The sequence below is a fragment of the Bos indicus genome, chromosome X, assembly GCF_029378745.1.
Source record: "Bos indicus isolate NIAB-ARS_2022 breed Sahiwal x Tharparkar chromosome X, NIAB-ARS_B.indTharparkar_mat_pri_1.0, whole genome shotgun sequence".
Classification (NCBI taxonomy): domain Eukaryota; kingdom Metazoa; phylum Chordata; class Mammalia; order Artiodactyla; family Bovidae; genus Bos; species Bos indicus.
In genome coordinates, this window is record NC_091789.1 from 77,215,724 (window position 1) to 77,287,812 (window position 72,089).

The window sequence follows — 72,089 nt, forward strand, 5'->3', positions numbered from 1 at the left end:
TCCCTATAAATATGCTCCAGGCCCCAGCTAGTGATCATCTTACCAAAAGTGCTGTGAGAAACATGCTCCTCTGCTAGTTTCCCCAGTAACTGATAAGCCAATATGACACCAATTCTTCCTATAACTGGTAACTTCCTCCTGCCCCTGGGAACAAAGAATTCCACCACGACATGCCTGCGGTCTCCACACACGGTGAGGTGTCACTCCAAGACCTTCCTTCAGACATGTAAGATCCCCTATCCATTAAACTATTGATATCTCTGTTGCTGACTCTTTCTTTGGTTTTGAATCTGGCCAAGTACAGGCCTTGTAGACCTGTGGAGTGCAGCCCAACACTATCATTCCTGTTTCTTTTTTCTTCCCTTGTTTATTACTCGAATATTAAAAAAAATTTATTTTAATTGGAGGTTAATTACTTTACAATATTGTGGTGGGTTTTGCCATGATGATTCTATCTTAAATTATTTATAGTGTTTCTGAGTGTATAACTTTATATAGTTTTCATAGAGGTTACTCTGTGTAATGCAATATGCATATGTGACTTATAATCCACTGGTTTCAACATTTTAGCACTTTGAAGTGTGAAAATTGTATTTCCATTGAGCCTCCTTTATTTTCCCCATATTTAAAATATCATTGTATTGAATATTTGCTGATATTATCAAGATAATTTTGCTCTATTTATAAAATTCAAGAAGAAAAAATAATCTATGCTATGCATGTATACCTTTAGAACTTTAAGATACATATCATTCACTATATCCACATATCATTCACTAAGATACCATATAATTCATTTATTCAAAGTGTACAATTCAATACTTTTTAGTACAACAGGGTTGTGTGACAACCATCACAATCAATTTTAGAATATTTTTGTTTCTCTAGAAGGAAACCTTGTACTCATTACTGGTCACTCTCCATCCCTCAAAACTCCCTCCACCTCTACCAAACCCAGGAGTCACCAATATATTCATTCGCTATCTCCATAGATTTGCTTTTCTGGACATTTCACATAAAAGGAATCATACCATCTGTAGCTTTTTTTTCCTGATTTTTTTCTGCTTAATAAACAGGCATACCTTTGAGGTTTATTGAGCTTCACTTTGTTGTGTTTCACAGATATTGCTTTTTTTTTTTTTTTTTTTTTACAAATTGAAGTCTTGTGGCATCTCTGCATTGAGCAAGCCTATCAGTACCATTTTCTACAGCATTTGCTCACTTTGTGTTTCTGTATCACATTTTGGTATTTCTCTCAACATTTCAAACTTTCTCATTATTACTGTATTTGTTATGGTGATCTGTGATAAAATTTTGATGTTACTATTGCACAAAGATTACAATTCACTGAAGGCTATATAAAGGTTAGCATATTTTAGCAATAAACTATTTTAAAATTATGGTATGTATTTTTTTAAACATAATGCTATTGCACATTTAAGACTAGAGTATAAACCTAACTTTTATATGCACTGGGGAACCAAAAAAAAAAATCATGTGACTTCCTTTTATTGCAATATTCAGTTTATTGTGATAGTCTGAAATTAAACTTGTAGCATCTGTGAGGTAGGCCTGTACTATTTTCAAGGTTTGTTCATATTGTAGCATGTATTATTACTTCATTATTTTCTATTTCTGAGCAATATTCCATTGTATGAATATAGTACATTTTACTTATGTATCAGTCAGTGGACATTTGGGTTTTCTCTACTTGCTGGCGATAATGTACAATGTTGTTGTAAATATTCACATACAAGACTTTGTGTAGATGTATGTTTTTATTTTTATTTGATATATATCTAGAAGTGGAATTGTTAAGTCATATCAGGTCATTAGTTCATTTTTAAATTATTTGTCTTTTATTACTGATTCTGTTACAAGTTCTTTTTATAATCTGGATAAAAGTCTTTTATGAGGTATATGATTTGCAAATATTTTCTCTCATTTTGTGGGTTGCCTAATCACTTTCTTAATAATACCATTCACAGTACAAAATATTTTAATATTGATGAATCTAATTTATCTGTTCTTCCTTTGTTATTTGTTTGTTTGTGTATGTGTGTGTGTGTCACATCTAAGAAACCATTGCCTAACCCAGGGTCACAAATGCTTACTCCTATGTTTTATTCTAAGAGTACTATTGTTTTATCTCTCACATTGTATATGATCCATTTTGAGTTAATTTTTGTGTATGGTGTGAAGAAGTCTAATTCACTTGCATGTGGATAACCACTCTTTCTAATGCCATTTGTTTAAAAAACTTTTTTTCCTATTGATCTTTTTTGCATGCTTGTTGAAAAATCAGTTAATTACATACATAATGGTTATTTTCTGCACTCATAAATTGATTCCATTGATCTATATGTTTATCCTTATGCCACTCTCTGGGCTTCCCTGGTGGCTCTGATGGGAAAGAATCTGCCTGCAATATGGGAGACCTGGGTTCATTTCCTGGGTTGGAAAGAACCCCTGGAGGAGGGCATGACAGCCCACTCCAGTATTCTTGCCTGGATAATCCCCATGGACACAGGAACCTGGTGGGATACATGGGGTCGCAAAGAGTTGGACACAACTGAGAGGCTAAGCACAGCACACAGCATGCCACTGTCTTAATGTTGCTTTGTAATAAGTTTAGAAATTAGGAACTGTGAGTCTTCCAACTTTATTCTTTACTTTAGCTATACTGACTCCCTTTAATTTTTACATGAATTAAAAAATTGTATTAAATATGCAGACCAATTTGGAAGAGGATCAGGGGAGAATGGAGAGTGTCTGATAATGTGTACAAATGCTGTTTTGGAGGTGATTTAAATATTCTAAAAGTGATTCTGTTGATAGTTTCACAACTCTGTTAATATACAAATACATTGACTTGTACACTTTACTTTGGATGAATTTTATAGTATTTGAATTACATTTCAATAAAGATACTTAATTAAAACAGTAAATCTAATAATGAAATTTGGAATTTGACCATAGCAAACTTAAAATATTAAAGAAGCCAAATGTTAAACCTAAAACTCATTGAAATATTCAAGTTCAATATGAAACCAAATGATAGTGTTGAAACTCAATGTGAAAGTCCTAAACTGGTTGCAATTAGTAATTGTAAGCAAAGAGCCCAATGACACAATTGAGAAATGGCAATACAGCATAGCATGAAGGCTAAAGTTCAATATTTAGTCAGCTGCTACATTTATATTAAAGTTTTCCTCAATGGTGAAAAATTGAAAGCATTTCCCCTAAAGTCAGGAACAAGACAAGGGTGCCCACTCTCACCACTACCATTCAACATAGTTTTCAAAGTTTTGGCCACAGCAGTCAGAACAGAAAAAGAAATAAAAGGAATTCATATTGGAAAAGAAGAAATAAAACCCTCACTGTTTCAAGATGATGTGATCCTCTACATAAAAAACCCTAAAGATTCCACCAGAAACTTACTAGAGCTAATCAAGGAATATAGTAAAGTTGCAGGATATAAAATCAACATACAGAAACCCCTTGCATTCCTATACACTAACAATGAGAAAACAGAAAGAGAAATTAAGGAAACAATTCCATTCACCATTGCAACAAAAAAAATAAAATACTTAGGAATATATCTACCTAAAGAAACAAAAGACCTATATATAGAAAATGATAAAACACTGATGAAAGAAATCAAAGAGGACACAAATAGATGGAGAAATATACCGTGTTCATGGATTGGAAGAATCAATATAGTGAAAATGAGTATACCACCCAAAGCAATCTATAGATTCAATGCAATCCCTATCAAGCTACCCACAGTATTTTTCAGAGAACTAGAACAAATAATTTCACAATTTTCATGGAAAAACAAAAAATCTCAAATAGCCAAAGCAATCTTGAGAAAGAAGAATGGAACTGAAGGAATCAGCCTGCCTGCCTGTCTCTACTACAAAGCCACAGTCATCAAGACAGTATGGTACTGGCACAAAGAAAGAAATATAGATTAATGGAACAAAACAGAAAGTCCAAAGATAAATCCATGCACCTATGGACACCTTATCTTTGACAAAAGAGGCAAGAATATACAATGGAGAAAAGACAATCTCTTCAGCAAGTGGTTCTGAGAAAACTGGTCAACCACATGTAAAAGAATGAAACTAGATAACTTTCAAACACCATACACAAAAGTAAACTCAAAGTAGATTAAAGATCTAAATGTAAGACAAAAAACTGTAAAACTCCTAGAGGAAAACATAGGCAAAACACTCTCCCACATAAATCACAGCAGGATCCTCTATGACCCACCTCCCAGAATATTGGAAATAAAAGCAAAAATAAACAAATGGGACCTAATTAAAACTAAAACCTTCTGCACAACAAAGGAAACTATAAGCAAGGTGAAAAGACAGCCTTCAGAATGGGTGAAAATAATAGCAAACGAAGTAATGGACAAATAATTAATCTCAAAAATATACAATCAACTTCTGCAGCTCAATTCCAGAAAAACAAACAACCCAATCAAAAAGTGGCCAAAGAACTAAACAGACATTTCTCCAAAGAAGACATGCAGTTGGGTAACAAACACATGAAAGATGCTCAACATCACTCATTATCAGAGAAATGCAAATCAAAACCACAATGCGGTACCATTTCACGCCAGTGAGAATGGCTGCGATCCAAAAGTTTATAAGCAATAAATGCTGGAGAAGGTGTGGAGAAAAGGGAATTCTCTTACACTGTTGGTGGGAATGCAAACTAGTATAGCCATTATGGAGAACAGTGTGGAGATTCCTTAAAAAGCTGGAAATAGAACTGCTATATGACCCAGCAATCCCACTGCTGGGCATACACACCAAGGCACCCAGAATTGAAATAGACACGTGTACCCCAATGTTCATCTCTGTTTATAATAGCCAGGACATGGAAGCAACTTAGATGTCCATCAGCAGACGAATGGATAAGAGATCTGTGGTACATATACACAATGGAATATTACTCAGCCATTAAAAAGAATACATTTGAATCAGTTCTAATGGGGTGGATGAAACTGGAGCCTATTATACAGAGTGAAGTAAGCCAGAAAGAAAAACACCAATACAGTATGCTGCTGCTGCTGCTGCTAAGTCGCTTCAGTCATGTCCGACTCTGTCCGACCCCATAGACAGCAGCCCACCAGGCTCCACCATCCCAATACAGTATACTAACACATATATATACATGGAATTTAGAAAGATGGTGACAGTAACCCTGTATGCGAGACAGCAAAAGAGACACAGATGTATAGAACAGTCTTTTGGACTCTGTGGGAGAGGGAGAGGGCAGGATGATTTGGGAGAATGGCATTGAAACGTATAATATCATATGTGAAACGAATTGCCATTCCAGGTTTGATGCATGATACAGGGTGCTTGGGCCTGGTGCACTGGGATGACCCAGAGGGATGGTATGGGGAGGGAGGTGGGACGGGGGTTCAAGATGGGGAACACATGTACATCCATGGTGGATTCATGTCAATGTATGGCAAAACCAATACAATATTGTAAACTAAAAAAATAATAATAATTAATTAATTTAAAAAGAAAAAGAAAAAAGAAATAAAGTTTTGTAATATGCATAAACATTGGTTTTTTTTTTTTTTTTTTGGTGTAACTTTTGTTTACCAGATATAAATTTATTCAAGGATTCAACATCAACAGATTCATCCATTTTGGTACTCATTGAAAATGAGCAGATATTTTCATGCTCATTGTAATAAAGCAATTGTAATGGAAATTCAGTTTAGTAAAATCAGAACTCTTTTTATATTTAAATTTTTAATTTAAATATTTTTTATGGCAAAACCAATACAATATTGTAAAGTAATTAACCTCCAATTAAATTTTTAATTGAAACGTTGAAGTGAGTTAGCAACAACAAAAAAACAGAATTAAGTTAAAATATTATGATTTTAATTTTTCATATGTCAGTGAAATTATGTGGTATATGTATGTTCATCATATGTTGCCAGTCTTAACTAGTCCACAAGGTATGCAAGAAAACTGAACTATTTCACACCTGCCCTTGCTTGCCTAAAATAGTAGCTGATAAAGATCATATTTTCTGTTTTAACTGGGCGCTTATATAGTCCTCCTCAATTCCAGCAAGTTACTTTGTAGGGGTTTACCTGGTTATACTTAAGGCGGAGTCTCACATCTATCTAGTCAAGCAAGAAAAAAGAAACTCCCCATTCAGCACTGCCTGAAAAATACATAGTTCAATGTTCATTGAATATCGTCCAATCATATAAAAATCCCAGGCATCTGCACTGACCTCTGGCAACAATTCAAGTGCTTCTAATAGAGGAATGTTTCTCAAAGTGTGGACACAGTACCACAGGTAGTCCACAAGAAAATTTGGGGGAATACATTGGCAAGTATTCTAATACTTATTTAAGTGTGCTATGAAAAATAAATAATTAGCATGTCAGTATTGTACCAAGTATTACTTGTTTAAGATAATTAAAAATATGTAGAATTATTAGTAATTCTTTACTTAGAATACCATCTCTCTTGTATTGTCTTTACCTCCCTTTGCTTCTTACTCTGATGACTTATTTTGCACATTATCACATCTCAGATTATATTGTAATTTTTGTAGGCACACCTATCTCTATAATAGATTGGAAATTCCTTAAGGACAGAGCAAAATCTTTGTATCCTCAGTGCCCCTCAGTGCCTAATGCAATGGCTAGGCCCTGGGAAGTACTCAGTTAATATTTGTGGAATGAATGAATGTGGATTAGAGCTGTGGTCAGGATAATTACATTCTATAAGCATTGGTCTAGCAGCTATTTCACAGTTGGGGCTAAGGTAGCACTGTGTCTCAAAGAGAACTGGAAATTTAAAACTGCAAGACAGGAAACCAAACATAATTAATTCTCTATCAAATTAATTACATTAGAAAAATTTTTATGCTGAGTTTTCTTATAATGATGAATTTCTGAATTAAGATTCAAAAGCAGAACTACTGGATTAAAATAAAGGTTGAAAGAACTGAAATGTAAATAAAAGAGAACAGGCTCCAGAGTCAAGCTTATATGAGTTTGAATTCTGGCAATTCAACAATTGCTAACTGTATCACGTGTAAACTGAGGACCAGAGATAATTCATATAAAGCCTAATAGTACCTGACACATATACAAACTCTTCCTGGTGGCTCAGTGGTAAAGAATCCACCTTCCAATGCAGGAGTTGGGGGTTCTATCCCTGGATCTGGAAGATGCCCCAGAGTAGGAAATGGCAATCCATTCTAGTACTCTCACCTGGGAAATCCCATGAACAGAGGAGTCTGGTGGGCTGTAGTCCATAGGGTTGAAAAAAAGTTGGACATGACTTAGCGACTAAACAACACCTGGCACATAGTAAGCTTCTAATAAATAGTAGCTGGCATTATTAATTTTATCTAGAGAAAACTATGGAGAAGGTGATGGCACCCCACTCCAGTACTCTTGCCTGGAAAATCCCGTGGACCGAGGAACCTGGTAGGCTGCAGTTCATGGGGTCACGAAGAGTCGGACATGACTGAGTGACTTCACTTTTACTTTTCACTTCATGCATTGGAGAAGGAAATGGCAACTCACTCCAGTGTTCTTGCCTGGAGAATCCCAGGGACGGCGGAGCCTGGTGGGCTGCCATCTCTGGGGTTGCACAGAATCGGACACAACTGAAGCGACTTAGCAGCAGCAGAGAAAACTAGGAAATATCTTACTAATAATCTCTAAGTAGTGACTCAAGAAGGTCTGACCCAAGAGAAAAATATAAAGAAGTTTCCCCTCTCATCCTGCTCTCATTCCCACCTCAATCCCTCTCATGATAGTGTAGTGATTATTACCTTTCCAACTTATGCCAAGAAATAATCTAAAGCACAGCTGGTCTCTCTCCCTGAAGTTCCTGGTATAGATCTTCCTTATACAAGGAAATAAATCATTTTCTAATTCACACTCCTGGTGGCAAGCAAATAATTATTTATAATCAAGAAGGTTTTTCATCTAGTTTCTACCAGGTTAGACTAAATCACAACACTGTCAAACCAGGAAAGTACTTAATTAAGCAGAAGAGGTGACAATAAATCAGTGTACTTTGTTTGAAAAATTATAGGCCCAAAGTTGAAGTCGGAAACCTGATTTCTATTCTCAACTTACTTAAAAATCTTAGATGAGTTGCTTCATTGTTCTAGACCTCAGTTTCTTCACTTATAGATGATAAGTTCTATGCTGACACAACTGACTTATATTTTGGGAAAAACTAAACTGTATCCCCAATCACTCTTAAAAAAGTAAAGTCCAGAGGACTGAATAAATATTCAAATATAAAAAGTGAAACTACATAATTTCTAGACAGAAGTATAAATGGATGTTTATAATTTTGGCATGGTGAAGTTTTAAAAATATAGCCAATAAGTTATATAGAAAAAGTGATAAGACTACATAAAAAACTTAAATCTTTTGTTTGGAATAAACCTACCACTATAAAAAGTTCAAAAGATGAAAGAGAAAAATCAAATAGAAAAATAAAGGATACGGTCAAATATTCACACACAAAAATACAAATGGCCATCAAACATATATAAAGATGTTCTTCATTCATAGCTAAAGATATGGAAAATTAATACATTTTAAGACACTAAGTGCTGGCCAGGATAAAAGAAGTGGGCATGTGTTTGTGTTGGTGAGCTTATAAAGTAGTGCTTCTCTCCAGTGCTGATGTTTGCTACCTGTCTCTGAGGCACTTCTATTCCAATTATTATCAGAAATATGCCTCTTACAGTATTTCCACTACCTAATTTGGCATTCCAGAGCCACATTTCATTCTGGGACACTATGTGCAAATAGTGTCTGGTCTCACTATCCCATTTCTTATCACTGCCTCTGCCTTGAGAAAAGTTCAAAGTCTCCTACAGTATGGCTCTCTTTTTCTCTTCTACTCTTTGGGACATGTTCTTCCCTTTGATAAGGGACTTCCCAGGTGGCTCAATGATAAAGAATCTGCCTGCAATACAGGAAACAGGGATTCGATCCCTGGATCAGGAAGATCTCCTATAGAAGGAAATGGCAACCCACTCCAATATTCTTGTCTGGAAAATCCAATGGACAGAGGATCCTGGCAGGCTACAGTTCATAAGGTCACAAGAGAGTTGAATAAGACTTAGAGACTAAGCAACAACTTCCCTTTGATAAACAAGTTCTACAATTCCAAGAACTTAGCCAGTGTAGTTCTGAAATCATAGCCATCAGTCACTGGCTGAGGGGAAGAAACACAAAATTTGGTTAAATTCTTGAATTGAAAAAAATATATACAAATTAATATTTAAAGAAATTGTCCTGCCACAAATATTTTAAATATAAAATTAAGATGATTAAATACAATAGGATGCTACTTTAAAGGGCAAAAGTTAGCATAAACTTACAAAAAATTTGTTTGTTTTTAAGAGCTACACAAATAATGTTTTTCACAGAATAAAACATGCCTAATGAAGCAAAATAGCATGTATTACTTTCTAAAAATCTCCAGTGTGGGCCTTATCCAGGAGAAATCAAGTGCTGAGTGACACTTACAATAAATTTAGAAGTAAACTAGAACATAAAAACAAAAGGAGACTGAGGGAGTAATTCTATTTTCCCTTTAATTTGAATCAGCAATGAATACTATACATGAAAGAGACTAAGCAAAATATAATCCAACAAATAAACTATTGGCATATTTTTTTAATATCTTCTTATTTGCATTTAGACAATTTAACACTGAAACCAACGGAAGAAACTCGAAAGATATACTTAGTTTACTTACAATAATAAATATACATGTAAGTGTAGATTTATACTATTGTCACTAAAATTATAAAAATTGAGTGTGTCCATTTGCTTGAATGGTTACTCACTTCAGTATAAGTTATAATTTCCCAGGTTTTAAGTAAATGGGAAATATGTGAAGCATGTCAGCTATTGTTTAACAAACAGAACAAAAACAGGATAGAAACAAACAAACAAAAAGGATGATTCCTTGAAAAATAAGTAATAGGGAAAACCTTGCAGTAAATGTTTTCCTCCAGGTCCTTAGAATTTAAGAACACAGACATGTATAAATAATCTCCTCAAAATGACTCTTTAAAGATTATTTCTTAATGATTCTTCTTCAGTGGGTCTTATTTTCTCTATTCTTCCTTGCACTCTTTCTTAACTGACTTTTATTGAAAATAGGCTCTAATCTCAATTGGACAGCATAGGATATTTATCAACATTTTTTTTTATTAATTCTTTTTTTGGAGAAGGGGAACACTCTGTGTGGCTTGTGGAATTTTAGTTCACTGGCCAGGGATCGAAATCGAGGCACCTAGCCTTAACCACTTGGCCACGAGGGAATTTCCTATTAATTTTTTATAAATTATTTTTATAAGGATAACCAGCATTAGTGAGCTTTCTAATGAGATGGAATAAGCTTGGAACATTAAGGTAAATTAAAATATAAAATGCCAAATTATACTTGTTTTAAACTAAAGACGTCACACACCTTGTAGAAGTGTCCCAATATACATCTTAGTAGTTTATAAGCTATGGATTAATATCTATGTTTTTGTAAGACAAGGCTGATGCTAAACTATCAGAAAATTTTTAAGATTTTAAAAGTCTCATATTTCATGCAAAAATAGATATTCAGTTCATTTCATTTGCTCAGTTGTGTCCGACTCTTTGAGACCCCATGGACTGCAGCATGCCAGGCCTCCCTGTCCATCACCAACTCCCGGAGTTTACTCAAACTCATGACCTTTGAGTTGGTGATACCATCCAACCATCTCATCCTCTGTCATCCCCTTCTCCTCCCGCCTTGAATCTTTACCAGCATCAGGGTTTTTTTTAATGAGTAGATATTAAGAATACCAAAACCACAATTTACAGTAGATCAGTTTAGTTCAGTCACTCAGTCGTGTCTGACTCTTTGTGACCCCATGAATCGCAGCACACCAAGCCTCCCTGTCCATCACCAACTCCCAGAGTTCACTCAGACTCACATCCATTGAGTCAGTGATGCCATCCAGCCATCTCATCCTCTGTCGTTCCCTTCTCCTCCTGCCCCCAATCCCTCCCAGCTTCAGAGTCTTTTCCAATGAGTCAACTCTTCGCATGAAGTGGCCAAAGTATTGGAGTTTCAGCTTTAGCATCATTCCTTCCAAAGAAATCCCAGGGCTGATCTCCTTCAGAATGGACTGGTTGGATCTCCTTGCAGTCCAAAGGACTCACAAGAGTCTTCTCCAACACCACAGTTCAAAAGCATCAATTCTTCGGCGCTCAGCCTTCTTCACAGTCCAACTCTCACATCCATACATGACCACAGGAAAAACCATAGCCTTGACTAGATGGACCTTTGTTGGCAAAGTGATGTCTCTGCTTTTGAATATGCTATGTAGGTTGGACATAACTTTCTTCCAAGGAGTAAGTGTCTTTTAATTTCATGGCTGCAGTCACCATCTGCAGTGATTTTGGAGCCCAGAAAAATAAAGTCTGGCACTGTTTCCACTGTTTCCCCATCTATTTCCCATGAAGTGATGGGATCGGATGCCATGATCCTCGTTTTCTGAATGTTGAGCTTTAAGCCAACTCTTTCACTCTCCACTTTCACTTTCATCAAGAGGCTTTTTAGTTCCTCTTCACTTTCTGCCATAAAGGTGGTGTCATCTGCATATCTGAGGTTATTGATATTTCTCCCGGGAATCTTGCTTCCAGCTTGTGTTTCTTCCAGTCCAGCGTTTCTCATGATGTACTCTGCATATAAGTTAAATAAACAGGGTGAGAATATACAGCCTTGACATATTCCTTTTCCTATTTGGCACCAGGGTGTTGTTCCACGTCCAGTTCTAACTCTTGCTTCCTGACCTGCATACAGATTTCTCAAGAGGCAGGTCAGGTGATCTGGTATTCCCATCTCTTGAAGAATTTTCCACAGTTTATTGTGATCCACAAAGTCAAAGGCTTTGGCATAGTCAATAAAGCCAAAATATATGTTTTTCTGGAACTCTCTTACTGTAGATAGAATTTAGTAAATTTAAGGGAACTAGGGTTTCCCAGGTGGCTCAGAGGGTAAAGAATCCACTTACATTGCAGGAGATGTGGGTTTGATCCCTAGGTCAGGACGATCCACTGGAGGAGGGCATGGCAACTCACTCCAGTACTCTTGCCTGGAGAATTCCATGGACAGAGGAGCTTGGCGGGCTATGGTCCAAGGGTCACAAAGAGTCAGACACAACTTAAGTGACAGCACTAGGTGAAAAATCCACATTCCCTGGAATTACCTTAGACCAAAAAACAAAAAGTGAAAGTAGAATTTCTCTCCCCTACCTTTTCTACTTTCTTTAGGTCACTGAAAACTGACTAGAGAATTCAAGTTTAAGATCATAAAGAAAAAGTGTGACAAATTGATAAAGTAGCATTAACCTATATACACTGCCACATGTAAAACAGATAGCTAGTGGGAAGTTGCTATATAATATAACACTTAGGTAACTTAGCCTGGTGCTCTGTGAAGACCTAGAGGGGTGGGATGGTGGGGGTGGGAGGAAGGCTCAAGAGCAAGGGGATATATGTATACTTATGGCTGATTCACATTGTTGTATGGCAGAAACCAACACAATATTGTAAAGCAATCATCCAATTAAAATAAATTAAAAAGTTATATTATTAAAAAATAAAATTATATGATTTATATTTTTAAAAAGACTATAGATGAAATAAGAATCCATTGATAATCATAAATAAACATAAGAAAGGTATCTGAAGCAGGCTGATAGCCAGAGTTTCTTCTTGAATTTTGAAGAAACTGGAATTGAACAAAATCTTTATTTATCAAATATGCGTTATAGTTTGGGCTTCCCTGATAGCTCAGTTGGTAAAGAATCCACCTGCAATGCAGGAGACCCCAGTTCAATTCCTGGGTCAGGAAGATCCACTGGAAAAGGGATAGGCTACCCACTCCAGTATTCTTGGGCTCCCTTGTAGCTCAGTTGGTAAAGAATCTGCCTGCAATGTGAGAGACATGGGTTTGATCCCTGGACTGGGAAGATCCCCCAGAGAAGGGAAAGGCTACCCACTCCAGTATTTTGGCCTGAAGAATTCCATGGACTTCATAGTTACTAACATTTCTGCATAAACTACATAATTATTAATATCACAACCACAGATACATTTTTTAGTACACAACCAAACATACCTACTGTGCATTTGATAGATGATCTTGGGCATGTCATTTAACTCCTTGGATTAGAATTTATTCATCTGTATTCCAAAGTGATTAAACTAGAAATCTCCAACAGCCTCCTTTAAGCTTTAAGGTCTGAGAGCCTAAAAATAACATTCCCTCAAATAATCACTTTGAAAATAGTAGAAATTTTGCAATAAAAACATAAAACTGTTTTATATTCCTTTATTTTCCCTAGAAAGCAGCTCCATTACTTTTACCATTGGAAACCTACTTTCCAGATCCTTCATATCAGGGATCACTCATTAATTCACTATTTTATTAGTCTCTGGCCTACAGTGAATAAACATAAGTTATGGGAAGATTTCACTTTTACTAAGTGAAATCTTAGCAAATTACTCAGATCAATTTTATAGAAGTCTCAAAAATAAGTGTATTTATGTATTTTGGCTCACTGTAGATTTACCATTTATTTTGCCCTCTGAAAATACCAACTGACAATGCATGTAAAACACAAATTTTAATTACATAATGTTAATTACATAATCTCCTCATTATTTGCTACCATAACGATAATTCTAATTTTTTTCAATTTTTAGAAATATAATACATATTAGAATAGCAATGGATGAGGCCGAAATTAAAGATAATTTAATATGGAAAAAGATAGTTATTACTAATCAAACAGTATTTTTGAGATCCCATTGAATGCAAAGAAGTATTTGGATAAATACTTTTAATAATGCAACATGTATATCATTGTCATTAATAATAAACAAATGAAGGTTGATTGCTGGACAATTCTCCACAGGACTCTCTAATTTCCCCTGGGTATTAAGCATGCCTACTGTATTTCTGCTGTACAGCAAAGTAAATCAGCTATATGTATACATATATTCCCTTGTTTTTGGATTTCCTTCACATTTAGGTCACCACAGAGCACTGAGTAGAGTTCCTTGTGCTACATAGATTTTTATTAGTTATCTATCATTTTCTTCTCAAGTGCACAGAGAACACTCTTATCATAAATAACTAATTTAAAAAGAGAAATAAGCAAATGTATTTTTAAAAATGAGCCAATAAAATTCTTACTTTGACAATTATATAAACATAAAAATTTTACTTAGGGCTTCCCTGATGGCTCAGTTGGTAACAAATCTGCCTGCAATGCAGGAGTCTCTGGTTCAATTTCTGGGTCGGGAAGATCCTCTGGAAAAGGGATAGACTACCTACTCCAGTATTGTTGGGCTTCCCTTGTGACTCAACTAGTAAAGAATCCACCTGCAGTGCAGGAGACCTGGGTTCAATCCCTGGGTTGGGAAGACTCCCTGGATGGAAAGGCTATCCACTCCAGTATTCTGGCCTGGAGAATTTCATGGGGACATGAAGAGTTGGACATGACTGAGCAACTTTCCCTTAAAAAAAAAAAATTACTTAAAGAACAATCTCTCAATTTTAGAAAAATAGTTTTAAAGTTAGGGAATTCTTCAGGAGATATATATATATATATATATATATATATATATATATATATATAGTGAGAGAGAGAGTGCAGAGTGCTTACAAAATATTTATGCAAGGAAAAATAAGTATATACAATTTTAAGTCAATATGAAGTTGTATGATAGTGGTTGGTGGAAAATATCAAAGCTTGCTTGAGTCATATGAGTGATACAATTTAAAGTCTATAGTTTAACAAGAAGGTAGAATCTTTTAGGACTGAAAAGATTGGAGCAGACTTTTGTCAAAGAAGTGGTAATTTTACTTGGGTCTGAACTACTTGATAGACATTTGATAAGCAAAGGTATAAGAGAATAGGACTTCAATTGGAGGTAATAATATAGCAAAGGAAAAAAGCCTTGGACAGATTGGTTTCTACAAAAGACTATCATAGTTAATGATTGAAAAGAAGAACATGAGGGTGGTGTTCAGAAATTAGAGAAATATTTCAACCTTAGAAAATTTTCATATGCATGACTATTTTTTCAATCAGATAAGATACAAACCACAGATGCAACAGGTTAGACCAGAAGAAAGGGAAATTGACCAAAAAGAAAAATTGCTGACAAACTTAAGAGGAATCTTAGAGTCCACTGACCTGCACATTTTTCTTTGCCTTCAAACTAAGCCTTGCCTCCCAAGATTCCTCATGATCATTTGTTTCAATTCACTTGGACTAGGCATTCTGTTCCCCAAACAAGCACACAGTTTTCCTGCCTCTGCATTTGCTGTAACAGTTTATCGAATAGTTCAGAGCCAAGTCAAATACTACCTCCTCAACAAAAAAACTTCTCCAATGATCTCAGTCCTAAATGATAGTTTTCTTCTGTTTTATTATTAAATTTAGATTGTACCACTCACATGATACAAGCAACTTTTTGATTTATAAATATATGTGCATCTGCTTGCTTTATCCTAAATTTTTAAGGGCAGAAACCGTGATGCAACTTTGCATACCTCAGAGTTTCATAGGCTAGTCCATAAATACAAAATCCAACTCACAAAATAATGCTAAATGCAAATTTGTTGAATGTGTTCCAGTGTTGACACATTTTTTACTCCTTTCATGCTTCTTCTTATCCTTATGAAGCAATCCTTATACTGAATCCAAATTTTGTGTTACATTCTAACTTTTGGTAAATACAATGATTGAAACATATCTAGGTTCACCCAAAAATGTCTTCACCAAAAAACACTGCAATATTGTAAAGTAATTATCCTCCAATTTAAATAAAAATTTTTTTAAAAAAGAAAAAGAAAAAAAGAGGCATCTAGAGAATCTAGGGATGATCCCAATAACTGTGGGGAAAGGAAAAATTTAAATGTCTCTCTGATTTACCTACTTGAATCAGAACACATTGAGGTTGGAGGAGAGAGACTGAGCTGCAGTCAGTCTTTACTACCTGATCTGTTTAATTCGACACTGTAGGTGCTGGGGAAGAATGGGCAATGGTAAAAATGATAAGTTCTTCTCTTAGGCTGCATTTTAGTTTGAAGGGATTGTTTGGTATTCTATAGCAGCTATGAATATTTCTTTTTTAAACTGATGATTCTAACTTTTAATCCACATGAACACAAATGGATTTCTTCTTTTAAGTAACTGTTCAAAAGGTTAATTTCCTTTTTTGATCAACGTTTCAGCATAGGGATATCAGCTGTTGTTGGAACATAGTTAAACCCCGTACAGTTCAGTTCAGTTCAGTTCAGTCACTCAGTCGTGTCCGACTCTTTGCGACCCCATGAATTGCAGCACACCAGGCCCCCCTGTCCATCACCAACTCCTGGAGTTCACTCAAACTCACGTCCATCGAGTCAGTGATACCATCCAGCCATCTCATCCTCTGTCATCCCCTTCTCCTCCTGCCCCCAATCCCTCCCAGCATCAGAGTCTTTTCCAATGAGTCAACTCTTCGCATCAGGTGGCCAACGTACTGGAGTTTCAGCTTTAGCATCATTCCTTCCAAAGAACACTCAGGACTGATCTCCTTCAGAATGGACTGGTTGGATCTCCTTGTAGTCCAAGGGACTCTCAAGAGTCTTCTCCAATACCACAGTTCAAAAGCATCAACTCTTCAGCGCTCAGCTTTCTTCACAGTCCAATTAGCTGTTACTAAAAACCAAACCAAGGCATTCTGAGAAGGTGGTTCAAAATCCTACATTTTTGACCATTATATATCTTCAAGGACCTTATTCACCAATCGGCACTCCCATTCTAACAAACTTTAGGGCTCACTAACTACCTTTGGAAAGCAAATCAAAGCCTCTTTTAAAGCAGAAAGCCACTTAAAGATAACTAGGACTAGGGTGAGGTTAGGGGGCACTCAGGCACAAATTATAAGGGACACCCCAAAACTCAATAATAAAGATAAATGTTTAATGCACTACTTTAAAGAGCTAAAGTTTTTTTTTAATTCTATGATAAAATATCAATTTTAAATAAAAACAAGATTCTACCTTACACTTGTGGGGCTTCCCAAGTGGTGCTAGTGGTAAAGAACTCACCTCCCAATGCATGTTACATCCCTGGGTCAGGAAGATACCCTGGAGGAGGGTATGGGTATCCACTCTAGTATTCTTGCCTGAAGAATCCCATGGACAGAGAAGCCTGGCAGGCTACAGTCCATAGGGTCAGAAAGAGTCGGACATGACTGAAACGACTTAGAACATATGCACTCTACACTTGATGATTCAGCTCAATGGCCTCATCCTAATCTCCTAAGTCTGGGGCACATCCTTAAATTTGCACCAGAAGTGAGTGCTTTAATTGCTTTATCCTCTGTGCCCTAAACACTTTCATGTATGGTATCTTCCCGAGTTCCTTCATTAAATGCCACCTTTGGATTCATAATCCATTGTATCAGCCTTTTTCCTTTAGATAGTCTTTGTTATTACCTCACACAGAGTCCCATTGAATTATCGGTGAACTCTCACCAAGTGGGATAGTGGTATCTATCAGATGTCCCCACCTTCAGGTTCCTCTTGCTCTTACAGTTCCAAGTTTTGAGGTTCTCCATCTGTGAAAGATGCCCCGTTTTGGCACCCTGATCCTGCCAGGACCACAATTCTGGTGTGGCGCAAAGTCCCCACAACCTGAGAAACAGCTCCACTCTTTTCTACTTTCTGAACGAGTACTCCTCTCATTTCATCTATATCCTCCTGCCAAAGGTAGAATGGAAAGACTGGTGCCTAGGCCCAGTCCTGTCTGAAAAGCACTTTCCTTCCAGGAAGAAACTTTTGTAGACCGTGGAGAAAGCAAGTGTAGTGACTTTCTCCTGTTATTACTACATAAAGGGAAAAAAAAGAAAAGAGAACCGATAAGGACAATCCCAGCTTTCCCGCCAGCTTTATGCTTCAGACCTTTGTGTCCACTAAGTCAAGGTGCTCCTCTACCCCACCAGCAGTTGGAGCAGGCAGCCTTCGAGGGCTTCGAGAGTCGGTGGGCCACGCCCCCTGGGCTGGTCACTCCCCTTATTGGTCTAACAGCCTGTCACTCCAGTTTGGCTCCCACTTCTGCTAACCATTCACGTAGCTTGGTTGTGTCTTGGTGCGTTTAATGTTGCCAATAACGAGAGGTTTGTTTTTTTGGGGGGGCGGGGGGGGGGGGGAAGCAAGTACAGGTCGTACTTTAATTAGTTCATTGAAAACTCAGTTGCTCTCTGAGCGGTCGTGTAGAGACTGCTTTCGGCTTTTTTTTCTGCTGACTGCTAAGATCTATAGAGAGCTGCAACAATGCCCAAAAGAAAGGTAAGTGAAATAGGAAGATAGAAGGGGTATTAGCGAATGAAATACATATTTCCTAATCGGCAGACTTTTTAAAAAAGCATTTTGGCGTCTAGTTCGATTTCGTGAGGTGCCTAAGGGGAGGGAAGGGCAAATATCGGTTAGTATAAGGTTGAGGATGGTCTTTCACGCAACTAGTAGTTCACTTTTGGCTTGTTTTGTTTAAGGGAAAGAATCGCTTGAGAGGTGTCTCCGCGCTGAATTACAAACAGCCATAACGCTGTGCTGTCGCTTCCTACCCCACCCCCTTTCCTCCGCTTACCCTATTGGAGAACTCTTCTTCCAACCACACTTTCAGGCACTAATTTTCTCCTCAGCCTCCAGCTTTCCTCCGGGAACCGTCCTGTTTTGGGGAACGAAGGCCATGGCTTTCTCCCGTATTTATTTGCCTTTGTTCTTCAAGTTTTCTTTTTCTTTTTTTTCCCTCCTCCACTTCTTGTCAAGCCAGATGGCTTTGCAGTGGTAATCCTGCGCCATCAGGCGGCGCAGACTTCAAATTGTCCTGAAGAAGGTAAAAATTCACCGCTGTAATAGCAACTTTAGGCCCGAGAGGTCTGAGACTCTTCAAGCTCACTGTCTAAAGGTGGAAGAATGATAAGAGAAATGCGTCAGATAAACTATTGCTGATCTTGGGGTAGCGTGGATTTGCTCACTTTAGACACGAAGAATTGATAGGAGCTATTCAAGGGCTGCTGCTGCTGCTGCTGCTAAGTCGCTTCAGTCGTGTCTGACTCTCTGCGACCCCATAGATGGCAGCCCACTAGGCTCCTCTGTCCCTGGGATTCTCCAGGCAAGAATACTGGAGTGGGTTGCCATTTCCTTCTCCAATGCATGAAAGTGAAAAGTGAAAGTGAAGTCGCTCAGTCGTGCCCGACTGTTAGCGACCCCATGGACTGCAGCCTACCAGGCTCCTCCTGGTCTCCTGCAAACCCTCACTTAAAAAATCATGACTCCTGCCTTGGACAAGAAAGAAATCACACTCGGTGTTGATTTGTTTGTTTGTTGGGGAGCGGGGTCCCTTAGAAGTGAAATCGATAGCTGTTTTGTTGCTTGATAAAATTGTAAAATACTGTGCTATTGTAAGGCGTTATGATTTTAAGTATTATTCCTCTCTATTCGTTTGTCTTCCCTATTTTTAGAAATAGGAATAAGACTGAAATTCCCCGGTGCTCTGAGGCTGTATGATTCATGCAATAGTTATACTAATTCCCAGTCTAAAAGGACAGAAAGCAATGGTTTCTAATCACCAACCCCCTTCCTGTGATTCCCGCCGCTGCGCTTTTCTAGGCTTGTGCAATGGATCTTGCGATTTTACAGAGCTGACAGCAACCTTGTAGCAGGTAGTGGCGGGAAGTTTTAAAATCCGCAGCCGGCTTCTCAATAAAACGCGCTGACGTTGTAACAAAGAGGTAAACCCTCCGCAGCCGCAAAGCATTGTGGGGATTGTAGTTCTTGTCTCCAGAACGTGGAGGCGATAAGCGAGCGTCAGATAAGTACAATTATATCTCAAGCATGAGGCTAAACAGACGGGAAAATTGCATGAAACTCCGCCCTTCATTCTGCTCGCCCTCCCTCATCCTGTTTGGCTTTAACACGGGCTACAACAGGTGGATTTTAAAATTAAAGTTTGTTTTTAGGAGATAACAGTTTATACAAAAGGACGAAATTGACTATCAGTTGTATAAACATGTCTTGGGAATTCATTTGCATCTTGGTGTACATTTGCACCTAGATAGCATATTCAAAAGCAGAGACATTACTTTGCTAACAAAGGTCCGGCTAGTCAAGGCTATGGTTTTTCCTGTGGTCATGTATGAATGTGAGAGTTGGACTGTGAAGAAGGCTGAGCGCCGAAGAATTGATGCTTTTGAACTGTGGTGTTGGAGAAGACTCGTGAGAGTCCCTTGGACTGCAAGGAGATCCAACCAGTCCATTCTGAAGGAGATTAGCCCTGGGATTTCTTTGGAGGGAATGATGCTGAAGCTGAAACTCCAGTACTTTGGCCACCTCATGTGAAGAGCTGACTCATTGGAAAAGACTCTGATGCTGGGAGGGATTGGGGGCAGGAGGAGAAGGGGACGACAGAGGATGAGATGGCTGGATGGCTTCACTGACTCGATGGATGTGCGTCTGGGTGAACTCTGGGAGTTGGTGATGGACAGGGAGGCCTGGCGTGCTGCAATTCATGGGGTCGCAAAGAGTCAGACACGACTGAGCGACTAAACTGAACTGAACTGAGACAGCATGCTACTTGGCAATAACGGGTGGCTACTTGAGCAGAAGTTCAGGAAAAAGTCGTAAGCTGTTATATTGCAGACTGCAATCTATAGGTAATATATTCAGATCTATACATTTATATCAATGACCTTATTTCTGTGTGGTTTTCTCCCCTGTATAGCCTGCAGGTCAAGGTGATATGAAGCAAGAGGTGAGTTTCTTTAGTTTTAGAGTCTGTCTGAAAAAATTCACTTGTTCTATAAAATTGACACATAAGCAACTAAAACCTAAATGCTTGTTAGTGTATTTGTACCATATGAGTACCAATATGGTATGCCAGTGGTATCTCTCATAAATAGTAGGTAGTAAAAACTCCAAACTTCTTGGGACTTGGGATGGTATTGTGTTTAAGATCTGGAGAGAGCTTCTTCCTTTTAACTAAAGAATTGCTTTGTCAGTTTCCAAAAAGGGCTTTATTTTCATTTCTAAATATACTGTTACTAGCCATTGTGATGATTTAGCCTAACAATTGAAATTTAATTTGGAATTTTTTTCTTAAGCATATGAAGGGTCCAGAGAAGGGAAAAATCAAAACTTGTATTTTTATTAGTGCAATGATACATTCTAATCAAGCTCACGATACTTGTTAATGACAACATATATATATATATAGTGTTACACTAAATATTTTCACCACAATATAAATATTTCTAGTTTTGTGTATCCATAATTCTCTTAACTGATAATTATTTTTAACTTATAGCCAAAGAGAAGATCAGCCAGATTGTCTGCTGTAAGTAGTCTTTATAAAAATTTGCCCTGTATAGTAAAATGTAATTTTAGACTTCAGAGGATCCTGGACAATGTGAGTCATTTAATACAAGATTTATTTTTGATGTTTTAAGAAAAACTTTCTCACCAAGGAAATATTTTTGTCCTAGTTTTCAGTTTGAACAACACTCATTTATTTTAATCACAAAGTTGAATTTCAGTTAGTGATCTTTCTTCAATTATGATGTCTTCTCTTTCTTCCCCCATGATTTGCACTTCTTCTTCTTCTTCCTTTTTTTTTTTTTTTTCAGTTGCCTGTGCCCATTATACCAGATTTGAAGTCCAAAAGAACATCAACTCCAAGGGTAAGTATTCAGCAAGCAATATTGAGAGAAACTTGCTTTACTTCAGAAATAATTTTTTGGAAAGGCATACAAGTTAATCATTTTGCTTTGTTTTCTTTTCAGTTAGTCATATATTACATTATTTGTTGTTGTTGTGATTTGGTTGCTAAGTCATGTCCGACTATTTTGCAATACCATGGGCTGTAGCTCGCCAGGCTCCTCTATCCATGGGATTTACCAGGCAAGAATACTGGAGTGGGTTGCCATTTGCTTCTCCAGGGGATCTTCCCAACCCATGGATCAAACCTGCCTCTCCAACATCGGCAGGTAGATACTTTACCACTAAACCACCAGGGAAGCCCCATATTACATTATACATCATACCATATGGTACATGTCAGCCCTTTGAGTAGGAAATATTTGTTTGTGTTCTGTGGTTGTCTATTGTATATTAACATTTTCCCTAGGAAGAGACAAAACAAAAATTTAGTTGGATAGGGCCATAAAATGTACATGCTTTTGAATTCATACAGTTACAATACCAATATTCCTGGGAAAACACAAGGTATAAACTGTAGTAACCAAAGTAATGTTTTGTGATAATAATAGTAACTAACATTTGATAATACTGAACAATTTGCAAAGCACTTTCACATACATTATTTTCAAATGCACACAATTGATTTTATATAGGGTTCTATGTTCTGGTGTTGTGACTAGAAAAATATTAAAAATAGAGATAGCCTCAATATTAAGCTTACTTTTCCCCCTATATTTACCTTTATTTACATGTAAATGTTTGTGAATATAATATGATTTTATTTCTTTTTAGAATTCTTTATTGAGGCATTGTTGATGTTTTAAGGATAGGTGGAATTCTTTAATTTAATTTTATTTTTATTGGAGGACAATTACATTATGATATAGTGTTGTTTTCTGCCATATATTAACATGAATCAGCCATAGGAATACATATGATATATGTCCCCTCCCTCTTAAACCCCTCTCCTTCCCCATCTCACCCCTCTGGGTTGAAATAGAGCACTGGCTTTGGGTTGAATTCTTAACATCATGAAACATTAAGGCTAGCAGAAACGTTAGAAATCATCTAATCTCATAATTTTGTGATTGAAGAAACTACATTACAGTTGTATTCATAAAATGCTTTAAAATCCTTGATTAAGAGACCTTGCTAAAACTATGGCCATAGTTTTATTAATCACAGTAAATGACAACAGAAGAGAAAGTTTCTATTTGGTTTTTCTCTATTTCACATTTCAAGGTCACTATTTATAAAATTAAATACTCAACTTATAAGTTGTTAAAATAGTAAACACTGTTTATTTCTTCTTTTAAAAAAAGTGCTAGAATAAAACATAATATAAAAACACTTCACCCTCCTTGGCTCTCAGTTTCTCATATGTTGAAAGGATAATAATATATCTATATTGCATTTTACAGTTTCCAAAGTAATTTCACATATATTTTATCATTTGCTTCTTACAACATCCTGGTAAGTAGGTGGTATCACTCTCTCTTACGTTTGAAAAAATAAACACAGAGAAATTTATGCTTTTGCTCAAGGTCACATCAAGCAAGAAACAGATCCAGATTTAAAACATGTTTGCTGGCCCCTTAATCCAGTGCTCTTTCTACCACATACACACATAGGGCAAAGAGCTTTCTTGCAAAGAAATTATGATTCAAATCATTCTAAAACGTGTAGCCCTAAATATTGTATCACTAATATCCCCAAGTGATTTCTTTTAAATGTCTTTAAATTGGTGCTGTCCCTAAGTTAGTATTTTTCATAATTATTACCAGTGGAGGCTCTGCAATCAAAAACCCTGTTGCTAATTATTAGACATGACAGGGATAAACTGGTCCCCTCTAATCAAAGATAATTAATTTATCAAATTTTAACCTGATGCTGACAATTGGCCCTGAGTACTGTACTCTTGCCTGGAAAATCCCATGAATGGAGGAGACTGGTAGGCTGCAGTCCATGGGGTCGCTGAGAGTCGGACACGACTGAGCGACTTCACGTTCACTCTTCACTTTCATGCATTGGAGAAGGAAATGGCAACCCACTCCAGTGTTCTTGCCTGGAGAATACCAGGGACGGGGGAGCCTGGTGGGCTGCCGTCTATGGGGTCTTACAGAGTCGGACAAGCGACTTAGCAGCAGCAGCAACAGCAGCAGCTACTGGTAAGCATTCTAACTTGTTACTTTTCATCTGAGAGAAACTTTGATTTATATAACAGGAATAGTATTTGTTTTAATGCCATTTCAAGTTTATAATGGCACTGAAAGTATTTTAAAGCTTTTCCATAAACTGTTACAACAGTTGGTAAAATAATTGTCCCATTTAATCAACATACCAATTAAATTGTGTATTTATCTTTTTATTTTTTGTGTGCTGCTGGACAGAAAATGAAGACCAAAAATGATATGATGGGGAAAAACACAGATGCAAGTGCCAAAACCATAGCTGAAACCAAGAAAGAAGATGTTAAAGACTACAACAACGAAACTGCTGAAAATGGAGGGGCCAAAATTATAGAGGTATATTCCAATTTGTCCATTTGAAAGTTTAACAATGGGTTCAACTGAAAGAAATCTTGTTTGCCTTGTAGTTTAAAAGCTGAGAAACATTAAATGAGTATGTCTCCATAGTGTCTTAGTCTGTTCAGGCTGCTGTAACAAAACACCACAGACTGGGTGGCTTATAAATAGCAGAAATTTATTTCTCCTTTAGTTCTAAAGGCTGGGAAGTCCAAGATCAAGGTACCAACATTTTTGGTATCTGCTGAGGACCTGCACAATTGCACTCATCTCACACACTAGTAAAGTAATGCTCAAAATTCTCCAAGCCCGGCTTCAACAGTAGGTGAACTGTGAACTTCCAAATGTTCAAGCTGGTTTTAGAAAAGGCAGAGGAACCAGAGATCAAATTGCCAACATCTGCTGGATCATCAAAAAAGCAAAAGAGTTCCAGAAAAACATCTATTTCTGCTTTATTGACTATGCCAAAGCCTTTGACATGTGGATCACAATAAACTGTGGAAAATTCTGAAAGAGATGGGAATACCAGATCACCTGACCTGCCTCTTGAGAAATCTGTATGCAGGTCAGGAAGCAAGAGTTAGAACTGGACATGGAACAACAGACTGGTTCCAAATAGGAAAAGGAGTACGTCAAGGCTGTATATTGTCACCCTGCTTATTTAACTTATATGCAGAGTACATCATGAGAAATGCTGGGCTGGAAGAAACACAAGCTGGAATAAAGACTGCCGGGAGAAATATCAATAACCTCAGATATGCCAATGACACCACCCTTATTGCAGAAAGTGAAGAAGAAGAACTAAAAAGCCTCTTGATGAAAGTGAAAGAGAAGAGTGAAAAAGTTGGCTTAAAGCTCAACATTCAGAAAACTAAGATCATGGCATACAGTCCCATCACTTCATGGCAAATAGATGGGGAAACAGTAGAAACAGTGGCTGACTTTATTTTGGGGGGCTCCAAAATCACTGTAGATGGTGATTGCAGCCATGAAATTATGACTCTAACTCCTTGGAAAGAAAGTTTTGACCAACCTAGATAGCATATTAAAAAGCAGAGACGTTACTTCATCAACAAAGGTCCATCTAGTCAAGGCTATAGGTTTTCCAGTGGTCATGTATGGGTGTGAGAGCTGGACTATAAGGAAAGCTGAGCGCCAAAGAATTGATGCTTTTGAACTGTGGTGTTGGAAAAGACTCTTCAGAGTCCCTTGGACTGCAAGGAGATCCAACCAGTCCATCCTAAAGGAGATCAGTCCTGGCTGTTCATTGGAAGGACTGATGTTGAAGCTGAAACTCCAATACTTTGGCCACCTGATGCGAAGTGCTGACTCATTTGAAAAGACCCTGATGCTGGGGAAGATTGAAGGCAGGAGGAGAAGGGGACAACAGAGGATGAAATGGTTGGATGGTATCACTGATTCAATGGACATGATTTTGGGTAACTTCCAGGAGTTGGTGATGGACAGGGTGGCCTGGTGTGCTGTGGTTCATGGGGTCGCAAAGAGTCAGACACGACTGAATGACTTAACTGAACTGAACTGAACAGAGGACCTGCTTCGTGGTCTATGGATAGCAGTCTTCTTGCTGTGTCCTGACACCATAGAAAGGGTGAGAGAGCTCTCTGGGGCCTCTTTTATAAGGATATAAATCCCTTTCATGAGGGCTCTACCCTCATAACCTAATCACCTCTCACTGACCTCACCTCCAAATACCATCACATTGGAAATTAGGTTTCATCATATGAATTTTGAGGGACACATACATTCTGTGTACAGCATATAGTATAGTGGTAAATAAGAGAAAAAGAAAGAAAATGAATTTAATATTTGAGAATTTTCAGGAATGGGTATGGGAGCAGTGGGTTAGCACTGATATTAATAGAACAATGCCAGTGATCATGACTTGATAATCTAATGACTGTCCTGTTAAATATAGACTGATCCTCTATTCCTTTTGTCAGTACATGGGCTATTTATAAATGCCTTTTCAAGATCATATGAGTCTTTTTCCCTCTTCAGATTGCAAAGCAAATCAGTATGTTTATTTTTCCAATAGATCTTGCTTTGCATATTTATCTTATCACATTTTTCAATATTATAATTAAAACAATGAAAATGGGATTTAATGCCAAATCTATAAAGCAAACCTGTGCATATAGGGAAAATCTTTGTAACTGATCCTATGATATCTGGTAAAAGACTTTTCAACTAACTTTTTACAAAGTAAAACTAAATATCACCAATATAGAAATAAAATGTATTATTTCTTCAAGAAATATATTTTGTATATGTGTATACCACTCATTGAGAATTATTGATAGAGAATATGTCATTTTTTTCTGTATTTACTCTGTTTCCTCATATTTGTAATGAAAATTATTTATATGAATAGGTTTTTCCAAATTTATTGTTCCAAATATCTATTTGTGCATGATTATGTAGAGATACTTTAATTAATCCTATTTCATATAATACTTCCTTATGACATGTTGTTTAGGAGGCCTTTTCCACAGGGAAAGTACTTTCTTTAATAAGATAGCTATAATTCTGTCTTGGTTCCATATTTACAAATATAGTCTTGTTTTTTGTTCTATGTTCATTATAGGCACCAGTTCCTGAAAGAGAAATAGAGGAAATAAAAGAAGAAAAAATTGAAGATATCAAAGAAGAAGGAGAAGAAAAGAAAGAGGCAATGGCAAAAGATGGAAAAGAAGATGAAAAAGAAGATCAAAAAGGAGATGGAGATCAAAATAAGGAAGAAGTGAAAGGAAAAGATGTAGAGGAGGACAAAGATGGAAAAGGGAAAGAAGATGAAAAAAAAGATGAAGATGGAAAAGAGGAAGAAGACAAGAAAGAAACTGGAGATGGAAAAGAGGGTAAAGATAAGAAAGGGAAAGGAGAAGATGGTAAAGAGGAAGAAGATGAAAAAGAAAAAAGAGATAAAAAAGAGAATGAAGATGGGAAAGGGAAAGGAGAAGATGGCAAAGAATCTGAAGATGGAAAAGATAAAAGAGATGGAAAAAAGGGAGAAGCTGGAAAAAAGGATGAAGATAGAAAAAGGGATGATGGTGGAAATGAGAAGGAAGATGAAAAAAAGAAAAAAGGAAAAGAGAAAGAAAATGGAAAAGAAGATGGAGGAGATGTAAAAGATGAAAGCAAAGCTGAAATTGGAAAAGAAATAATCAAAAGAGAAGAGGTCAAAAAAGAAGATGGAAAAAAAGAGTCTCAGAGTATTGCATAAAGCTGCCCTATATGGTTTCATAGTTTGGTAATATATACCTCTATGTTATAATGTTAATACAGATGAATATTTTTATCAAGTATTTTATAGACACAGCTTTTCTTTAACATCAATTTAGTTTCAATTTTGTTTCATCTTCATACTGTTCATTAGTCACAAAGTTCCTAACATTGAATTATTATCTATAAACTTTGTGATTATAATGGTGGAATATATAGAAAAAATATGCTTTCAAAATATGCTTTGTCAGTGAATACCCTTTTCTGTAATTTATATGTTAAATCTTTGAATTTTAATTTTACTCCTATATGTAATAATTTCAAAAATTGGAGAGATCCCAAAAGAATTTCCTCAAAAATTCTTGTGGTTCTCTAGGTTGTTTTTATAAAGAAAGTGAATTATTTTCATGTAATGGTAAGAGAATTATCTTTCCCAAATATAACTGTAATATTACTTGGGAAAAATGCAATTGAAATTCCATTTTTAAAAGAAATACAAATGTTTATTTCAGAACGGAAGTTCTGATAATATGTGTATTCACAACATTTTATTGGATTTATCTTAATAAATTATCTTCAAAGATGATTGTAGTTTGTTATATCTCCAAAATTGCAGTTAGTGAAATATTATAATGCTGTTTTTTCTATTGTGATGTTCATGAAAATATTTTTAAGAATTTTCACTGAGATAAAATAAGCATAAAATTCACCATTTCAGCCATTTCAAAATGTATGATTCTCTGGTTTTAGTATATTCACAATGTTGTGCAACCACTATCACTATCCACTGTCTAATCCCATGTATTTTCATCACCAAAATAATTGATGACATATCTAAGAATCTGGAGTTGCCAAACTCCAGGTCACAAAGATGTATACCCATATAAAGAGTTTTATAATTTTATCTTTTGCATTTAGGCTTTTGATACATCTTGTGTTAAATTTTGTGTATGGTGTGAAGTAGGATCCCGGATTAATTCATTTGCAAGCACTATTTCTTGAAAAGACTATTTCCCCTTTGGATGATCTTGGCACTGTTCAAAAATCAATAGACCATAGTGCACTGATTTATTTTTGGACTCTCAGTTTTATACCACTGATCTTTATACCATGATGATCTTTCATCATGTCAGTACCACGCTTTTGACTACTATAACATTATATTAAGTTTTGACATTAGAAAGTATATGTTCTTCGACTTTGTTCCCAGTCCCTTACAATTTTTATGAGTTTTAGAATCATCACGTATGTTTCTACAAAATAAAAGGCAGTTGGAATTTGATAGAGATCATAATAGTATGAAAATAAATTTGAGGAACATTGCCATATTAACAAAATTTCCTTCCAATCCATGAACACGGATGTCTTTCCATTTATTTAAGGTGTCTTTAATTTCTTTTTTAAATAATACAGTATTTTTATTGAGGTAAAAATAAAATAATGTAAAATTTGTCATCTTATTCATTTTTTAAGTCTAAAGTTCCGTGGTTCTAAGTTTATTTGTAGTGCTATGAAATAGTTCTCCAGAAGTTTTTCATCTTGCAAATGTGAATCTATACCCAAGAGCAATTTCTTTCCATAGTATTTATAGTTCTTCATGTACACATTTTGTACTTCCTTGATCAAATTTATTCCTAAGTGTTTTATCATTTTTGAAGCTATAATGAATTGTTTTCTTGATTTCAATTTAGTATTGTTTACTGCTAGTGTATAGAAATACAACTGAGTTTTTAATGTTGATCTATTATCTGCATTTTTTCTAAACTTATATATGAGAATTACCAGGTATTTTTTGGCTTCCTTATAGTTTCCTCTGTTTATAAAATCATGTCATCTGCAAATAGAGATTAAAATACCTCTTTCTTTCCAACTTGGATGTCTTTATGTCTTTTTTTCCTGCCTAATTTCCTTGGCTTCACAAATATTAAGAATAAAAAAGAAAATGCACAAATTCAGAAGTCCAGCTTTCAAAGCATAGGCTTCTGAGTCTACATCTTTCCCAAGGCTGGCAGGGCCTGCACCATTTCCTACCCTGTCTCAGAACAATGTTATAGTAATCAAAACAAACTTAAAGGGGCTGGTTTGGTTAAATATCTAGGTAACTTGCCTAGATCCCCACTTCCTAGCCAGATACTGCAACCACAAAAAATGTATTCAACTTCTAGCACAGAATTTGCTATTTTAAGCACCTTGATCTCCTTTATTGCCAAGGTTAAAATAAAAATAACAATCTTGGGTTCCTCTTTAAAAACTCATCCCAGGTGACTGGCAGAACTGTGGTAATGAGCAATCTTAATTTTTCATGTGAAATTATACCCTCTACACAAAGAAGAATGGTAGCCACTTTCACCTTACAACATTATCTTAACTATAATAACGTGCTCATACAGGAGGATGAGCTTCCTAGGTGATTTGGAGATAAAGAATCTGCCTGCCAATGCAGGAGACACAAGAGATGCAGGTTCAGTACCTGAGTCAGGAAGATCTCCTGCAGTAGGAAATGGCAACCCACTCCAGTATACTTGTCTGGAGAATCCCATGGACAGAGGAGCCTGGCAGGCTACAGTCTATGGGGTCACAAAGAGTTGGACAAGACTGAGCAACTAATCACACATACATACAGGAGAATCATTGCTTCATACTATAATATTGGTACCAAAGTAAATTTTCTTCCTTGGGTATTGTATTTTCTTTTTGATGTTTTAACTGGATGCTGCTTTCCCTTTTTCATCAAAACTTTGCTCCACACAATTTCTCTTCTAAAAGATTGAACAATAGTAACATGTTTGAGGGAGGAATGAAGTAAGGGAGTGCTAATTTATAGAGAGAGCACACCACGACTGTAAGTGAAAGTGAATATAAATTTTAAATCTACAAAACAGAACAATCTTTACTAAAGATCGGGAGAAATAAACAAACAAGGCTATAAAAAAATCTTCAGGGAACCCCACAGAGAAAAGTTGTTCAAAAAGTACATTTGAAGTTTCTTTAGTAATATGAAGCATCTTTTGTTAAGTATCACCTTGAAACACAAGTTTTTGGTAATATACATTATTGAGTGATCACAATAATTGATTTTCTTATATAGTGCTGAAGCTTTAATCTAAACTTTTCTGTTGTTACTTAAAGGTTTTTCCCCATTCATAAGCTTGAGGGCATGCCTCAGAATAAAAACATTTTAATGGGAATAAACTTTGAAATCATATTGTAATTAGATGGGAAATTATGTCTCAGTTTATTGGTCTACAAGGAGAAAAAGAATATCTATACACATCTTCAGGGTCATATCTGTTGCATAAGGATTGCCTTTAATATTCCCACTGAGGAGAATGGATACATGTATATGTATGGCTGAGTCCCTTCACTGTTTACCTGAAGCTATCACAATATTGTTAATTGGTTATACCCCAACACAAAAAGTTTTTGGTGTTAACAATTAAAGTTAAATTAAAAATATTTCCCTCTAATATTTAATATGTTCTTTGGAAGGAAAGTTATGACCAATCTAGATAGCATATTCAAAAGCAGAGACATTACTTTGTCAACAAAGGTCATCTAGTCAAGGCTATGGTTTTTCCTGTGGTCATGTATGGATGTGAGAGTTGGACTGTGAAGAAAGCTGAGCACCGAAGAATTGGTGCTTTTGAACTGTGGTGTTGGAGAAGACTCTTGAGAGTCCCTTGGACTGCAAGGAGATCCAACCAGTCCATTCTGAAGGAGATCAGCCCTGGGATTTCTTTGGAAGGAATGATGCTAAAGCTGAAACTCCAGTACTTTGGCCACCTCATGCAAAGAGTTGACTGATTGGAAAAGACTCTGATGCTGGGAGGGATTGGGGGCAGGAGTAGAAGGGGACAACAGAGAATGAAATGGCTGGATGGCATCACTGACTCGATGGACGTGTGAGTGAACTCCGGGAGTTGGTGATGGACAGGAAGGCCTGGCGTGCTGCGATTCATGGGGTCGCAAAGAGTCGGACACGAGTGAGCGACTGAACTGAACTGAACTGAACTGAACTGATGCTGAACATTATTAATACTATAAAAAAAATTCCGTAAGAAAAGGGAAGCATAGAACAAAGTCATGTCGGAGCTGGAGTCTAATCTCGTAAACTGTATTATAACATATGATTAATGACCAAATAAGATCACTCAGATAAGTCTTGACATTATCTTTAAAATCAGGTGTTGAAAATCCTCAAATAATAATGTTTTGGTCCTAAAATAAAAATGTGTCTTCAAGATGGTATTGTGTCAATTTTCCATAATTAAGTACAGAATTGTTGAAACAAATTGCTTAGCATATAAGGAACAGAGAAGAAACCCACCAAATCAGCTGTAATTTAGAGCCTCCTGTGTAAACTATGTTAAATCTAAACCATGCAGTTAGTAGATGACTTGTGTGAAAGTACTTTTCTAGAACACAGAAGAGGCTTTTTAATGTGATATTCACACAATAAATGATTATTTTTATCTTAAAATAGTTGATTTAAGACTATTACCTATCAATAATGATTCATTTACCTAATCTGAATAGTCTTTCAAATTATGTTCACTTCCTTAGGTTGGAAAATAGTAAGTAGGAAAAAGTCCAACTTTATATAGAGTAACAATCATTTTCTTTCACATATTTTCTCTATAACTACAGTTGGCTTTGGTTGTTTATTACAAATTTTATAAACTCATTTTTTAAATGTTATTTTTCCCATGAACATTGTCTGTACATATTTATATCAAGTACATCATATTGAAGACCAAAATTGCTTTCCTTTCTTTAGAAGAATTAAACATTAAATTCAGAAAAGTTAAATATTCTTTAAAAAACAAAATTATTATTTGGTATGTTACTTGACAACATATGCCTTTAAATCCTTAACAACTGTATTATGCAGTCCAGGCTTGATGGAATTTACTAAATAATATAAATTTCTATAGCCACTGACTCTGATGGCTATAGAAATCAGGTTCCAGATCAAACAGTGGGCAAGTGTGTGTGTGTGTGTGTGTGTGTGTTCTAAAGGAGAGAGGAAGGGGAAATCACAGAGTGAGATGAATAATTTTGAAATATTTTCGTATCAGTGGCTTGAAGAGTTTTTTTCCACATAGATTAGGAATTCTGACCAAGAGTGAAGCAACTTCTTCAAACACTTAACACATATAAAAGTGTTTACTAGGGCCAGACATTTTTTTAAGCATGTTATATATGTTCAGTTCAGTTCAGTTCAGTCACTCAGTCGTCTCTGACTCTTTGAGACCCCATGAATTGCAGCACGCCAAGCCTCCCTGTCCATCATCAACTCTCGGAGTTCACCCAAACTCATGCACATTGAGTCGGTGATACCATCCAGCCATCTCATCCCCTGTCTTCCCCTTCTATCTCTGCCCCCAATCCCTCCCAGCATCAGGGTCTTTTAAATGAGTCAACTCTTCACATGAGGTGGCCAAAGTACTGGAGTTTCAGCCTCAGCATCAGTCCTTCCAATGAACACCCAGGACTGGTCTCCTTTAGGATGGACTGGTTGGATCTCCTTGCAGTCGAAGGGACTCTGAAAAGTCTTCTCCAGCATCACAGTTCAAAGGCATCAATTCTTTGACGCTGAGCTTTCTTCACAGTCCAACTCTCACATCCATACATGACCACTGGAAAAACCACAGCCTTGACTAGACGAAACTTTGTTGACAAAGTAATATCTCTGCTTTTCAATATGCTATCTAGGTTGGTCATAACTTTCCTTCCAAGGAGTCAGTCAGTCAGTTCAGTCATTCAGTCGTGTCTGACTCTTTGCGACCCCATGAATTGCAGCACCCCAGGCCTCCCTGTCCATCACCAACTCCCAGAGTTCACTCAAACTCATGTCCATCGAGCTGGTGATGGCATCCAGCCATCTCATCCTCTGTCGTCCCCTTCTCCTCCTGCCCCCAATCCCTCCCAGCTTCAGAGTCTTTTCCAGTCAGTCAACTCTTCACATGAGGTGGCCAAAGTATTGGAGTTTCAGCCTCAGCATCAGTCATTCCAAAGAACACCCAGAACTATCTCTTTAAGAATGGACTGGTTGGATCACCTTGTTGTCCAAGGTACTCTCAATAGTCTTCTCCAACACCACAGTTCAAAAGCATCAATTCTTTGGTGCTCAGCCTTCTTCACAGTCCAACTTTCACATCCATACATGACCACAGGAAAAACCATAGCCTTGACTAGATGACCTTTGTTGGCAAAGAAATGTCTCTGCTTTTGAATATGCTATCTAGGTTGGTCATAACTTTCCTTTCAAGGAGTAAGTGTCTTTTAATTTCATGGCTGCAATCACCATCTGCAGTGATTTTGGAGCCCAAACACACACACACACACATATATATATATATATGCAAACATATTTACATATAACAACCCTACAAGGCAAGTGCTATCATTACTTTCATTTTAATATATGAGGAAACTAAGCACAAAGGTCAATCAATTTGTTTTCTTTGTGGCAATCCATGGTTTCCAGGATTTTTTTTTAAATTTTATTTTATTTAAATTTACAATATTGTATTGGTTTGGCCATATATAAAAATGAACCTGCCACAGGTATACAGGTGTTCCCCATCCTGAACCCTCCTCCCTCCTCCCTCCCCATACCATCCCTCTGGGTCGTGCCAGTGCACCAGCCCCAAGCATCCAGTATCGTGCATTGAACCTGGACTGGCGACTCGTTTCATATATGATGTTATACATATTTCAATGCCATTCTCCCAAATCATCCCACCCTTTCCCTCTCCCACAGAGTCCAAAAGACTGTTCTATGCATTAGTGTCTCTTTTGCTATCTCGTATACAGGATTATTGTTACTATCTTTCTAAATTCCATATATATGCATTAGTATACTGTATTGGTGTTTTGCTTTCTGGCTTACTTCACTCTGTATAATAGGCTCCAGTTTCATCCACCTCATTAGAACTGATTCAAATGTATTCTTTTTAATGGCTGAGTAATACTCCATTGTGTATATGTACCACAGCTTTCTTATCCATTCATCTGCTGAAGGACATCTAGGTTGTTTCCATGTCCTGGCTATTATAAACAGTGCTGCTATGAACATTGGGGTACACGTGTCTCTTTCCTTTCTGGTTTCCTCAGTGTGTATGCCCAGCAGTGGGATTGCTGGGTCATAAGGCAGTTCTATTTCCGGTTTTTTAAGGAATCTCCACACTGTTCTCCATAGTGGCTGTACTAGTTTGCATTCTCACCAACAGTGTAAGAGGGTTCCCTTTTCTCCACACCTTCTCCAGCATTTGTTGCTTGTAGACTTTTGGATTGCAGCCATTCTGACTGGCGTGAAATGGTACCTCATAGTTGTTTTGATTTGCATTTCTCTGATAATGAGTGATGTTGAGCATCTTTTCATGTGTTTGTTAGCCATCTGTATGTCTTCTTTGGAGAAATGTCTATTTAGTTATTTGGCCCATTTTTTTGATTAGGTTATTTATTTTTCTGGAATTGAGCTGTAGGAGTTGCTTGTATATTTTTGAGATTAGTTGTTTGTCTGTTGCTTCATTTTCTATTATTTTCTCCCATGCTGAAGGCTGTCTTTTCACCATGTACTGGAAGAATCAATATAGTGAAAATGAGTATACTACCCAAAGCAATTTATAGATTCAATGCAATCCCTATCAAGCTACCAATGGTATTCTTCACAGAGCTAGAACAAATAATTTCACAATTTGTATTGAAATACAAAAAACCTCGAATAGCCAAAGCTATCTTGAGAAAGAATAATGGAACTGGAGGAGTCAACCTGCCTGACTTCAGGCTCTACTACAAAGCCACAGTCATCAAGACAGTATGGTACTGGCACAAAGACAGAAATGTAGATCAATGGAACAAAATAGAAAGCCCAGAGATAAATCCAGGCACATATGGACACCTTATCTTTGACAACGGAGGCAAGAATATACAATGGATTAAAGACAATCTCTTTAACAAGTGATGATGGGAAAACTGGTAAACCACTTGTAAAAGAATGAAACTAGAGCACTTTCTAACACCATACACAAAATTAAACTCAAAATGGATTCAAGATCTAAACGTAAGACCAGAAACTATAACACTCCTGGAGAAGAACGTAGGCAAAACACTCTCCGACATACATCACAGCAGGATCCTCTATGACCCACCTCCCAGAATATTGGAAATAAAAGCAAAAATAAACAAATGGGAACTAATTAATCTTAAAAGCTTCTGATCAACAAAGGAAACTATAAGCAAGGTGAAAAGACAGCCTTCAGAATGGTTTCCAGGATTTGATCTAGGTTATACCATCTCTCAAAATAGGCTTAACTTATAAGCAACTTCCACACAATGAGATTTTTTGTTTGTTTTGTAAAAATAAACTTAGAAATTCAGTGAGAAATGGTAAGTCATTCACCAGTGTTACAATTTAGATTCTTTAATTCATTTAGTCAATAAAAATTTTTTGAGTACCTACTATGTGTTAATTAGGTTATGGCAGTTATATTTGTGAAGAAAATATGGATCTTCTTTGCCTTCATATATCTTATATCCAGCAGAGGAATTAAATATACTTTTAATCAAATTAATAAGTATATAATTACAATTTTTTTATGACACCACCCTTATGGCAGAAAGTGAAGAGGAATTAAAAAGCCTCTTGATGAAGGTGAAAGAGGAGAGTGAAAAAGTTGGCTTAAAATTTAACATTCAAAAAACAAAGATCATGGTATCTGGGCCCATCACTTCATTGGAAATAGATGGGGAAACAGTGGAAACAGTGTCAGACTTTATTTTTGGGGGCTCCAAAATCACTGCAGATGGTGACTACAGCCATGAAATTAAAAGATGCTTACTCCTTGGAAGAAAAGTTATGGCCAACCTACATAGCATATTCAAAAGCAGAGACATTACTTTGCCAACAAAGGTCCGGCTAGTCAAGGCTATGGTTTTCCTGTGGTCATGTATGGATGTGAGAGTTGGACTGTGAAGAAGGCTGAGCGCCAAAGAATTGATGCTTTTGAACTGTGGTGTTGGAGAAGACTCTTGAGAGTCCCTTGGACTGCAAGGAGAACCAACCAGTCCATTCTGAAGGAGATCAGCCCTGGGATTTCTTTGGAGGGAATGATGCTAAAGCTCAAACTCCAGTACTTTGGCCACCTCATGCGAAAAGTTGACCCATTGGAAAAGACTCTGAAGCTGGGAGGGATTGGGGGCAGGAGGAGAAGGGGACGACAGAGGATGAGATGGCTTGATGGCATCACTGACTCGATGGACATGAGTCTGAATGATCTCTGGGAGTTGGTGATGGACAGAGAGGCCTGGCGTGCTGCGATTCATGGGGTCGCAAAGAGTCGGACACGACTGAGCGACTAAACTGAACTGAACTGAACTGAAGGTGGCTAAAAGGTGGTATGATTGAGGCCTGGGGGAAGCTAGTACTAATGGATGTTTAGAGATGCCAGTCAACTCAAAACAGATACATAAGTTGATTGAACTCAGCTAGGGAGTCCTCACTTAAGGTTTCTCATGTAACTATAGGCATGTAATGATTGAAGTTTGAGTCAACTGAAAGCTTAACTGGATAAATATTTAAGATGGTTTCTTCAATCACCTGTCTAGAATTTTAGCTTTAATTCAGCTTGGATGGTTTTTCACATGGTTTATTTTATTTTTTTTAACTATGCAGCTTGGTGATTTCAGAGTAGCCTAATTTCTTACAAGGTGGCTAGCTACCCACAAAATATGTGTTCCAAGAGACCCAGGCACAAGTTGCAAGGTTTCTAATGACCTAACCTGGGAAGCTATGTATTATTTTCCCAACATTTTATTAGTGAAAAAGAAATTTTAAAAATATCAGCCCAAATCTTAGAAATGTAAACAAGGACATGAATACAAGGAGGCATGGCTCATTGGGGAGCCGTTTTTAGAGATTAGCTACCATAATTCTCTTTTTCCTCATTTTCTGTTTCCAGAATTCCTACTACATGGATGTTGGATCTTCTGAATTGATTACCCTATTTTCTTTTTACTTTTTTATTTAAATAAGGAGAATTCTTTCATATGGAAAGAGCTAGTACAATAACGTATTTGAAAGGAGAAACAACAGGTATTGAACTGGAGGGAAGGGTGAAAGGCGAGGGTGCCATGACGGTCTAGTGAAATGAAGGTTCCATTTCCCATCGATAAAAGCTCACCCAAACAAAGTAGAAGAAAGCTGCATGTTACACCTGTAGCCATTATCTGCTCTTTCAAATATCTGGTCTACGTGAAAAGACAAAGAGAGGAAAGGTCAAAATAAGATCAAAAGGAAACAAAAACAAAAGACAGCCCTCGGAAGAACAACAAAATTACTCAAATGCTTTTTACTATGTAGGGCATGAGGTCAAAAGCTTGGAGTACACTATTCCCTTTACACAATGGAATAACATGCTGAAGGCAGGGCCCTGGGACACTGCTGCCATCTTGGAGGTTACCTAACTGTGCTGGAGAAATGGTGAACAGCGAGTTGGATGTGTGTGGAAGATCACTAGCCAGATATGTGCTGGTGGTTCCAGTGGAGAGCATAGCTAGAAGACAGAGTGTCTGACCCCAGCACTGAGCCACTCCTGTCCTGGTGATTTGTTTGTCTTAAGTCTGGTTCACTTTTCAAACAGGAAGAGCCAGATTTCTTGAAATCTGCATTTCCCAGTCATCAAAGAACAGTACAAAGTACAAGTACCCAAGTGTCTTTGGTGCTCAAAGGTCATTTTCAACAGAACTTCCAACCCAGGCTAGCTCTGCAAGAAGAGAAATGGGACAAATACAGATTTGAGAGGCAACTCTCTGAAGGGGAACCACACAGCAGGGAGGGGACTTCAGCAGCTGGCCACATGTTGCCTCTCCTATTTTTTTAAAAACCTTTCTCCCTTATTTTGCTTCTCTCTTTTCCGGATATATCCTTATATCTCAAGGTGGCTATTGAATTTTGTACTTCTTTTTTTTTATTTTCTTGTTCTTTCCTTTGTTCATATCATGCTGTTCTTATTTCTTAGTGTAACATTTTCTGTCCTCTGGTAAAAGACTGTGGAAAAGACCCTGATGCTGGGAAAGATTGAAGGCAGGAGGAGAAGGGGACGACAGAGGATGAGATGGTTGGATGGCATCACTGACGCAATAGACATGAGTTTGAGCAAGCTCAGGGAGTTGGTGATGGACAGGGAAGCCTGGCGTTCTGCAGTCCACAGGGTGACAAAGAGTCAGACAGGACTGAGGGACTGAACTGTCCTCTGGTATCAATTTTAAAACAATTTCTTTTTTTTTTCTTTTCCTTGGGTTGTTATATTTCCTCCAAGGTCCTTCCCTCCTTATTTTGGCTTATTTTGGTATCTGCGTTTAATGTTAGAGTCTTTTCTCAAATTTCTGGTGATTTAAAATATGTAACACATATTTAAGAATGAGACACTAAAAAAAAGCTGGTTAGGTGGAGTTTGTCAACTAATGGCACTGTGGGATGGTTTGTAGTAGTCTGGCCCTTTCGTGAGCAAGATCTACCAATGTCATTCTCTTTGAGCTGAGTGAGTTTCTCTAGAGACAAATCATTAAAACTCCTGTCTGGATACATAAGTTTGACTACAGATTTTCTGAAAACCCAAGATAAAGGGGCGCTGTGTGCCTCTGAATTAGTCATGGTTCTCCAGAGAAACAGAATCTGTAGGAAAGAATATATAGATATATAGATATAATTAGAGAATGACTGAGAAATAAGGAATTGACTTACATGATTATGGGAACTGGCAAGTCGAAATCTGTAGTATGAGCTGATAGGCTCAAGATCTAAAAGAGTCAACATTGCAATCCCAGTGTGAAGGCAAGCAGCTTGGAAAACCAGGAAAGTCAATAGTGCAGATAAAGACAGTCAGAGAATTTCCTTTTTCCTGGGGAGAACAGTCTTCTTGTTCAATTCAGGCCTTCAGCTGATTGGAACAAGCCCACTTTAATTATAAAGGGCAGTCTGATAACTTAAAATTCATAGTTTAATGTTAAGCTCATCCAAAAATACCTCAAATTTGACACATAAATTTAAATACAATGATTTCATTGATTAGTATGTACACATTCAATTAATTCACTGTGATGTTTTAAAAAAAACCACCTTACCTTCATCCTTGGGTGTACCTGATATCATTGACGCAGAGCCCTTTTGTGCCAAAGTCTCTAGTGACTAAACTTCTAGCCTATGGCTGATTTAACCAATAGAATGTAGCAGAAGTGACACTTTTCCACTTCTGAGAATAAAGATTAAGACAAAATTTCTCAAATTTGGCATTATTGACATTTGAGTTAGAATAATTCTTTGCTACCCAGGTCAGTAGGTGCCCAATATGCTACTGGAGATCAGTGGAAAAATAACTCCAGAAAGAATGAAGGGATGGAGCCAAAGAAAAACAGTACTCAGCTGTGGATGTGACTGGTGATAGAAGCAAGGTCCGATGCTGTAAAGAGTAATATTGCATAGGAACCAGGAATGTCAGGTCCATCAATCAAGGCATATTGGAAGTGGTCAAACAAGAGATAGCAAGAGTGAATGCCAACATTTTAGGAATCAGCAAACTAAAATGAACTGGAATTGGTGAATTTAACTCAGATGACCATTATATCTACTACTGCGGGCAGGAATCCCTCAGAAGAAATGGAGTAGCCATCATGGTCAACAAAAGAGTCCGAAATGCAGTACTTGGATGCAATCTCAAAAACGACAGAATGATCTCTGTTCATTTCTAAGGCAAACCATTCAATATCACAGTAATCCAAGTCTATGCCCCAACCAGTAATGCTGAAGAAGCTGAAGTTGAATGGTTCTATGAAGACCTACAAGATCTTTTAGAACTAACACCCAAAAAAGATGTCCTTTTCATTATATGGGACTGGAATGCAAAAGTAGAAAGTCAGGAAACACCTGGAGTAACAGGTAAATTTGGCCTTGGAATACGGAATGAAGCAGGGCAAAGACTAATAGAGTTTTGCCAAGAAAATGCACTGGTCATAACAAACACCCTCTTCCAACAACACAAGAGAAGACTCTACACATGGACATCACCAGATGGTCAACTGAAATCAGACTCATTATATTCTTTGCAGCCAAAGATGGAGAAGCTCTATACAGTGAGCAAAAACAAGACCAGGAGCTGACTGTGGCTCAGACCATGAACTCCTTATTGCCAAATTCAGACTTAAATTGAAGAAAGTAGGGAAAACCACTAGACCCTTCAGGTATGACCTAAATCAAATCCCTTATGATTACACAGTGGAAGTGAGAAATAGATTTAAGGGCTTAGATCTGATAGATAGAGTGCCTGGTAAACTATGGAATGAGGTTCATGACATTGATCAGGAGACAGGGATAAAGACCATCCCCATGGAAAAGAAATGCAAAAAAGCAAAATGGATATCTGGGGAGGCCTTACAAATAGCTGTGAAAACAAGAGAAGTGAAAAGCAAAGGAGAAAAGGAAAGATATAAACATCTGAATGCAGAGTTCCAAAGAATAGCAAGAAGAGATATGAAAGCCTTCTTCAGTGATCAATGCAAAGAAATAGAGGAAAACAACAGAATGGGAAAGACTAGAGATCTCTTCAAGAAAATTAGAGATACCAAGGGAATATTTCATGCAAAGATGGGCTCGATAAAGGACACAAATGCTATGGACCTAACAGAAGCAGAAGATATTAAGAAGAGATGGCAAGAATACACAGAAGAACTATACAAAAAAGATCTTTATGAACCAGATAATCACGATGGTGTGATCACTGGCCGAGAGCCAGAGATCCTGGAATGTGAAGTCAAGTGGGCCTTAGAAAGCATCACTACGAACAAAGCTAGTGGAGTTGATGGAATTCCAGTGGAGCTATTTCAAATCCTGAAAGACGATGCTGTAAAAGTGCTGCATTCAATATGCCAGCAAATTTGGAAAACTCAGCAGTGGCCACAGGACTGGAAAAGGTCAGTTTTCATTCCAATCCCAAAGAAAGGTAATGCCAAAGAATGCTCAAACTACCTCACAATTGCACTCATCTCACACGCTAGTAAAATAATGCTCAAAATTCTCCAAGCCAGGCTTCAGCAATATGTGAACCGTGAACTTCCTGATGTTCACGCTGGTTTTAGAAAAGGCAGAAGAACCAGAGATCAAATAGCCAACATCCACTAGATCATGGAAAAAGCAAAAGAGTTCCAGAAAAACATCTATTTCTGCTTTATTGACTATGCCAAAGCCTTTGACTGTGTGGATCACAATAAACTGTGGAAAATTCTGAAAGTGATGGGAATACCAGACCACCTTACCTGCCTCTTGAGAACTCTGTATGCAGGTCAGGAAGCAAGAGTTAGAACTGGACATGGAACAACAGACCGGTTCCAAATAGGAAAATGCATACGTCAATGCTGTATATTGTCACCCTGCTTATTTAACTGATATGCAGAGTACATCGTGAAAAATACTGGGCTGGAAGAAACACAAGCTGGAATCAAGATAGGGGGAGAAATATCAATAACCTCAGATATGCAGATGACACCACCCTTATGACAGAAAGTGAAGAGGAACTAAAAAGCTTCTTGATGAAAGTGAAAGTGGAGAGTGAAAAAGTTGGCTTAAATCTCAACATCAGAAGACAAAGATCATGGCATCCGGTCCCATCACTTCATGGAAATAGATGGGGAAACAGTGGAAACAGTGTTAGACTTTATTTTTCTGGGCTCCAAAATCACTGCAGATGGTGACTGCAGCCATGATATTAAAAGACACTTGCTCCTTGGAAGGAAAGTTATGACCAACCTAGATAGCATATTGAAAAGCAGAGACATTACTTTGCCAACAAAGGTCTGTCTAGTCAAGGCTATGGTTTTTCCAGTGGTCATTTATGAATGTAAGAGTTGGACTGTGAAGAAGGCTGAGTGCCGATGAATTGATGCTTTTAAACTGTGGTGTTGGAGAAGACTCTTGAGAGTCCCTTGGAGTGCAAGGAGATCCAACCAGTCCATTCTGAAGGAGCTCAGCCCTGGGATTTCTTTGGAAGGAATGATGCTAAAGTGGGAACTCCAGTACTTTGGCCACCTCATGCGAAGAGTTGTCTCATTGGAAAAGACTCTGAAGCTGGGAGGCATTGGGGGCAGGAGGAGAAGGGGACGACAGAGGATGAGATGGCTTGATGGCATCCCTGACTCGATGGACGTGAGTCTGAGTGAACTCCGGGAGTTGGTGATGGACAGGGAGGCCTGGCATGCTGCGATTCATGGGTTCGCAAAGGGACACGACTGAGCGACTGAACTGAAGTGATTTTCATCTTGTTTATTACTTCCTTTGCTGTGCAAAGGCTTTTGAACTTAATTAGGTCCCACTTGTTTATTTTTGTTTTTATTTCCACTACCCTATGAGCTGGGTCAAAGAGTATCTTGCTGTGATGTATGTCAAAGAATATACTGTCTGTAGTTTCAGACAGCAGTTTTTAATTCTCCAAAGGGTTAGGTGACCACCCAAATAACATACCCATCCACCTATGCTGGGATATTTTTCTCTCCCTCTGGTTACAGTTAGCTTAAGGGAGAAGACCAAAAAAATTCCTATGTAATGCTGAAGATTAGCTATGTTCACAAGTTTACTCAGACTAGTGGCCTCTTATATTGGAAATCCACTGTTGAAAACTTAAGAAAATTTAAGTTTTTATTTAATTATGGCCCTCAGCTTGGCTTTTGACCTGAAGAAGACCCATCTCAGGTGGTCCTGTTTCTAAAGGTAACTGTTTAATAGTCTTTTCAGAGTGGAAAGGTAATCAGACAGAGGATAACTAGAATAATCACTCAGATAAAAGGAAGATAGAGTGGATCTATTTTTTTTGTTTGTTTGTTTGAGGTATTTTTTGTATCTTTAATCTTCCATTAGCTTTCCACAATAAATCCTTTAGTGAAGTTTAGTGAGGTTATTTTGAAATTTTGAAGACTTTGAGGTTTTGCATGCAAATTAAAATAGGTACAATTGTTTAAAATGAGTGCTGTCTAAAATTTTAATAACTTAAAAGTCATTCCAATTCAAAGGATAGTGATTGACAAGTAGGATCTTAATAGTAGCTCAAACCAATAAGCCCTTTCACAGCTTAACTAAGGCCACAAACAGTGTCCCACAAGAGAGTGAAAAGGATGCAACTCTCACAAGATGCAGAAAATTCACTCCCAAAGTTATTCTAAGAAAGTAGAGATCTTTATTGTACAAGCAGAAACAACAAAAGTTGAGATGATAAAGGCCTCTTGCAGACTGAGTCAAGTCATGTTCTCTGGACATATGACAAGACAGAAGGAAAATCTAGTTAGACCAATGGTTTTCTTCCTCATGACAAAGAACACAAAAGATAGATACAAAGAAAAACAGTGATGAATTTTGTGAGTAAAAGGACCAACAAACCTAGTGTACCTTACCAAATTTCAAACCAAGAATATCTGAGTCCAAGGAGTTGGTCCTACAGATATTTTCTCCCACTAATCTAATTTTAGAAAAGATGAAAAACTTAACACTGTTCCCAACAGATCCTGCAGACTGATTTCCAGGAGACTGACTGACATGGTAAGAATGCATACCTTCTGCTGGCTTTCTCTAACTATGTACACAAAAGACAGTTTTGGACTGTCAAAAGAGCCCCATATTGGCCACTTCAGGAAAGGACTTCCTTTACTTCTCAAGTAAGTTGGTGTCGTTCTCTCACCAAGTCATGTCCAACTCTTTGAAATCCCATGGACTGCAGCATGCCACACTCCTCTGTCCTCCATTATTTCCTGGAGTTTGCTCAAATTCATGTCGACTGAGTCGGTGATGCTATCTAACCATCTCATCCTCTGCCAACCCTTTCTTCCTTTCTTTTGCCTTCTATGTTTCCCAGCATCAGGTCTTTTCCAATGAGTCAGCTCTTCATATCAGATGGCCAAAGTATTGAAGCTTCAGCTTCAGCATCAGTCCTTCCAATGAATATTCAGGGTTGATTTCCTTTAGGATTAACTGGTTTGTTCTCCTTGTAGTTCAAGGGACTCTCAAGAGTCTTTCCCAGAACCACAAATGGAAAGCATCAATTCTTTGGTGCTCATCTTTCTTTATGGTCCAACTCTCACATCCATACATGCCTATAGGAAAAACCATAGCTTTAAATATATGGACTTTTGCCAGCAAAGTGGTCTCTGCTCTTTAATACACTGTCTAGGTTTGTCATAGCTTTCCTTCCAAGGAACAAGAGTCTTTTAATTTCAAGGCTACAGTCACAATCTGGAGTGATTTTGGAGACCAAGAAAATAAACTCTGTCTCAATTAAGTAAGTACTTGCGAGCATAACTTCTGTTCATATATAAACCCAGATGGGGCATTAGTCAGAGGTTATCTGCTACTGCTGCTGCTAAGTCACTTCAGTCATGTCCGACTCTGTGCGACCCCATAGACGGCAACCCACCAGGCTCCCCCGTCCCTGGGATTCTCCAGGCAAGAACACTGGAGTGGCTTGCCATTTCCTTTTCCACTGCATGAAAGTTAAATGTGAAAGTGAAGTCACTCATGGTGTCTGACTCTTAGCAACCCCATATGGACTGCAGCCTACCAGGCTCCTCCACCCATGGGATTTTCCAGGCAAGAGTACTGGAGTGGGTTGCCATTGCCTTCTCCAGTCAGAGGTTATCTAGTATTCTTCATTTCTCTATTTGAGAAACTCTATTTCCCATACTAATGTTTGTTGAAATAAAATTGCTAATAATATTGTGTGGGGACCTTTTGTGCTGTTTGTGAACTTAACTACTCCAAGTCTCACTCTAGAGTCATTTCAGCTTTTTTGTATGTCTTGGCTTCCCTCTCCAGCAGTCTAAAATCACCATGGGTGCTCAAAGCACTGAGTAGCCAGCTTTTGTATTGTACATCCCTGGATGGATACATTTTAAGTTAATGAATATGTTTCCATAGGACTGTTGGACAGTATGAGTACACTTCTGCCACTCCCACAAATTTCTCAGTTGCCTGAAAAATCTGTAACTGGCCAGGCTGAGCTGAGTCCCTTTTCTTTGGAGCAGTGAGCTCTCATGTGTTATCTTCACTTCTATTTTAACAAGTTCTATTAAGGTAGTCAAATTGAGGAAAGGTACTAAGCCAGTCTCCTATCTAACTACCTAGTCCAAACCATTCAATGTATTTTATCTGAGCAAGTCTTTCCAATGTCTCTCAACTGAAGAGTAAGTTATCTTTTATTTATCACGAAATAAAGCTTAGAATCATTAACCAATAATTGGGAGACCCAAGACCATGATAGACTTACCCAAATTTGTCCAGACTCAGTGAGGAGGTGGGCAGGTACAAAGAGCGCATGCTGACATGTTAGTCCTTGTAGAGTTCAGATAGATGTCAAAAGCCTGTTCTGAGTCCCTTCATGGTCTCCAAAATTGTGAACTGGAAAAGAAAAGCACAACATGAGAGTTGTACATTTCAGTTTTATTTGGGGACTTACAGAAAAATGTAGCCTAAGAGAGTCTTTCAGATAGTTCCAAGGAACTGTTTCAAAGAAGTAGGGTAGGAGCAAGTAATATATAAAATTTTGGGCTAGGTGATTGGGAAATATTTGGTTGGCCAAAAAGTTCCTCTGGGTTTTCCATAAGCTGGTATAAAACCAGAAGGAACTTTTTGGCCAAACCAATACACATAATCAAGCATGCATCTTGGTAGGCTTAGTCAATCTTGGTATGCTTAGTCTATCAAAGCATACATCTTGGTATGATTAGTATTATTCTTAGTCACAAGGATCAGATGCCTGTGGTCCTTGTGATCCTTAGTTAATAATTTTAGTTCTTTTCTATGTGTGGGAAGATGCAAGAATCTGTGAACATTGAAATGCTCCACTAGATATTCATCTTAAGTATTTAGGGGTCCATATGTCTAAAACCACATGATGCATAGTCTTGTTTCTTCCACCCTGAATTCCCCTGAGGGTATACTGTCAGTGGGCAACTGCAGTCACTAATGACTTGATGCTTAAAGAATTGGAATGGTGGGCAACACTTTTTGTTTACAGCTTTTACTGGACTGGAACCATGATAATACCTTGATCTTGGGCTTCCAGTCTCCAGAAGTATAAGAAATAAATTTCCATTTTTTACAAGCTACTCAGTCTGTGTCATTTTGTTATAGCAGCCTGAACAGGCTAAGACAGAAAATTGGTGCTGAGAAGTGGGGATACTGCTATAACAAATGCCTAAAAATGTGGAAGTGTCTTTGAAACTGAGTGATGGGCAGAGGCTCTAAGAATTTTGAGGTACATCCATCCTTGATATCTGTGGAATTGGTTCCAAAACACCCTGCAGATACCAAAATCCAAAAATGTTCAAGTGGCATGGTATTTGCATATAACCTGATGCTAAAGCTGAAACTCCAGTACTTTGGCCACCTCATGCAAAGAGTTGACTCATTGGAAAAGACTCTGATGCTGGGAGGGATTAGGGGCAGGAGGAGAAGGGGACGACAGGATGAGAAGGCTGGATGGCATCAATGACTCAATGGACAAGAGTTTGGGTGAACTCCGGGAGTTGGTGAAGGACAGAGAGGCCTAGCATGCTGTAATTCATGGGTTTGCAAAGAGTCAGACATGACTGAGCGACTGAACTGAACTGAACTGTGCACATCCTCCCATATACTTTAAATCACCTCTAGATTACTTATAGTACTTAATACAACGTAAGTAGTTGCTGGCATATGCTAAACTCAAGTTTTGCATTTTGGAAATTTCTGGACTAAAAAAAAAATTTTTTGCAGGTTCCACATTTGAGGGTTCCCCCACTGAGGGCTAGCTGTACGTGCTAAGAAAAGTCTACATTGCCATAAATGGACTGTTCAGTTCAGTTCAGTCACTCAGTCGTGTTGGACTCTTTGTGACCCCATAGACTGCAGCACACCATGCTTCCCTGTCCATCAGCAACTCCTGTAGCTTTCTCAAATTCATGTCCATCGAGTCAGTGATGCAATCTAACCATCTCATCCTCTGTCATCCCCATATGAACTGTTAAAGACAATTCTCATGATGGCTCACATGGAGAGTAAGATAGCTATAAATAAATCTTCAGTCTTCTTAGAGAATACCTGAATGGTAGTAAACAAATGTTGGCATAAAAATAGATAGTAAAGGGCATTCTGATGAGGTTTCAGATGAAAATGAATAATATGTTATTGGAAAATGGAGGAAAGGCAATCTTTGTCATAAAGTGGCAAAGAGCTAGGCTGAATTTTGTTCATGTCCTAGTATCTTGTGGAAGGTAGAAATTCTGTTCAATGAAATTGACTATTTAACTGAAGGAATTTTAGTCAAAGTGTTGAAGGGGAGTCTGGTTTCTCTTGAATGTTTATAATATAATTTGAGAAGACATAAACTATTAGAAGGTGGAATTGTTCATCAAAAAGGAAGTTGACTTTAAAAATTGGAAAATTCTGGATCTATTCCTATTGAAAGAAATAAGAAAATTTGTTCAGAGAGAACACAAGGGGTGTACCAAATTTAATGAAGAGATTGGTACAGATTGATCATTTCAATGGAAATTAGGAGCTATTCATCAAGATAATGTAGATCGATTTGCTTTCTAAACAGAATCCAGGCTTCCCAGGTGATGCTAGTGGTAAAGAACCCACCTGTCAATGCAGGAGACATAAGAGAAGTGGGTTAGATCACTGGCTTGGGAAGATCCCTTGGAGGCAGTCGTGACAACCCACTCTAGTATTCTTGCCTGGAGAATCCCATGGACAGAACAGCCTGGCTGGCTACAGTCCATAGGGTTGCAAAGAGTCAGACACAACTGAAGCAACCTAGCATGCACACAGACAGAATCTAGGACTTATTGTTCAAGACGATGGAAAAATGATCCCCAGGGCATTTTAGAGATCTTTTGGACTATCCCTTCTACCATAGGTCCAGAATGCTAGTGCTTGCAGGACAGAACCATTTCAAAAAATGAGTCATCCCTGCCAAGTGCCACCTCACATTGAGACTTATGATCCCTAAATTCCAGTTCCATGTTCCTCAGTTATACGAGGTGCAGTTTTCAGAACCCAGGGCTGTGACTTTCTCATCCTAAATTTTAAGGATTGAATCACAAAGGGCTCCAGGCACACAACCCCAGCAGAGGATCACTATAGTGACAGGGTTATCACAGAGAATTTTCACTAGGATACTATCCAGAGGATCCACAGGTAAACAGACAAGTCAATCCCTGAAACCCCAAACTAGTAGAGACACTTGTGCAATTGCAGCCTGGGAGAGTCAGAGGAACAGGACAATCCATGACTGGTATGTGCACCTGAAACTGCACCTCATATTGGGACTTAAACCTGGCCAAAGCTCAGATTGAGACTCGAATCCAGTCAGTCAGAAGTCAAACCCAGTTAAAACATTGATTGGGACTTGAACTCATGTGACCAGGACTAAAACCCAACATATCCTGATTGGGACTTGAACACACAGTCTTCTAACTAAAATCACTCACTTGGTGTCTGGACTTACTGAAGCTCAGGTTCTTTGTGTCTCAGCATAGAAAGAATTCAGTGACAGACAAAGTGATAGGCAAGAAGTAGATTTACTAATAAAGGATGCTTGTGGGAGATGCAAGGGGGCAGTGGAGGGGGCTCTGCCCTGAGGATTAAGTGGGCTACAGTTTTATAATCAAAGGAAAGTAGGGAAGGGAGAAAAGACCACCTTCTTTGAGTATACTTCAGGCTTACATCACTACCCCCCCTTCTTATCAGGCAGGAGAGTGTCTGACCCTATGGGGTCAAATTAAACTTTGTTATTGCTCAGTTTCCAAGTTTTGTCTGAATCTTCAAAATCCCATGAACTGCAGCGTGCCAGACTTTCCTGTCCCTCACTGAAACTAAGATTATCATAGTATATATTCAAATCAATAGGAAGGTGGTGATATTTTTCTCACATGTAATGGCCTGGGGTATATCTTGTGCTTTTATTTATAGCTTTATAGTTAAGCAAGCCTGTTTTGTTCCATGACGTTCTGAGAACTTTCTTGAGTGATCCATTGTTAACTTACAGTTGTTTCCCAAAGTTTCCTGGCTTTCTCTCTCTATCTATAGTCCTCTACTGGAACTTTAGCAACTACCTGTATAACTATCCTATCATGCCTAGCAAAACTTGTGACTTCAATCACCATCTCAGAGTATCTGAAAGTTTGGGACTATTACTCAAAACCTGGGTTTCTCTCTTGGTGGGTGTTGAGCCAAAAGACACAACCAAACAAAAGAGTGGGAGAAGGAAGGTTTTATTACTTGGAGCAAGTAAGGAGAACACCAGGGATATTTCCCAAAGCAGTGTCTCCCCCAAACAACATAATTTGGGAATTTTTAAGCTAAGAATGTATGCATATTTATGGAGGGGCTTAAGTAAAGGAGAATTAAACATAGAAATGAGGCAAATGTTGACAATGTCCAGGCTCTAGTTGATTAAAGTCACAAGGGTCAGAAAAGGTCAGCATCATCATTTCTTAGTTTCAAGTTAATCTGGTGGTTGAGTGCTCAAGGGTGTTTGAATTCTGCCAAGAATGTGCTCAAGAATTTTCTTCAGGCTAATCTTTACCTTTGAAACAGAACTGGGAGTCTTTACAACTGATATATTGTCTCATATAGTTATGTTATCTCCCTGGCCTGGTAAGAGCTGTTTGTACCGTCTTTTCTTCCCTTAAAATATTAATTACTGAGACCAATTCTTCTGTAAGGGTAAGCACTGTGGCTACACTTAGACCTCAAAATGGCTTAGGCCTAAAATGGCTTCTCTTATGTTAAGAAAGTTATGTCTGGTCTTTTCCTCTGAAGATCCTCTACCATATCTGCTTAGAAGACCACAGTCCCAGTGGGTCTTAAGGTTTTGGACTTGCTCAGAAATCATTAACCCTTTACTCTTTCCTATTTTTCCCTTTTGTTTTTTTAAATTTTTTTCTTATTTCTTGAAATGTATTTGACATGTAACATTGTCTAAGTTAAAGGTGTATAACAAACATGTTGATTCGATACATTTATATATTGTAATATGATTGGCATTGTAGCATTAGCTAGCACTTCTATCACATCTTGGGCTTCCCTGGTGGCTCAGAGTTTAAAGCGTCTGCCTCCAAAGTGGGAGACCTGGTTTCGATCCCAGGGTCGGGAAGATCCCTTGGAGAAAGAAATGGTAACCCACTCCAGTATTCTTGCCTGGAGAATCCCATGAACATAGAAGCCTGATAGGCTACAGTCCACAGGGTCGCAAAGAGTCGGACACGACTGAGCAACTTCACTTTCACTTTCACTTCCTATCACATCTTATAATTATCATTTTTGTGTGTGTGTGGTGGGAATACTATTTTTTTATTTATTTTATTTATTTTTAATATAAATTTATTTATTTTAATTGGAGGCTAATTACTTTACAATATTGTAGTGGTTTTGCCATACATTGACATAAATCAGCAATGGGTGTACATGGGTTCCCCATCCTGAACCCCCCTGCAACCTCCCTCCCTATCCCATCCCTCTGGTTCATCCCAGTGCACCAGCCCTGAGCACCTGTCTCATGCATTGAACCTGGACTGGCCATCTGTTTCACATATGATAATATACATGTTTCAATGCTATTCTCTCAAATCATCCCACCCTCGCCTTCTCCCACAGAGTCTAAAAGACAGTTCTATACATCTGTATCTCTTTTGCTGGCTCGCATATAGGGTTATTGTTACCATCTTTCTAAATTCCATATATATGTGTTAGTATACTGTTTTGGTGTTTTTCTTTCTGGCTAAATTCACTCTGTATAATAGGCTCCGGTTTCATCTACCTCATTAGAAATGATTCAAATGTATTCTTTTTAATGGCTGAGTACTATTCCATTGTGCATATGTACCACAGATCTCTTATCCATTCGTCTGCTGATGGACATCTAGGTTGCTTCCATGTCCTGGCTATTATAAACAGTGCTGCAGTGAACATTGGGGTACACGTGCCTCTTTCAATTCTGGTTTCTTCTGTGTGTATGCCCAGCAGTGGGATTGCTGGGTCATATGGCAGTTCTATTTCTCTCTTTTTTTTTTAAGGAATCTCCACACTGTTCTCTATAGTGGCTGTACTAGTTTGCATTCCCACCAACAGTTTAAGAGGATTCCCTTTTCTCCACGGCCCTCTCCAGCATTTACTATTTATAGACTTTTGGATAGCAGCCATTCTGACCAGCATGAGATAGTATGTCACTGTGGTTTCGATTTGCATTTCTCTGATAATGAGTGATGTTGAGCATCTTTTCATGTGTTAGCCATCTGTATGTCTTCTTTGGAGAAATGTCTGTTTAGTTCTTTGGCCCATTTTTTGATTGGGTTATTTATTTTTATGAAATTGAGCTGCAGGAGTTGCTTGTATATTTTTGAGATTAATTCTTTGTCAGTTGCTTCATTTGCTATTATTTTCTCCCATTCTGAAAGCTGTCTTTTCATCTTGCTTATAGTTTCCTTTGTTGTGCAAAAGCTTTTAAGTTTAATTAGGTCCCATTTGTTTATATTTGCTTTTATTTCCAATATTCTGGGAGGTGGGTCATAGAGGATCCTGCTGTGGTTTATGTCGGAGAGTGTTTTGCCTATGTTTTCCTCTAGGAGTTTTATAGTTTCTGATCTTACATTTAGATCTTTAATCCGTTTTGCATTTATTTTTGTGTATGGTGTTAGAAAGTGTTCTAGTTTCATTCTTTATTTTAGAATATTAGTGTTCATCCTATGCCTATCACATCACTATATTTTAGAAGCACATAACATGTTTGATTTCACAGTTTTATAGCTAGAGAGTAACTTGCCTCAGGATGAGTGATATCACTAAAATTTGATTTAGATTATATTTAGATGAGATTTTGGACTGATATCCTGAGTTGATGACACTTGAGAAGGACATGAATTTTGGGATGCCATGAGTAGAATGATATGGTCTAAATGTTTACATCTCCCTAAAATTCATATGCAGAAATCATAAAATCTAATGACATATTAGGAGGTAGGGGCCTTTGGGAGGTCATTAGGTCATAATGAGATGACTGCTCTGATAAGGAGGCTTCAAAGAGATCCCTTGACCCTTGAACCCTATGAGGACACAGTAGGAAGGTCCTGACTATGAAGCAGGAAGAAGGGCCTCACCAGAATGCAACCATGATTTTATCACCTTGAGTTTTTATTTGCCAGCCTCTAAAATTGCGAGAAATAAATTTCAGTTGCTTTTAAGTTTCCTAGTCTGTGGCATTTTGTTTTAGTAGCTTGAACAAACTAAGACTGAAGACATTTAGTTGAACATATTATTTTATAGATGAAATAACCAAGGTACACAGAGATTAAGTACATTTTCCAAGATTCTACAACTCTTAAATGGCAGTACTTGGAACTTGAACCAGACTTCTTGATTCCTAGCCAACTGTTGTCTCAATTAATGACCATTGTGATGAATAAGTGATTTAGAATTGTTCAGTTGAGTCTTGGATTTTTTCATCTAAACAATTATTTTTCACAAAATTGGATATATCATGCAATCCATTTGATGTAATAATTGTCCAAAGACACTACAGTGGCCATTCTCAAATCTAGTATTTTCATAAAATAAATAAATTGGCTTTAATTGATCATATACCAAGTATTTGAACTAAGTAAAAATTTCAAACAGATTAATGTCCTACCTTCAGTGTGAGAAAAGTAGAGAAATGAAATAAATTTCTCACTATTCAGAGGAAAAATCCTTTATCTGAAATAGTCAGATAATTAAGGCAAGCATTTCTCCCTGCCCTAAATAGCCTGTTACTATAATTCCCCACTTCATGTCACTAATTATATCTAGACTTTGATGACTAGTATCTCTTCCAATCACATTGGAACTTCTCTGTTCCAATAACAACATTGGTCTTCACTATTAGCAAAGGAAACAATATGTCACCTACCCAAATAATAAGTTTGAAATTTGCTATATAGATTTAACATCCTTAATAAAGACATTTCAAGGTTTCCCACTTAGTATTTTTAAATTAGTTACCATACTGAGTAGCCAATATAACACAATGCTTTGTGAAAATGAGGAAATTATTTTCAGCATGAAAAAATCCATTAAAAAAAAACAGATTTAAAAACTGTTTGAAATAACAGGACTGATTCTTGCATTAGAAATAGCATCTAGTTATTTGAGAACTATGCACTTTATTGATTTTGATAATTTGCTACAGAAGAAAATTACATTCTTAGAAGCTCACAAATCTCTAAAAATTAGAAAAGTAACTCAATGAAAAAAAAAAAAGTGCATCTCTAAGGACTATGTCACCAGGTATTCAAAGTGCCTAAGGGACACTGCCTTATTAATTTTCACCACACTGTTAGAAAATATGTGATTGTTATTATTCTACTACTGTTTCACAACCACTGAGATTAGTGAAAACACAAATGTACGTCTCACCTTTATTTTCAGTTTAGTTCAGTTCAGTCACTCAGTAGTGTCTGACTCATTGTGACTCCATGGACTGCAACACGCCAAGCCTCCCTGTCCATCACCAACTCCTGGAGTTTACCCAAAGTCATGTCCATTGATTCCGTGATGCCATCCAGCCATCTCACCCTCTGTCATCCCCTTCTCTTCCTGTCCCCAATCTCCCCCAGCATCAGGGTCTTTTCCAATGAGTCAACTCTTTACATCAGGTGGCCAAAGTATTGGAGTTTCAGTTTCAACATCAGTCCTTCCAATGAACACCCAGGACTGATCTCCTTTAGGATGGACTGGTTGAATCTCTTTGCAGCCCAAGGGACTCTCAAGAGTCTTCTGCAGCACCACAGTTCAAAAGCATCAATTCTTCAGTGCTCAGCTTCCTTAGTCCAACTCTCACATCCATACATGACCACTGGAAAAACCATAGCCTTGACTAGATGGACCCTTGTTGGCAAAGTAATGTCTCTGCTTATTAATATGCTATCTAGTTTGGTCATAACTTTCCTTCCAAGGAGTAAGCGAATTTTAATTTTATGGCTGCAATCACCATCTGCAGTGATTTTGGAGACCCCCCAAAATAAAGTCTGCCACTGTTTCCACTGTTTCCCCATCTATTTCCCATGAAGTGATGGGACAGGATGCCATGATCTTAGTTTTCTGAGTGTTGAGCTTTAAGCCAACTTTTTCACTCTCCTCTTTCACTTTCCTCAACCGGCTCTTTAGTTCCTCTTTACTTTCTGCCATAAGGATGGTGTCATCTGCATATCTGACATTATTGATATTTCTCCTGGCAATCTTGATTCCAGCTTGTGCTTCTTTCAGCCCAGCGTTTCTCATGATGTACACTGCATATAAGTCAAATAAGTACGGTGACAATATACAGCCTTGACATACTCCTTTTCCTATTTGTAACTACTCTGTTGTTCCATGTCCAGTTCTACCTGTTGCTTCCTGACCTGCATAAAGATTTCTCAAGAGGCAGATCAGGTGGTTTGGTATTCCCATCTCTTGAAGAATGTTCCAAAGTTTGTTGTGATCCACATATTCAAAGGCTTTGGCATAGTCAATAAAGCAGAAATATATGCTGTTCTGGAACTCTCTTGCTTGTTCGATGATCCAGTGGACGTTGGCCATTTGATCTCTGGTTCTCCTGCTTTTTTAAAAACCAGCTTAAACATTTGGAAGTTCATGGTTTCACGTATTATTGAAGCCTGGCTTGGGGAATTTTGAGCATTACTTTACTAGCATGTGAGATGAGGGCAATTGTGCAGTAGTTTGAGCATTCTTTGGCATTGCCTTTATTTGGGATTGGAATGAAAACTGACCTTTTCCAGTCCTGTGGCCACTGCTGAGTTTTCCAAATTTGTTGGCGTATTGAGTGCAGCACTTTCACAGCATCATCATTTAGGATTTGAAATAGCTCAACTGGAATTCCATCCCCTCCACTAGCTTTGTTCGTAGTGATGCTTCCTAAGGCCCCCTTGACTTCATTTTCCAGGATGTCTGGCTCTAGGTGAGTGATGAAACCATCATGATCATCTGAGTCATAAAGATCTTTTTTTCTACAGTTCTTCTGTGTATTCTTGCCACCTCTTCTTAATATCTTCTGCTTCTGTTAGGTCCATAGGATTTGTGTCCTTTATCGAGCCCATCTTTGCATGAAATATTCCCTTGGTATCTCTAATTTTTTTGAAGAGATCTCTAGTGTTTCCCATTCTGTTGTTTTCCTCTATTTCTTTGCATTGACCACTGAGAAAGGCTTTCTTATCTCTCCTTGATATTCTTTGGAACTCTGCATTCAGATGGGTATATCTTTCCTTTTCTCCTTTTTTTTTTAATTTTTTTAATTAATTCTATTTTATTTTTAAACTTTACATAATTGTATTAGTTTTGCCAAATATCAAAATGAATCCACCACAGGTCCTTTTTTTTTTGCTTGTCTTCTTTTCACAGGTCTTTGTGGAGCCTCCTCAGACAGCCATTTTGCCTTTTTGCATTTCTTTTTCTTGGGTATGGTCTTGATCCCTGTCTCCTGTACAATTTCATGAACCTCCATCCATAGTTCATCAAGCACTCTTTGTGTCAGATCTAGTCCCTTAAATCAATTTCCCATTTCCACTGTATAATCATAAGGGATTTGATTTAGGTCATACCTGAATGGTCTAGTGGTTTTCCTTACTTTGTTTAATTTAAGTCTGAATTTGGCAATAAGGAGTTCATGATCTAAGCCACAGTCATCTCCAAATCTTCTTTTTGCTGACTGTATAGAACTTCTCCATCTTTGGCTGCAAGGTATATAATCAATCTGATTTTGGTGTTGACCGTCTGGTGATGTCCATGTGTAGTCTTCTCTTGTGTTGTTGGAAAAGGGTGTTTGCTGTGACCAGTGCATTCTCTTGGAAAAACTCTATTCGCCTTGGCCCTGTTTCATTCTGTACTCCAGGGACAAATTTGCCAGCTTTATTTTAGGTTTCTTGTGATTCTTTACTAGATACTATCACTTTAATTATTTCTCAAACTACCTATGACTTCCTTATTACTCTACTTGTTGCAAGTTCTGTCTTAAACCTGGGAGAGGGTGAGAAGGAGAAGAAATCAACATCTATTAAATTAATAAGTATATGTGTTATATATACACATGTATACATATGCATGTATTGGCAAAGGCCCTATGAAGGGTGTGTAGTCTCTAAGACTTGAATTTTAGATGAATAAAGTGAGACTCAGAGAAGTTAGGAGACTTCTCCAAAGTAAAAAGAAATGATAGACGTCAGTCTGTACCAGAATTCAGCATTTCCAATGCCAGGTGTGGTGCTTTTGGACTATCACTTAAAGTACAGTTATTGCTTCTTAGTATTCAGTCAGCCAACTATGGATAGGGTTCAAATGAAGCATATATAGACAGATTTCAATTATTCCTGTATGACTTAAAATATAGCATTAAAAATTATACTTGGCAAGCTATGTGGGCAAGAGAAAAGGAATAGAATGCACTTAGCAGTTCCAAGACTGGTATTCTAAGTGGGAAAGAAAATAGCATAATTCACACAGGTGATTTTCAGGATATGGTGATATTGGGGATATGATGTTGAAGCAGGTTCATCTAAAACTAAAACTTCAAGTCATGCACATGAGAATAAAATTACTTCACTGATAAAAGTAGGAAAGGAGCTGCACGTGGAACTGTAATAAGAGGAGTGGAATGCTTTGGAATGCTAAGTATGCTGTATGAGAATCAGAGCCATGTTATTATTGGTTTATAGACAGTTAGAAGTTAAGGGTTTCGCTAGTGGCTCAGTGGTAAAGAATCAACTTGCCAATTCAGGAGACACAAGTTTGATCCCTGGATCAGGAAGATCCCCTGAGAAGGAAATGGAAATCCACTCCAGTATTCTTGCCTGGGTAATCCCATGGACAGAGGAGCCTGACAGGCTATAGTCTGTGGGGTCACAAAAGAGTCAAACATGGACTAGTGACTAAACAACAACAACAAGTTAGAAGTAAAGCATGATTACTGTTGCTATGTCTGTACCCAAGCAGAATTGCTTTGCAATAGAAAAGTATACCAAATTGGTGCAAAATGAATTGGAAGCTAACTCTCCCAGTTCTTAGCTTTATTAAAACTGAACATCAATCCTGTCCTAAAATGTTGAGCAGGATTACTCTTTCCCCAGTACAGATTATTCCTGATTTATGTTTCTACTCACAATTTTTTGACTTTGCAATAATGCCAAAGTGATACACATTCAGTAGAAACCAAACTTCTAATTTTAATATTTTTCTGAGTTAGTGATATACAGTAGGATGCTCTCTCATGATGCTGAGTATCAACAGTAAGCCATAGCTCCCAGTCAGCTATGTGGTTGTGAGGGTAAACCACTGATTTACTTACAATCATTCTGCTTTTACTTTCAGTATAGTATGCAATAAATTACCTGAGATATGTCACACTTTATTATTAAATAGGCTTTGTGTTAGATGACTTTGCCCAACTGTAGGTTAATGTAAATTAGTCTAGGCTAAGTCATTAGGTTCAGTTGGTTAGGTATATTAAGTGCATTTTTGACTTATGATATTTTCCATAAACAGAGGAGCCTGGAGGACTAAAGTCCATGGAGTTACAAAAAGTCAGACATGACTCAGTGACTTTCATTTTCACTTCATTTTTAATTTATGATAGTTTTATAGAAATGTAACCCCATCATAATTTGAGGAAGATCTACATATTTTTAGGCCACTATTTCCCCTGTCCTTATATAATTGAAGCCATTTTAGTATTTCTTATAAGAAACATGATAATTACTGTGTGCCCAAGATTGTGCAAGGTCTTGGGCACATTGGTGTAAATGACAATGTGTTCAAAATATAAATGACATGAAGATTATCTTCTCCTATTAGTCAAGCAAAATGGATTTGAACCCTAGTTCTGTCATTTACTAGCTGAGTGACCCTGGGCAAGTCGTTTAATCTTTGTGAGTCATAGTGCCATCAACTGTAAAATAGGGATGCTAATAATAGCCCTTTATGGTTGTTACGATAATTAAAATAGGTAACATATTAAAAGTATCTATGTTGTACTTGGATGTTAGTGTGTTCTGACTGTTCCATTGACCAGTCATTCCCCTATTTCTCTTCTTCTCTCCAGGTCTCTGTATCCCGAGACACAAAAAGTTGTAATTAAGCCTACAATGGCCTACAATGAAATTATAATTGAAATTAAGGTAAGCTGACTGTGGTTTAAGGGAAAGGAAGAGTTGTACACCTCTCACTTAAAGTCAAAATCTAGAAGTAATTTAAGCTCAGTGAAAGGAAGGCATATCAAAAGCCAATATAGGATGAAAGCTAGGCCTCTTATGCCAAAGTTAGCCAAGTTGTAGATGCAAAGGAAAAGTTTTTGAAGAAAATTAATTGACTGAGCGACTAAACACAACACTCCAACAAACACACAAATGATAAGAAAGCAACACAGCCTTATGGATGATATAGAAAAAAAAGTTTTAGCGGTCTGATTGGAAGATCAAAGAATCTGCCTGCAATGCAGGAGACCCCAGTTCAATTCCTGGATTGGGAAGATCCACTGGAAAAGGGATAGGCTACCCACTCCAGTATTCTTGGGCTTCCCTTGTGGCTCAACTGGTAAAGAATCTGCCTGCAATTCTTTACAGGGAGACCTGGGAGACCTGGATTTGATTGGGTTGGGAAGATCCCCTGGAGAAGGGAAAGGCTACCCACTCCAGTATTCTGACCTGGAAAATTCCATGGACTGTATAGTCCATGGGGTCGCAAAGAGTTGGACACTACTGAGTGACTTTCACTTTGGAAGATCAAACCAGCCACAACATTCCCTTAAGACAAAGCCTAATCCAGTGGAAGACCCTAACTGTTTTCAAGTCTATGATGATTGATAGAGTTGAGAAAGCTGCAGAAGTAAAGTTTGAAGCTAGTGGAGGCTGATTCATGAAGCTTAAAAAAGAAACCATCCCCATAACATAAAATGCAGGATACAGGAAACTTGCGGCTGGTGCACTGGGATGACCCAGAGGGATGGTATGGGGAGGGAGGTGGGAGGGGGTTCAGGATTGGGAACACGTGTACACCCGTGGCGAATGCATGTTGATGTATGGCAAAACCAATACAATATTGTAAAGTAAAAAATAATAATAATAAAAATAAATTAATTAATTAATTTAAAAAAATGCAAGGTGAAATAGCAAGTGCTGACATAGAAACAGCAGCAAGTTACCCAGAAGACACAGCTAAAATAATTAATAAAGTTGGCTACACAAAACAGCAGATTTTAAGTGTAGATGAAGCAGACTTAGATTAAAAGAGAGTGCCATTTAGTACTTTTATGACTAGAAAGGAGAAGTCAATGCCTGCCTTCAAAGGTTCTGACTTTGAAGAGTCTGACTCTCTTGTTAGGGGATAATGCAGATGGATACTTTAGGTTGTATACAATACTCATTTACCATTCTGAAAATCCTAGGAATCCTAGGGCCCTTAAGAAGTATGCTGAATTTACTCTGACTGTGTTTTATAAAAGAACCAAGAAATTCTGAATGATGACACATGTAAACCAACATGGTTTGCTTAATGTTTTAATCTGCTGAACCTTACTAATCAGAAAAAAAAATTCAAAATATTACTGCTCATTCACAATGCACCTGGTCACCCAAGAGCTCTGATGAAGATGTAGAACAAGATTGATACATTCATGCCTGCTAGCACAACATCCATTCTGAAACCTATGAATCAGGGAGTCATTTCAATGTTACAGTTACTTAAGAAATACATTTTGTAAGTCTCTAGCTGCCATAGACAATGATTCCTCTGTGGATCTTGGCAAAGTAAATTGAAAACTTTCTGGAAATAATTTATTATTCTAGATGCCATTAAGAAAGTTTGTGATTCATGGGAAGAGGTAAAAATGTCAACATCAACGGAAGCTGGAAGAAGCTAATTCTAGTGTTCATGGATAACTTTGAGGGATTCAAGACTTCAGTGGAGCAAGGAACTTCAAATGTGGTTGAAATAGCAAGAGAACAGAAGTAGAGCCTGAAGATGTAGTGGAAGTGCTACAATGTCCTGACAAAACTTGAATGAATGAAGAGGTGTTTCTTATGCATAAAAAAGAAAGTGGTTTCTTGAGATGGAATTTATTCCTGCTGAGGATAATCTGAAATTGATTGAAATGACAACAAAGGATTTAGAATATTACATAAACTTAGTTGATAAAGCAGGAGTACAATTTGAGAGGACTGACTCAATTTTGAAAGAAAATTTTCTGTGGATAAAATGTTATCAAACAGCATTACGTGCTACAGAGAAATTATGCATGAAAGAAAGAGTTCATCAATGCATAAAACTTTATATTTCTATTTTAAAAAATCACCACAGCCACTACAGCCTTCAACAGTCACTAATCTGATATGTCAGCAGTCATCAACACTGAAGCAGGACTATCCACCATCAAATAGATTATGATTTGTTTAAAGCTCAGATGATGGTTACCATTTTTAGCAATCAAGTAAGTTTTAATTAAGGCATGTACATTGTATTTTTAGACATAATGCTATTGTACACTTAATTATGACAGTGTAATGTAAATATAAATTTTATATGCACTCAGAAACTAAAAATTTTGTGTGCCTTGCTTTGTTGTGATATTCATTTTATAGTGGTGGTTTGGAACTGAACCCACAATATCCATGTGGTATGTTTATACTCTTACATCATTACTACCTTGATTAGGTTACCATTTGGCTAAAATGGCAGCTTTTTTGGATAACATAAACCTTGAGAAGAACTACAATATTTAAAGGAACCAACAAGATAGTCTCCAAGAATTTACATGTATGCACATTCATTTGACACCCTTATAAAGCACCATGTATTCACAGACACATCTCAGGACATTTCTCAAATGTCAAAATAAAGTATGTAACCAAAATCAATACCACATGCTTAACACATATAAAGTAACAGACAGTACATACTTATTTCATTTATCAAATCAGAATTGCAAATATTATATATTAAAATATGTATATACTTAGTGTGAAGTAAATAAAATGTGTTCTTTTAATCATATTCTTACAGATAGTGACTTTCTCCTTGGAGAATATATATCTGTCAATTCAAATACGATACTGGATGCTTGGGGCTGATGCACTGGGACGACCCAGAGGGATGGTACGGGGAGGGAGAAGGGAGGAGGATTCAGGATGGGGAACACATGTATACCTGTGGTGGATTCATGTTGATATATGGCAAAACCAATACAATATTGTAAAGTTAAAAAAAATTAAAAACAACAACAACAACAACAAAAAATGCAATCTGCTAGTTCTGACCAGTTTTTAAAGATGACCAAGATACAGAAGAGGCTTCTTTCCCAGATTTATCCTTTATTTAGAGATAATTTTCCTATAAGATCTTACATTTTAATTGATTTGATACATAGCCCTTAAATATCAAATAAGTGTCCATCAAAAATAAAGGTTAGAAGAAGAGGGGGAAAGGAAAATTTAGCCAGGAAAATGGGAAACAAAGTAAATGGAAGGGATTTTAAAAAGTATTAGTGTAATTAGTTTCCTACAGATGAAGAAACAAAGACATTCTCTTTTATACAGTGTTTTTGAATTTTTTTAAAATTAGTAGACAAAGCAGAAAAATCCATTATTGGACTATTATCATATTTATGGACTTAATACTGAATTATGTTCTGAGTAGGTTATCATAATATTTTACCTAAACAAGATTTATAAAATGATATAGTCCAACAGTTTCCAAATTTTTGGTCTAAGGATTCCTTTACATTAAAAAATTATCAAGAAGCCCAAAAAGCTTTTGTTTAAAACTGATGAGAATTTTTAAAAAATATGTATGTATTAATCCATTACAAATAGCAATAATATATTCATTACATAGTAAGATGAATTAAGTTTTTAAGAAAAATATAATCCAAAGTGAAAATGATTACTAAGGAAAGCAGCATTGTTTTATGTATTTGCAAATTTCCTTCATATTTAGCTTAATAAAAGGTGGCTGAATTTTCAGTATGCTTCTGCAGGCAATCTGTCACAATACCAAGCATTTTTTTTAACCTTTGGAGAACATCAGTATAAACTGATAATGCAAATAAAAATAACAAATAGTTCACAGAATGATTAAAAAAAGGATTTGATTAATGGATCACTTGTAAGTGTTTCAGGATCCTTAAAAGTCTTTCTACAGTCAAGGAAACAATTTCTTTTTCAAGTTTATGTCCATACAGTATTTTGAGCACTGTTTACATAATACACAACAGAGCAATAGGGTATTATTACTGTAGTTATAGACTTAATATGTTGCTTCTGCTTTGTGACATCAGTTCATAATAAGTAGAATTAAGTGTAACTCAACTGACTATAGCGCTTTTCACTCAAAAAGTAGAAAAACTCAAGTCATTAGCTATCATCTGTGTGTCATGCGACAAAAATCAGTACTTAAAATTAGCTGCCTACCTCTGAAAACTTACTAAGCAAAAGTAGAGAATCTCTATGTAATATAAAGACAATTTACAAAACATGAAACAAGTTTTAAGGAGACAATTATAAGTTTTTTGTTTTCAGGTTTTCTGCATTACCATTAAAGGACTTGAGCCTCTACAACACTCTCTCCTCTATCTTCTAATATGTGCTTTTCATTTCTGGAGTTATGCCAATATTTTAATTTGCAATTTTAGGTGATATTATTCCTCAAAGTGGCACAAAGTTTCCTCATCACTGCTGACATTTCCTATCCCTGTTGGCAACATTTTGCTTCTTGTTGATGCCCACCTTCCTTTCCTGACCAATAGTGACATTGTTCTGGAAACATATTCAATTTTGTCTAACTTTAACACTACTCATTAAAAGACATGGTTAAGAAAATAAATAATCAAATTACAGACTAGGAGGAGAAATATTTTCAAAATATATATCCAAAAAGGACTGGAATCTAGAATATATTAAAATCTCCTCCAACTCAATGGTAAAAAGGCAATTAAAATGGGCAAAATATTTCAGCAGATAAACCACAAAGGAACATATATGAATGGTCAATGAGCATATGAAAAAAATCCCTTGCATCAGTAGTCATCAGAGAAATGAAAAACAAAACCACAATGTAATGTTACTACACCCCCAGTAAAATAGCTGATATTAAAAAGACTGACATAACAAGATGTTAGCAAAGATTATAAAGCAACTGACACTCTTAGTGGGAATATAAAGTGATACAACTACTCTGGGAAAAGTTCAGTCAGTTGTAATTATTTTATATTTAAATTTTTCCAGTTTCAGTAATGTATAAGTTTAAAGTGTACAACATAATGATACTTTACATGTATATATTGAGAATTAATCACCATGATGAATTTAGTTAGCATCCAAATAACATTTGTTGAAATTTTTTTCTTGTAATGATGACTCAAGATTTACTCTCTAAGCAACTCTCAAATTTACAATACTATATTGTTAAACATAGACAACCTTCTGTACATTACATCCCAGAAGCTTATTTATCTTATAACTGAAAGTTTGTAACTTCTGACTGCCTTCAACCATTTCCCCATTCCCCATCCCCCTCCTCTGGAAACCACCAATCTACTCTCTGTGTCTATGAGTTTGTATATGTTTTTTAGATTTCACATATATGAGATCATACAGTTTTTCCAGTTTTCCAGTTTTGACTTAGCATAATGTTTTCAAGGTCCATCCATGTTGTTGCAAATGACAAGTTTCCTTGCATATTTTATGGCTGAATAACATTATGTTATAGAATAATATTCTATATATACCACATTTTCTTGATCCATTTATTCAAAGACATTTAGATTGTTTCCATGGCTTGGCTATTGTAAATAATGCTGCAAGAAATACGGGAATGAAGATATCTTTTCAGTTCAGTTCAGTTCAGTTCAGTCACTCAGTCGTGTCCAACTCTTTGTGAACCCATGAACTGCAGCACTCCAGGCCTCCCTGTCAATCACCAACTCCCACAGCCTACCCAAACTCATGTCCATTGAGTGAGTGATGCCATCCAACTATCTCATTCTCTGTTGTCCCCTTCTCTTCCTGCCCTCAATCTTTCCCAGCATAAGGGTCTTTTCAGATAAATCAGCTCTTTGCATGAGGTGGCCAAAGTATTAGAGTTTCAGCTTCAACATCAGTCCTTCAAATGAACACACAGGACTGATCTCCTTTAGGATGGACGGGTTGGATCTCCATGCAGTCCAAGGGACTCTCAAGAGTCTTCTCCAACACCAATCAAAAGCATCAACTCTTCTGCACTCAGCTTTCTTTATAGTCCAACTCTCACATCCATACATGACAACAGGAAAAACCATAGCCTTGACTAGACGGACCTTTGTTGGCAAAGTAATGTCTCTGCTTTGGAGTATTCTGTCTAACTTGGTCATAACTTTCCTTCCATAGAGTAAGATTCTTTTAATTTCATGGCTGCAATCACCATCTGCAGTGATTTTGGAGCCCCAAAAAATAAAGTCTGACACTGTTTCCACTGTTTCCCCATCTATTTCCCATGAAGTGATGGGACCGGATGCCATGATCTTCATTATCTGAATGTTGAGCTTTAAGCCAACTTTTTCACTCTCCTCTTTCACTTTCATCTTATGGCTCTTTAGTTCTTCTTCACTTTCTGCAATAAGGGTAGTTTCATCTACATATCTGAGGTTATTGATATTTCTCTGGGCAATCTTGACTCCAGCTTGTGCTTCTTCCAGCCCAGTGTTTCTCATGATGTACTCTGCATATAAGTTAAATTAACAGAGTGACAATATACAGCCTTGATGTACTCCTATTCTTATTTGGAACCAGTCTGTTGTTCCATGTCCAGTTCTAACTGTTGCTTTCTGACCTGCATACAAGTTTCTTAAGAGGCAGGTCAGGTGGTCTGGTATTCCCATCTCTTTCAGAATTTTCCACAGTTTATTGTGATCCACAGAGTCAAAGGCTTTGGTATAGTCAATAAAGCAGAAATAGATGTCGTTCTGGAACTCCCTTGCTTGTTTGATGATCCAGTGGATGTTGGTAATTTGATCTTTCGTCCCCCGGCCTTTTCTAAAACCAGCTTAAACATCTGGAAGTTCATGGTTCATGTATTAGTGAAACCTGGCTTGGAGAATTTTGAGCATTACTTTACTAGCTTGTGAGATGAGGGAAACTGTGCAGTAGTTTGAGCATTCTTTGGCACTGCTTTTCTTTGGGATTGGAATGAAAACTGACTTTTTCCAATCTGGTGGCCACTGCTAAATTTTCCAAATTTGCTGGCATATTGAGTGCAGCACTTTCACAGCATTATCTTTCAGGATTTGAAATAGCTCCCCTGGAATTCCATCCCCTTCACTAGCTTTGTTCATAGTGATGATTCCTAAGGCCCCTTGACTTCACGTTCCACGATGTCTGGCTCTAGGCGAGTGACCACACCATCGTGATTATCTGGGTCGTGAAGATCTTTTTTGTGCAGTTCTTCTGTGTATTCTTGCCACCTCTTCTTAATATCTTCTGCTTCTGTTAGATCCCTACCATTTTTGTCCTTTATGGAGCCCATCTTTGCATGAAATGTTCCCTTGGTATCTCTAATTTTCTCGAAGAGATCTCTCAGATCAGATCAGATCAGTCGCTCAGTCGTGTCCGACTCTTTGTGACCCCACGAATCGCAGCACACCAGGTCTACCTGTCCATCACCAGCTCCCGGAGTTCACTCAGACTCACGTCCATTGAGTCAGTGATGCGATCCAGCCATCTCATCCTCTGTCGTCCCCTTCTCTTCTTGCCCCCAGTCCTTCCCAGCATCAGAGTCTTTTGCAATGAGTCAACACTTTGCATGAGGTGGCCAAAGTACTGGAGTTTCAGCTTTAGCATCATTCCTTCCAAAGAAATCCCAGGGCTGATCTCCTTCAGAATGGACTGATTGGATCTCCTTGCAGTCCAAGGGACTCTCAAGAGTCTTCTCCAACACCACAGTTCAAAAGCATCAATTCTTCAGATCTCAGCCTTCTTCACAGTCCAACTCTCACATGCATACATGACCACAGGAAAAAACATAGCCTTGACTAGACGAACCTTTGTTGCAAAGTAATGTCTCTGCTTTTGAATATACTATCTAGGTTCGTCATATCTTTCCTTCCAAGGAGTAAGCGTCTTTTAATTTCATGCCTGCAGTCACCATCTGCAGTGATTTGGGAGCCCAGAAATATAAAGTCTGACACTGTTCCACTGTTTCCCCATCTATTTCCCATGAAGTGATGGGACCAGATGCCATGATCTTCGTTTTCTGAATGTTGAGCTTTAAGCCAAATTTTTCACGCTCCGCTTTCACTTTCATCAAAAGTCTTTTTAGTTCCTCTTCATTTTCTGCCATAAGGGTGATGTTCTGCATATCTGAGGTTATTGATATCTCTCCCGGCAATCTTGATTCCAGCTTGTGTTTCTTCCAGTCCAGCGTTTCTCATGATGTACTCTGCCTGTAGGTTAAATAAACAGGGTGACAATACATAGCCTTGAGGTACTCCTTTCCCTATTTGGAACCAGTCTCTTGTTCCATGTCCAGTTCTAACTGTTGCTTCCTGACCTGCATACAAATTTCTCAAGAGACAGGTCAGATGTTCTGGTATTCCCATCACTTGAAGAACTTTCCACAGTTTCTTGTGATCCACACAGTCAAAGGCTTTGGCATAGTCAATAAAGCAGAAATAGATGTTTTTTCTGGAACTCTCTTGCTTTTTCCATGATCCAGCAGATGTTGGCAATTTGATCTTTCATTCCTCTGCCTTTTCTAAAACCAGCTTGAACATCTGGAAGTTCACAGTTCACATATTGCTGAAGCCTGGCTTGGAGAATTTTAAGCATTACTTTACTAGCGTGTGAGATGAGTGCAATTGTGTGGTAGTTTGAGCATTCTTTGGCATTGCCTTTCTTTGGGATTGGAATGAAAAGTAACGTTTTCCAGTCCTGTGGCCACTGCTGAGTTTTCCAAATTTACTGGCATATTGAGTGCAGCACTTTCATGGCGTCATCTTTCAGGATTTGGAAAAGCTCAACTGAAATTCTATCACCTCTACTAGCTTTGTTCATAGTGATGCTTTCTAAGGCCCACTTGACCTCACATTCTAGGATGTCTGGCTCTAGGTGAGTGATCACATCATTGTGATTATCTGGGTCGTGAAGATCTTTTTTGTACAGTTCTTCTGTGTATTCTTGCCATCTCTTCTTAATATCTTCTGCTTCTGTTAGGTCCATACCATTTCTGTCCTTTATCGAACCCATCTTTGCATGAAATGTTCCTTTGGTATCTCTGATTTTCTTGAAGAGATCTCTAGTCTATCCCATTCTGTTGTTTTCCTCTATTTCTTTGCACTGATTGCTGAGGAAAGCTTTCATATCTCTTCTTGCTATTCTTTGGAACTCTGCATTCAGATGCTTATATCTCTCCTTTTCTCCTTTGCTTTTCACTTCTCTTCTTTTCACAGCTATTTGTAAGGCCTCCCCAGACAGCCATTTTGCTTCTTTGCATTTCTTTTCCATGGGGATGGTCTTGATCCCTGTCTCCCATAGAATGTCACGAACCTCATTCCATAGCTCATCAGGCACTCTATCTATCAGATCTAGTCCCTTAAATCTATTTCTCACTTCCACTGTATAATCATAAGGGATTTGATTTAGGTCATACCTGAATGGTCTAGTGGTTTTCCTTACTTTCTTCAATTTAAGTCTGAATTTGGCAATAAGGAGTTCATGGTCTGAGCCACAGTCAGCTCCTAGTCTTGTTTTCGTTGACTGTATAGAGCTTCTCCATCTTTGGCTGCAAAGTATATAATCAATGTGATTTCGGTGTTGACCATCTTCTGATGTCCATGTGTAGAGTCTTCTCTTGTGTTGTTGGAAGAGGGTGTTTGTTATGACCAGTGCATTTTCTTGGCAAAACTCTTAGTCTTTGCCCTGCTTCATTCTGTATTCCAAGGCCAAATTTGCCTGTTACTCCAGGTGTTTCTTGACTTCCTACTTTTGTATTCCAGTCCCTTATAATGAAAAGGACATCTTTTTGGGGTGTTAGTTCTAAAAGGTCTTGTAGGTCTTCATAGAACCGTTCAACTTCAGCTTCTTCAGCCTTACTGGTTGGGGCATAGACTTGGGTTACTGTGATATTGAATGGTTTGCCTTGGAAACAAACAGAGATCATTCTATCATTTTTGAGATTGCATCCAAGTACTGCATTTCAGACTCTTTTGTTGACCATGATGGCTACTCCATTTCTTCTGAGGGATTCTTGCCCGCGGTAGTAGATATAATGGTTATCTGAGTTAAATTCACCCATTCCAGTCCATTTCAGTTCGCTGATTCCTAGAATGTCAACAATCACTCTTGCCATCTCTTGTTTGACCACTTCCAATTTGCCTTGATTCATGGACCTGACTTTCCAGGTTCTTATGCAATATTGCTCTTTACAGCATTGGACCTTACTTCTATCACCAGTCACATCCACAGCTGGGTATTGTTTTTGCTTTGGCTCCATCCCTTCATTCTTTCTGGAGTTATTTCTCCACTGATCTCCAGTAGCATATTCGGAACCTGCTGACCTGGGGAGTTCCTCTTTCAGTGTCCTATCATTTTGTCTTTTCATACTGTTCATGGGGTTCTCAAGGCAAGAATACTGAAGTGGTTTGCCATTCCCTTCTCCAGTGGACCGCATTCTGTCAGATCTCTCCACGATGACCCACCCATTTTGGGTTGCCCCACGGGCATGGCTTACTTTCATTTAGTTAGACAAGGCTGTGGTCCTAGTGTAATTAGATTGACTACTTTTCTGTGAATATGGTTTCAGTGTGTCTGCCCTCTGATGCCCTCTTGCAACACCTACTGTCTTACTTGGGTTTCTCTTACCTTAAGCGTGGGGTATCTCTTCACGGCTGCTCCAGCAAAGCACAGCCATTGTTCCTTACCTTGGACGAAGGGTAGCTCCTCATTTCCACCCTTCCTGACCTTCAACATGGGATAGCTCCTCTAGACGCTTCTGCGCCCGAGCAGCCAGGGCTCTTTGGACGTGTGGTTGGTCCTCCCGGCCACCACCCCGGCCTTGGGCATGGGGTTGCTCCTCCCGGCTGCCGCCCCTGGCCTCGGGCGTGGGGGCGTTGGGTAGCTCCTCCCGCCCACTTCCCCTGGCCTCGGGCTTAGAGGCGTGGGGTATCTCCTCCTGGCCGCCCACCCTGACATCGGATGCGGGGTGACTCTTCTTGTCGCGTCCCCTGACCTCGGATGCTGGATATCTCCTCTGGGCTGCCCCCCGACCTTGGATGCAGGGCAGCTCTTCTCAGCCGTTCCTGCACCGTCACATTCTGATATTCTCGGCCGCTGCCCCTGACCTCGGACATGGGGTATCTCCTCTTGGCTGCTGCCCTTCGGGCATGGGGTCCTCCCGGCTTTTGCCCCTGACCTCGGACGTGGGGTGACTCCTCTCCACCGCACTTAGCGCGCAGGTTGAAGAGATCTCTAGTCTTTCCCATTCTATTGTTTTCGTCTATTTCTTTGCATTGATCGCTGAGGAAGGCTTTCTTATCTCTCCTTGCTATTCTTTGGAACTCTGCATCTTCTGATATATACCCCGGAGTGGGATTTGCTGGATTTTATGGTAGCTCAGTTACTAATTGTCAGAGCATCCTCTATACTGTTTTCCACATTGTCTGCACCAGTTTACATTCCTACCATTATTACACTATGATTCCTTTTTCTCCACATTCTCACCAGAACTTACCACTTTTCTTTTGATAATACCCATTCTGACAGATGTGAGATGGTATTACATCATGATTTTGATTTGTATTTCCGTGATGATTAGGAATATTGAAAACCTTTTCATGTATCTGTTGTCCATTTGAATACATTCTTTGGAAAAATATGTATCATGAGATTTGATTATTTATAATTGCATTTTTCCTATTAAACTTAATAGGTTTGAGTATGAGTACCTTACATGTTTTGGATAATAGCCCCTTATTGGATATATGATCTGTAAATATTTTCTCCCATTTTGTTGATCTTTTCTTGCTATGGAAAAGCTTTTTAGATAGATGATGTCTCCCTTGTATATATTTGATTGTGCAAACATTTTTGGTGCCATATCCTAAAAATTCAGTGCCAAGACCAATGTCAAGAAGCTTTACCCTGTTTTCTTCTAGGAATTTTATGGTTTCAGATATTACATTTAAGTCTCTAATCCATTTTGAGGAAATTTTTTTTTGTTGTATAAGATGAGGGCTTAATTTCAATTTTTTGTATATGGATATCTAATTTTTCCAGCACTATTTTGTTGAAGAGACTGTCCTTTCCTCTTTGTATGTTCTTAGTGACCTTGTAAATGATTAGCTGACCATATATGCAAGGGCTTATTCTGGTTTCTCTATTCTGTTCCATTGATCTATGCCTCTGTTTTTATGCCAATACCATATTCTTTTGGTTAATATGGCTTTGTAATATTGTTTGAAATCAAGAAGTTTGATGCCTCCAGCTTTGTTCTTCTTTCTCAGAATCGCTTTAGATATTTAGGGTCTTTCGTAGTTTCAAACAAATTTTAAGATTGTTATTTTTATCTGTGAAATATGGCATTTAAATCTTGATAGTGATTTCATTGAATCTATAGATGGTTTTAGGTAGTATGGAAATAGTAACAATATTAATTTTTAAATACAATAACACAAAATATCTTTCTATTTATTTGTGTCTTTGAAATTTTTCATCAATGTGTTATAGCTTTCAGTGTACAAATCTTTCATCTCTTTGGCTACATTTATCCCTAAGTTTTTTCTGATTGAATTATTTATTTTTAAAATAATTCATCGTTGCTCCTGCTGCTGCTGCTAAGTTGCTTCAGTCGTGTCCAACTCTGTGTGGCCCCATAGACGGCAGCCCACCAGGCTCCCCCGTCCCTGGGATTCTTCGGGCAAGAACACTGGAGTGGGTTGCCATTTCCTTCTCCAATGCATGAAAGTGAAAAGTGAAAGTGAAGTCGCTCAGTCGTGTCTGACTCCTAGGGACCCCATGGACTGCAGCCTACCAGGCTCCTCCGTTCATGGATTTTCCAGGCAAGAGTACTGGAATGGGGTGCCATTGTCTTCTCTGAATTCATCATTAGTGTATAGAAATGTAACTAATTTTTTGTGTTATTTGTATCCTACAACTGTATTTAACTCATTATTAATTCTTAGTGCTTTTGATGGAGTTTTTAGGCTTTTCTATATGTAATATCATGTTATCTGTAAACAAAGGCAAATTTACCTCTTCCTCTTGGTTTCAAGAGGAAACCTTTTATTTATTTTTATTTCCTGATTAGTCTGGCTAGTACTTCCAGATGTATTTTGAATAGAGGTGATAAGAGTGGTCACCCATGTCTTGTTCCTCACCTTAGGGGCAAAGTGTTCAACATTTCAACATTGAGTATGAAATTAGC

At 37.7% G+C, this 72,089-nt stretch overlaps 1 protein-coding gene across 1 annotated transcript; it reads left to right on the forward strand.

Moving 5' to 3' along the window:
* The first annotated feature begins 18,297 nt into the window (after positions 1–18,297).
* Positions 18,298–29,480, forward strand: HMGN5 (high mobility group nucleosome binding domain 5). The gene is made up of 6 exons (XM_019956493.2): positions 18,298–18,437; positions 20,872–20,901; positions 21,454–21,483; positions 21,773–21,826; positions 24,236–24,370; positions 26,976–29,480. Exons 1-6 carry the CDS (start codon positions 18,423–18,425, stop codon positions 27,609–27,611), a joined length of 900 nt encoding a protein of 299 aa, XP_019812052.2. The 5' UTR covers positions 18,298–18,422; the 3' UTR covers positions 27,612–29,480.
* Positions 29,481–72,089: the final 42,609 nt, after the last annotated feature.

Excerpts from the sequence above, each read along its gene's own strand:
- HMGN5 (XM_019956493.2), top strand. Across the intron at positions 21,484-21,772 it reads GATCAGCCAGATTGTCTGCT|TTGCCTGTGCCCATTATACC; the intron begins GTAAGTAGTCTT and ends TTTTTTTTTCAG. Across the intron at positions 21,827-24,235 it reads AAAGAACATCAACTCCAAGG|AAAATGAAGACCAAAAATGA; the intron begins GTAAGTATTCAG and ends GCTGCTGGACAG.